Raw genomic sequence first — 72,089 nt, forward strand, 5'->3', positions numbered from 1 at the left:
CCCTGAATAGCCCTCTCCTCCATGAACATGTCCACTCCCCTCTTCAAGTTTTCCAAGTTGGCAGCCATCGCCACATCTTGGGGCAAGAAAAATACTTCCTTGTATCTGTTTTGAATCTCACCCTCCAGCTTCAGCAGAATCTTTGGTTTGTAATAACATGTAATTGACAACCAAATACTAAACACCTAGGATACAATTACAAATCCAGTCCTGTGTCCGAATTAAGGTCCAAAAGGTGAATAAATGCAGTTAATTGTATAAACATTCAGGTTGAATCTTACTAGTTCACATGCTGGGCTTGAACTCATATGAGAACGTATGAGTTCAAGCCCAGCATGTGAACTAGCGAGAGTGCAGTCCATGTATAAATAGTGACCCTGATGAAGAAAAATTCGAAAAAGGTGACTACCCTGTCTTTTGGGGGTTCCCAAGAACCACCTTACAGGGTTCAGGATAACGGAGTCTAGCTCTGATGAAATTGGGATAAGAACACTACTTGCGAATCTGAAAAGAGCAACAAGGACTGTTCATGGAATAGATCATATAGACTTCAACTTCTGGATTCAACCTGAATATTTATAGAATTAACTGCATTTATTCACCTTTTGGGTCTTATTTTGGACACACACAACTGAATTTATAATTGTATCCTAGGTGTTTAGTATTTGGTTGTCAATTACATGTTACTACAAACCAAAGATTCTGATATATTGCATGGATTATTACTCATCGCTGCTGTTATTTTGCTGAACACCTGGATATTGGCAGCCCTATGGAAATCCCTTCTGTTACCGGAAATGTTCTACAGGATCCAAGTCATTGTCTACTTCCACCCTTCTTCTGGCTTGGAAGTCAAGCCACATTCATATAACAGGAGAAAATATAAAGAGACATCTTGTGGTATGTTAAAGGCCATCACCAAGTAACCACAAGAGTCTCCATTTATTGTAGACTAAAGACTTCCATGGCTTTCTTTACCACGGCACCACTTCTGTTAGAAATTAAACGCTGAAGGGGATTGTTTTATTTTAAGGTCTTGCCAGAGTTAAAATAGCTATTAATCTTGCCTTTCAGAAGGGCGATTCCTCAAGATTAAGAACAACAACGCAGCTGACCTTGAAAATGGGTGTTTCAGCCAGGGCGCAACATACAGCTTATTTCAAGGGTTGCTCTGAGAGTGTGTGTTGTTAGCACACAGCGGCAGGAATTGCCATTATGAAAATAAGATCCATAAATAGCATAAAATTGAAAGCTATTCGAGACAAAGTGAAGTAACCTCTAGTTATAGCTTTCTGCCCTTTATAGCGAACCCAGTCATTTCCTTCACCTCATTTGTAATCAAAGAAAGGCTGATTGCAGAATGTGGCAAATACTGCCATGGGGCATTAGAGGATAACCCTTGGTTGTCCCTCAATTCACTTTTAGCCTTAAATTGCTGCTGGAGCGCATGTAAAAATATCCCAAGATGGTTGAAAGATAAATGCACACTTTACAAAGAAATCATAGCGTGTTTTAAGGCACACTTCTACTTATATCACCATAAAAATGTATCCTTTGTTTTCCAGTGACACACATAGAGAACTCCTTTATTTTAAAGTCACTTCATTTATACCTTACCTTTCTCCTGAATGGGGACCCAAAGCAGCTTAAATCCTTCTCTTCTCCCCTACTTTATCCTCTCAGAGGATAAATTCGTCTCAGAGTGTGTGTGACTGGCCCAAAGTCCACTAGCAAACTTCCATGGCAGAATGGGGATTCGTACCTGGGTCTCCCAGATCCTAGTCTGACACACCAACCTCTTAGGGTTGCCAGCTCCGGGTTGGGAAATATCTGGGGATTTCTGGGGTGGAGCCTGCAGAGGATGGGGTTTGGGGAGGAGAGGGACTTCAATGCCATAGAGTTCAATTGCCAAAGCGGCCATATTCTCCAGGTGAACTGATCTCTATCGGCTGGAAATCAGTTGTAATAGTGGGAGATCTCCAGCTAGTACCTGAAGTTTGGCAACCCTATAACCACTACACCAAGCTGGCTCATCTAACCTTTTTTGCTACCAGATCACATCACTCAGGAATGTAGGCGGGTGAAGTGGCTGGATAAGAAAGGCAGCGAACGAAATATTGTGAATATTTTTAAATATGTCAAGCATGTCCTTATATATATAAAACACACTCACACACACTCTATCTATCTATCTATCTATCTATCTATCTATCTATCTATCTATCTATCTATCTATCTATCTATCTATCTATCATATGAACAGTAAAATCCCACTTGTTCTTTAACTAGCAATCTCAGGGAAACTGCTTTATCAATTTTAACCGTACAGAAAGAGTTTCCTACATCAAGGCATAAGTCATTCGGGAGGAGCGTTTAAGGTAAACGGGGAAACAAGTGTTTAACCCCACTTAAAAGGTTATTTGGAAGGCAATTTTACTGAACAGGACCTGCTTCCAAATCATGGCTTAGGAAGCCAATGTGTTGACATAGCAAGCAGGCACTCTCATTCAGTAGAAGACGCTTCCAAACATCCCGCTGGCATGTTTATACTAGCAGCAACTGGCACATGGCTGAACACAGCTGATGTCTGGCCTTTGTGGACAGTTAGCTAGCAAGAAGTTAGCAAGGACAGTTAGCGAACGATAGACAGGATGAGTGGCTCTGCAGTGGTCAAGAGCAAGTGTTGTGGAAGGCGGTTTTAATGACAGAAAGTTAATTTTCTGGAAGGAATTTTTTTCCTCCAAGTAACAAAACAACCACACGCATTTTGACTGGTATTCAAATTAACTAAAAAGAAAACAAAGCCTGGTCAGTGTTACTGCTCTGAAACCCACAATGCGACTGCTTTATTATAACATTGTTATGTCGTAAATCCTACCTGCAACTAGAGGAAAACTACTCCTCCAACAAGGTATTAAAAGGAAATTATAATGTTACATCACCTCCATAGTATTTTGCAGGTGGTTGCGTCAGGGAGAACCTTATGCTATAGTTGGAGTCCGTGTGGAACCCCGGGGGAAAGGGGAACTATATGGAAATCCCATCACACCCTCAAAATTTACCCCCCCAGGACTCTAAGATGACGGCTTGAGCAGGTTAAGATGGGGCGTGTGTGTCTTGAGCAGTTTAACTTCCTCTCATTTTGCTTTTGTTTGACACTCACATATTTGTAGCATTCATGCCCTTGTAGCCCGGTTAGCCTACATCTGGTCTCCCCCCCACCGGCTCCCCCCAGTTCATTTACTAAGTTATATTTTTTCTGCTTACCTTGGAGGTCCCCAGGTATGTAGAAACCTTGTCGGTGGGTGGCTTGTATCCTTCCATGGGGGGCATCAGTAGAACAAGCTGGGAAGAAAATTTGGAACCCCCTAAAATTTCTCCCTCGTACATTCTATGAACTTTCAGGGGAATGAGCAGGCTAATTTCCCCCCTCCAAATGTTCCCTTTTATTGACATTTTACTGACCATATTTATTCTTCCTCAGGCTTTCATTTGTTTTTGTCTTTCTCTTTTGATAAATTCACAGTTATATTTTTTCTGGGCAACTGGAGAATGCCCCCCTCCCCATATGTAGAGATGCCTACTTTGTCTTGTGAATGGCATGGCTTTTCTACATTCATCATCTGCACAGGGCCAGCTATTAGATGCAGAGATGATACCCTGGACCAGTACAAGAGGGGAAGAGATTTTGAAGCTGACATTTACGAACAAGAGTGCAGTCTAACAGGTGCTCAGATATTTTGAGAGCGCAGAACACCAAAGTGGACATTAGTCTAGCACAGGCTTGTGACAAGATCTTCCCATGACAAGAGACCAGGGGAGCGTTCTCATTTATATCATGGCTGTGAGCCTAAAGGGGTCCTACTAAGGAGAAATCTGTTAGGATCAGAGAAAAAGTGAAGGGAGGAAGCTGAGGGACACGTGCCATGAAGTGTACCCTCCTACCCCTCACTCTTCTCCCCACCCAAAGGGAGGGAAATGTAACCCGACACATACATTATACCACCTAGTTACAACTAGAGGAACGCATTTACGGTTGCCAAATAAATTGGATGCTCGTGGGCAGCTAAAGTTTAGGGGTGAGCTGGAAGCTTCTTTAACCCCCCAAAGCTCAAAAACGTCAAACTGTTAAAGGAGATTATAACATTACATTTAAAAATTCCACCTGGAAATGGAGCACATTGTTTTCAACTGCAGGGAACAGTATATTATAGCAAATAGATATCATGAAGAGCAGTCTGTGCCAATCCCGTCAATAGTTAAAACAGGGGGAAAGCTCCATTTACATTAATAGTTTTTTTTAAAGGGAGATGGATGGAATGTAACAAAAAAAGCAAACCATTATTTCCCCCACCAAGTCTGAGTTACACATACACACACGCATAGTATTTAACATCAAACTTTGTGGCCTGTCAGTAGAACATAGAAACAAGGCCACACTCTGTTAGTACAGGGCCCTGAATTTTTTGGGAAGAATACCCAGATATGCAGAAACCAATCAGTTTGAGAATTAAACACACACACACAAGATGATTTGATGAGGTGGAATCTCAGTTGGGGGAAATAAAAGGAAAACAGAAAAGGAAAATTCACCCATGGCAGCCCAGAAACAAATGAGGGACAAGGGTTTTCTTGTAATGTCAATGAACAACAGCTTCAAGGATTAACCAGCACAGGGGACAACACTTTTAACACTTAATAGTATTCCTGGAACTGGGGATAAAATTAGGGTCAGGGGATGCGTTCCCAACCCGTTTTCCCACAGAGCCTACAATTTCAAACCAAGACAAATCAACTTTATTGTATGTAACCATAGGCCTTTACAACAGACACCAACTAAATTACCTAATAACGGTGTGGAAAATTTAATACAAGAAAATATTAGACCAAAGAATTCCTTCTACAACTGACAGCTGCTTCATTCACTCCTTTTTACCTGAATCTTGATCAGCCGTCATTCCAAACTGCGCCATTCTACATATAGCATATTTTCACAAGACAGAACACTACAAATACTACTTTGAAGGCCAACCTATATAAAACAAACAAATGGTGAGTCGAAAATGTCCTTTTGGGCCCAACATATAGTAAGCGCTTCACACAGTGCAATTCTTTTTAGCTTGGCCAATGCCACAAATACAAGATGGGCCACAAGAATTTAATGTCTTCCATCCAAATCAGCAGAAGGCATACAGTGGAATCTGAGCTCTATACAAGCTGATGTAAAAAGAAAGAATGACATTATCTTAGATACCGAGGCCTATTTTGATCCTTCTAAAGCATCCGTTACCATCTGGGGAAATTTGTAACTCCAATCAAATTCACATATTCATTAGCATCTTGTCTTCTATAAGCTTAGATCCCCAGAAAACTAATTCCCTCTGGGGACAGGAGAGACGTCTCTAAGATGTACCCAAACACCCTTTTCAAGTTCTCAAAGAAAAATAATCTCTTCTTAGGCAGATGCCATTGGACCCAAACTTGTTTTTCCTTCCATGGAAAGAGTTCTTCCACTCACGGAAGGTATCATTCCATAAGAAGAAGGTCACCTCTGGATCTAATGCCAAGGTTTGGATCCAACCCATGATACTCTGCCATCCCAAACCCCAATATACTTATGTATTCAAGCAGAGATAGACGGAAAGCTCTAAGAAGTACAGCTATAGTCCCAACTGGCAGGAATAATCTTCTTACATATGTATTCCCAAGTGTTTCCAGCTCAGCAATATTCTTCAGATACAGCTTTCTGAGTCGTATAATATTTGAGCAAAGATTTTCACTACCAAATTACTTCACAGCAGGCTTTATTCAGTAACTAGTGAAACTGCCCATCATTAGGTCTTATTATCGGAAACGGTATTAGTCTAACACAATAACTGTTTATTAAAATGCTTATTCAGTGGACTAGAACTAGCTCAACATTTGAGGCTTATGTAACAACCAAAATTAATGTTGTGAATGATCAGACACATCAAATAAGTTCTACCTCTTTTAAACATTCACTCTGCAAAATGTTTCAAAAAATCTATCCATGGTTTGTTTTTTAAATGAATCAAAAAGATCAAAAAGTTGAAGAACCGTTATATTTGGAGAAAATAGATCATTTCGTATTGTTTGACTGAAATTAATGGTTTTTTGCAAACTCCTTTATTTTCAGGACGGCTTCCATATGTACCATCCCCAGTGTTTCTCAGCTAAAATAATCGTGCAAGTTGCACATATTATTCAACAAAGCAATGAGTGAAAAAGTATATAGAACAATACCTCTATTTACATGACTAGTTTGCAAAACAGGTTGTTTATTACTTAAACCTCTAAAAATTCTGATTGTGATGGAGCAGCAGAAGTGGCTTATCCGAACTTCATCAATAAATCCGAAAAGATTTAACAGGATGTGTTTTATGACTTTAAAGTCAAGAATAAAGCAGTCATAATAAATAAGAGGCCCTGAAAGAAAACACTTCCACAGCACATCCTCATGTTTATAGCTTACATTTTTCTGAAGAAATGAGACAATACTACAGCAATCCTTTGGCTATCTTCATATCGCTAAATTCATGAATACACTTAAAAAAATGAACTAGCCTTCAGAGCGTTTCTGTGGCTGAAAGTCAAAGCAGATTTACAACTATCTTTGGTTGTCTTCAGTCCCTATTCAAACTAATATGAACATTTCAATGCTGCCCCACTATTAGGATTAGATCCAGACTACATTTTCTACTAATATAAGGCACTAGTCAGCAGAAGGGGACTTCCTCTTCCTTCCATTCCAGCTGCTCCACTGATCTTCCTGAAATGTTTCTTCTGGGGGACCTTCCCAAGAATGGCACAAGGGGCAAATTGGGTGTCAGTAGAGGAAAAGGGGAATTGGCAGTAATTACACTTCCCTTCCGTTAGTGGAAAATTTAGTCTGGATCCATCCCTGACCTTTGTATAGCAAACATTTTATAACAGGCTTCATGGAGTTGCTCAATCACAAACAAAATATAGTTCACCCAAGAAAAAAAGTTATGATGGCGACCACTGTACTGCAGATTCTTAAGCTCTGAAGAAAGTTATACTTTAATTAGTCACCTGGGTTAATTGTTGATGTCAGTTCGCTATTACTTTAAAGTGAACGCATAACTTGATTCACAAATGCTTTATGTTCATTTTTTTAACTCTCAAAAGTTTTTTTTTTTTTTTATCATCCTCCTCTACCTCTGACAAGCAAAATCAGGAAAGTGGACATTATGTGATGTAAGCGATACCACAATATCTTCTGATTTCTGTAAAGGTTTCCAGTTCAAAGCTGTAGCTCACAATTTCTTATTGAAAAACAAAAAGGCAAAATCAATTTGCTTCATGGCTTACAGAATTGCGGGTGTGAACCCTTTCAGCCTCCGTACTCAAATTATACTGTTCTGAGAACCGTCTGGCAAACAAAACTAATGAAAACCCAGCACTTCAGATAGTATAAATAGTATTTACATTTTCTTTTTGGTGATACTAAGCACGAAATTCAGCAAAAATGTTTAAAAGTTTTTTATTGACAAAATAAACAGGATTTGATTGTTCTTTGACCCAAACACTCAAACAGCAGGTAAGCGGAAGGCTTCAGCAATCACAGCCATAAGAAGACATACTGAAAAGGTTATAAAAAAAAGCCCAATGACGTTTACAAAGGACTTTGTACAAAAGGAACTTTCTACGAAATGGGACCCCAGAATGTTAATAAAATGTAGTTTGCATCCAAAGGAAAAAGCACTATCATCAGTCTATCAGCTTCACTTGCGTCTGTGCGGGGAATTCTCCTTGTGTCTCTGCCTACCGTCGTCTTTCCTCAGCTCTTTCAGTGGCTCAGCATTTCGGCTGTGTTTTTGCGGAACCTTCTCCGAGCCATTCCGATAACGCCCGTCATCCCTCGGGCTGGGATAGTTATGGGATTTCTCCCTAGACTTTGATCTGTCCTTTCTCCTTCTGTGGGGTTCGCCATCTGGAGTCCAGTGCCTGTCCCTGCCTTCGTTATCCGAGGAAGAATTTCTTCTCTCTCCTCTTTTCTTTTTAGAATGACCACGTTGGCTTTCTACATGAGTATTACTTTCCTGATCCCTGTCTTTCTCACTCCAATAGCTGTTCCTGTCAGTGTAATGATCTCTGTCATAGGACGATTTCTTTGAAACATCGTTTCTCCGAGTTGGGTCTCTTGAATTTCTGTCAGTGCTCCTTTCTGAGCTTCTCTCCGCCTCATTCTCCCACTCAGGCTGCCTCCTTTCCATTTTCTTTTCAAGCTGTTTCTTTTTACTTCCCTCTTTTCTCCTGTTACCAGTGTCTGCTGTTTTCTTCTTTTGCGACTTCCTCTTTGTCACACCTGAAAGTATCAAACACACAAGATTTTGCTTTTTAGGTTAATGTCTTAACTCAATGCACCGCAATAAATTGTCTTGGGCCCATCAATCCCATTGCGACCTCAGAGTGTCATAAGCGTGCTGACCTTTTACCTCCCCGAAAGTCATTCTGTAGGACCTTCCAACTCCTTGTAGGCACCTCCTGCTTGTGCAACAAGACCTCTGGATACAAGCAACAGACTGTTGTGTAGGTACTATGCCAATATGCCCATTCATCCAGTGCTTTTCTGGCTTGAGCTAATGATTTTTCTCTCTAAGTTGGAAGTTTTCCAGTACAAAGAAGCTGCATCCACCTTACTCTTCTGTTTAGTCAACCATTCTGAGACAAATGAAAGGCTGGGCAATATCAACATTGTTGACACTATCACTTCCTGCATACTTCACTGCTTTATTCCACAACCTTCTCAACAACAAAGGCAGCTCTAAGTCAGTAGAACTGCCTTTGTTGTTGAGAAGGTTGTGGAATTAAGCAGTGAAGTATGCAGGGGGTGATAGTGTCAACAATGTTAGAGCAGGAACTGCAAGCTTTACTTCGAGACCAATATACACTACGAGATCATCTATTACGGATAGAGAATATCTACAGAATAAACTCTTCATATGCAAGGAGGAAGAAAATTCCCAGAGATATATTGGTGAAGTTTACACATCAAAGAGCTAGAGACAAAATTCTTCATGTGCAAAGAGAAGACCCGCTTACCTATAAAGAAAAAACAAACCTACCGGCCAGTGTGATACAAAAAAGGAAGCAATTTGATGAACTGAGATCTTTAAAGAAGAAAACAACAACAACAAAGGCAGTTTAACTAGCAGCAATTCAGCCCCTTTAACTTGCAAACAATGTTCTCTCCTCCGTTTGACTAAAAAAATAAATACATTTCAAAGCTTCAAAAATCCACTGCTAAAGAGAGAAAATGCTTTATTAGCGGAAGAGAGCTTTTAATCCTACACCAAGAGTAAGCTACTTGGTCCATCCTAAAAGCCTCACTGGAAACCCTTCACGGGAGGTGTCAGCTAATCTGCATATTCTAGTTGCAAAATAATTAACGGTCTGAATAGAATTCATGCACATCTGGTGAGTCTCAGAATACATTTGGCGAGCGTCAACATCTCCGCTATTAGCAAAATTTGATGGGCAGGTGTCTACCAGCAGGACAGCAAAATGGAGCCTACTCACAAAGTGGAGGTTCCTGAACAGTTGGGGGACAACCTGGCTATGCAGAATGCTACCACTTTGTAAGTTAAAAAGAATTCCAGTGCAAAGGACTGACCATGCTCATTGCTCTCTCTGAGTCTTCAAGCGCTGGGGCAGCTGCATGTTAGTTTAAAGGGGTGAGAAGAGACAAAATTGGCTCGTTCAACCTGCTAACAATTAAGAGCATCCAAGCAGTGTAGCTTGGGTTTACCACTCCACGCCACAAGACTTGCATCCTGTGACACGAGTTCCTTCCTTTATTCTTGGCAATAAAACCCACTATACCGTTTTGGAGGGCACTGACCACTCTGAACCTTTGGGGGACAGAGGAAAGGGGGGTTCTGTAGGTCCTAACTAGAATCATACCACCACAAAACATTCATTCCCCCAACACCTCTCTCTTGCAGAGCAGTGGGAGAGTTTCCTGCTCACTTAACCTTGAACCATAAACATGGCAACTGAGCTTCAACTACATGATTGCTCTCTTTAAGTATTTGAAGGGCTGTCACTTAGAGGAGGGCAGAGAGCTGTTCCCGTTGGCAGCAGAGGATAGGATTTGCAATAATTGGTTTAAATTGTGGGCAGGATATTAGGAAATTTTTTTTTACAGTAAGTTGTTCGACAGTGGAATCAGCTACCAGGGGAGGTGGTGAGCTCCCCCTCACTGGCAGTCTTTAAGCAGACGCTGGACAATCACTTGTCAGGGATGCTCTAGGCTGATCCTGCATTAAGCAGGGGGTTGGACGATGGCCTGTACGGCCCCTTCCAACTCTATGGTTCTATGGACTGGATTTTTGAAGTTCAGCACTAAGGTCACTTTCAAACAAGACTTTCACTGCGGTTTCACCGCCAAAGTGCCAGGCTTTTTGTTGTTGCTGTTGTTTTTGTACCTTCCAAGGTATAAAAAAAATGAACTTCCAAAGTATATAAAATTGGTCCGCTGTCAGCAATAGTATGCTGGAACAGCTATGCTCTTGGGACAAAACGTCTTCACCGTTACAGATTTGCACGAAAGAACAATTTTAATTCCAACCTTCGAACCAGCCCAGGGCTCTCTTCACTATCATTACAAATAAACAAATGAAAGTGGATTCCCACCCCCATCCCCACCCATCATTATAAATGCTGCTGCATTTAATCATTTTGGCAACACTTCTGCTTTTGTTACCCCCAAAATCAGAATGTACTGCTGAGGCTATCAAAATGCATCATTTTACAATCTATTACTTTTCAGCGGGGGGAAAAGGACAAAAACATCAGTATAGAACGTACTAAAATTAAAAATGTGTGTGTGTGCGTGTGTAGGGGGAAGCAATGCTTACACCAGCAGACTGCAGCCTCTGTTCATTTGTCACCAAGGACTTACCTCGCCGGTTCCTATCTAGCTGCAGCTGTCCATGCATAAACCATCTGGCTCTCTGCTGAAATGCCACATCTCTGATCTCGCACTCCATTACGCCTCCCTTGTTATAAATCTGATGTACTTGATTTAGGCCACACAAAGCAAACTTGCGGCAACAGATTACAGAGGGCTGTTCCTCCACCATTCCTAATCCACACGGTTGCAGTGAATTAAAAGACTTTTGGTTCCTAAAGTTGTTAATAAATTAATTTTAAACCAGCAGGCAGAATCCTACATGCAGAAGCTCATGCTGGGTTATCATCTGCTCTCACCACTGACTGTATTCTCAAGATTGGACTAGCAGGCATTTTGGGGGGATTACGATAGTCACTATATTTCATATTAAGTAGTTTAAAAACTAGCAGGGTAACTCTTACTAAAAAAAAAGCTAATTATAAAATTCCCATTATGTGTATACTGTGCAGTCAGCAAAAGAGTCTTAAAAAGGGCAGGAAGAAACACAAAACAAGTGGTATTACACCAGCGGGGTATAGTGGTTAGGAATGGTAGACTCTAATCTGGAGAACTGGGTTTGATCCACTGGGTATTCATGAGTATCAACTGACCACTGAGGAAGGCCAAACAGGCCGAAACGCATCTGGCATGCACTTAGAATCACAGAATTATAGAGTTGGAAGGGACCACCAGGGTCATCTAGTCCAACCCTCTGCACAATGCAGGACATTCACAACTACCTCCCCCACACACCCCAGTGACTAGAAGATGGCCAAGATGCCTTCCCTCTCGTCATCTGCCTAAGGTCATAGAATCAGCATTGCTGACAGATGGCCATCTAGCCTCTTCTTAAAAACATCCAGGGAAGTCCGAACCTAGGATATGTCCGAACTAGCCTCAACAGACTCCCCCCCCAACCTCCCAAAGGATAAGAAAAATCACACAGACTATAGCTGTCATGAGTCAGCCTGCTGAGACTTCCTCAGACAAAGAGGAAATAGAAGGAGGCAGTTCAAGAGCAGAGGAACAGCCACAGGCAGGAGCCAGAAGAAGAGTTACAGCCAGAAGATGGCTCTCCGTGTCTGCAACCTTTCAGCTCAAGGGCCTGACACCTTGCAACAAGCAGTGTCCCCAGAGGGCTCTCCAAAACCACTGGATCAGAGGAGACGGGTTTGACTGGAAATGCAACAAAGATGCTGGAGTGCGAGATTGCCAGCCCAGCGTAGAGCCCCTTCTTGACAACAGTGACGAGGCAGAGCAGGGCTGAAGCATACCAGCAGGCTGGGAATGTCAGATCAGCCTAATTGGCAACAGCAGTGAGATCAGGGCCTATTTAAGCATCAATTAGGCTTGGCTGTGGTGAAAGCAACTCGTCCCCAACACTTGTCTCCCTGTTATACTATGGATTCCTGGCATCCTGACTTCTTGGACTGAAATTGACTCACGACTTGGACTGCCCTTGCCTGTATTGATACCTTGGACTCTGTTTGAACTGTGACTGACCTTGGACTGCTTTCCAGACTACGCTTCATGCCTCCAGCCCACGCTATCCGCTTGCAGCAGGACAATAGCTGGGATCCCCAGAATGGTGTCTATAGGTGCCACGGCACCCACCAATGTGTTTCCCGGTCCTCACTCCCTTCTTCCCCCAAAGCAGAAAAAACACTGAACAAGTTAACACATTAAGCTACCTTTTACTGAATCAGACCATTGGTCCCTCAAGGTCAGTACTGTCTACTCAGACTGGCAGTGGCTCTCTAGGGTCTCAGGGAGAGGTCTTTCCCATCACCGACTATCTGGTCCTTTCAGCTGAAGATGCTGGGGATTGAACCTGGGACCTTCTGCATGCCAAGCAGATGCTCTACCAGTGAGCCATGGCACCTCCCCTGGCTTTTCTCCATGTTAGTGGAGTAGGTGTTCTTTCCGAACAGCCCACAGGAGGTGTCTATGTCTGTAGGAAACACCTATTTGAAAACAGCTGCCTCCATCATAGGATGACACTTAGCTTGGAACATACCAACATTTTGTGATTTGTCCTCCGCCTCCAAGGCAGCCTTTTGTGGTGGGACTCACAGAAAATTCCAAAAGTGCTCACAGGCTCAACGAATTGGGAGACCCCCCCAGACTACAGTAGAATTGTGACCATTTGTATTTACCTAAAGAATATACTATATGCAACAACAACAAAAGTGTTTAAAGCCTCTCTAACATTACCCACATATTCCTGAATGGATTTTAGATCTCTTAAATCTTCAGCCGGATAATTTACCATTTCATGACGCCTGCCAATTCAACTAAGTGAAATGACTTTCAGACACTTTGAAAGCAATGTGCCAAGTAAAGATCCATATCCCCCTCGGTGCAAATTTATAATGGCGTGCAGCGTACATTTTTTAAAAAGAGAGAGATAAATTATAGATGAAAGTTAATACTTGAATTACTGCTGTGATCACTGTCGGACGAGGATTCGCTCTCGCTGGAAGTCCCCGAGCTATCACTGCTGTTGGTGCCACTGTCTGACTCGGACGATTCAGAGTCTGAAGAGGAGTCTGATGACTCCACATCTTGTTTCTGGGTCATGATAATTTTCGGTGCGTTTTTCAGATGTTCACGTAGCTCATCCCTAAACAAATAAATTAAGCCGGTTTTAATCAGCTGGAAAACCAATACGAATATATTCTCACAATTGTGTCCCGCATTGCAGCCAGTTTTGTGTGTCTCTGAACAGAAGAACAACTGAGAAGACAGCCAGTCCCCATCTCTACAGCCTCACCCTGGAGTTCATTTCTTTTTGTGATACTGAAGTGAAACAGAATCCTGAGAACTCGATCAATTTAAAAGCAAACACAAAATGGAATTTCCTTACGTCAGTCCCCCGAGACCAATGGACGTGAAGAAATTGATGGCAAATCTTGTATTTCTTGGGTTGTCCCGAGGCAAGAGCCCTTCGAAGAATGACTGCAGAGTTCTATTAAAAACAAATGGAGCAGTCAAGCTATAGGCTGTTATTCAAGCTTTGCACATAGCGCACAATGAGCTGGGAGTGGTTCAGAAATACGAACATGGGTTTTAAAAATCCTCTCAGACCACCCACCACAATTCTGCAGGAAACCACAACAAAATGGTTTCATTTACACAAGGCTTAACAGATTTGTTGTATGTCCAACTGTCATTAAGGTAAACATCTGCAAGCTAACGAATTACAACTTTGTTTTCCCCAATCAGGCAGAAGAGAAAGGAGAAGAGTCCTATGAAACGTTCAGTGAACTTAAAAAAAATTAAGCAAATACATTACTAATTTGTCCAGTGTTTCTGACTGTTGTGATGACATGAGAATTCCAAACGACTGATTGTCATTTGTTGATATGAGTTTTAGTTAATCTCATTAAATGGATGAACACAGAGTATTATGCACTGAATCAATATTTTGGGGCTTTACCATAATAATTCAAACTACATCTATTTGAAGTGAATAACTGCTTTATGACTAGGCTGACGACTTATCTGAACGGATTAAAACATCTGCATGGAAATCAAACACCGGTGAGAAGCATGGAAATCAAACACCGGTGACTACTGCCAAGTGACCTTTTACCAAAATAATCTTTGATGGTTGGCGCCAATTTGAAAATGGTTAGAATAATGGTTTTTCAACGTTAAAACCTAGGCTTAGCAAAAGTGGCCGATTCCCCTCCGCCCCTCAGCCGCCTCGGCACTAAAACCAACATTCTGGAATTATACCGACACTAATCCACTGCTCCCTTAAGTCATTTACAAATTTTTAAAAAACAGAAGTAATTCTTTGGTACCTAGCCATTCTGCCCGATAAAAAAATTATTTACATCTGAACCTATTTCTACAATAAAGTCGCAGGGCACTGTGTTACTGTAAGCACTGAAAGGGGACTCATAGATATGGAAGTAGGAACCAAGAGGCCAACTGATATTGTGGTAGGCAGAAGATGGTGTGGCAGTAGGCTTGCCATTTGCCCAGCCATGGTGGACAATCCCCGGGCCTCGGCCCCAATCCCCCACCCTCAACAAACTGAGGAGCAGGAGAAAAAATGGCTGGAAAATAACATCCCTAGAGACAATCTCTTAACCACAGAGATCAGGGGGACATTCTAGAGCGTCATCAGAAAGTGAAGTCACATCCTCCCTCAGCTCCAGGCTACCCAGGCACCACCCTCAAAATCTCCTCGCATTTGTCCGAGACAGTGATGGCAATCCTACGCAGTAGTGTGGGGAAGGAAAATGAGGAATGCAAAGTGAGGCCTCTCAAACCTCTCAGGATATTGAAGGATTTAATTTAACACAATGTCAGTGGTCAACATCAACCATTCATGACTTAATGAAGGGTTTCATTACAGGAAAGGGCTAGTGTGAAGTCCTGCTGTGTCAGTGCTTATTCACTGTCTGGCCACAGGCACGGGAGAGCCAGTCGTAACAACATCTAGACAACTATTTAATGATGGTTGGCAACCCTTGCAGCTTTCTCCCAGGCTGGTGTCTGGAATGAAAGTGGTTTGGGGAAGGAAGGTGATGTTTTAGCACTCGTTAAGTTTGCACCTGTCACAGTTTACTCTCAGGCAGCAGTTACCAAACTTTTAGAGTCATGGAGCACTTTTCAGGAGAGAAATTCGTCACGGAGCACTAACTTTCACCTAGCACCTATATACTAAGCCGAACGACAGTAGTATTTTTCTTTTCAATCTCTTCATGGAGCACTAGGAGATGTTTCGCGGAGCACCAAGTGCTCTGTGGAGCACAGTTTGGGAACCGGTGCTCTAAGGGGATGCATTTTCCAGATTTTATGCTACTTTGCTTCACGATGATGCAGGAGAGAAATGTGGGGAAATGTCTTGCATTCTTAACTTTACAAGCACAGTGTTTGATGGAAGAACATCCAATAACTCCTACTAATCCCAAAGTGGCATCATTTCCTTCTGCCATTCTATTTTTAAAAGACATAAAATCTGGTTAACTGTCACCTCTCAAAAGAGTCAAATGAGGAAACCAAAGCCAAGACTGGCATGAAATGACTGAGATTTAGTCTCCCTTCAAAAGCTAAATTATCTCCAAACCACAAATCTAACCTATGGGTTGGCTTAGATTTGGAATCATGGTTTGTAGGTGAGAAATAAGACGAAAATGTTTTTATTCTAGCATAAGCTTTTGTTGAATAGCGCTTGCGTTTTCATCTGATAAACAGGCCTTACACATGAAAATTTATGCTAGAAGACAAATGTAGCACTTTAATGATGAGCACAAGTTATAAATATGCTGAGGCTTAATATCAATAAAAACAAAATAAGAAAATAGATACTAATGGCTATTATAATTTAATTTTAGATATAACTACACCAATGCAGAGATATTAAATATGCTTGATATAAAAGGTGATTATTTTCAGATTATGTTATATATTTAACTTGCCCGAATATTTTTTTATTTTATAACTTAGGCAATTATTTGATCATAAAATGGTGTAGAAAAGCAGGGTTATGTAGTCTGCTTGATTTGTTTCTGAATCTTTTTTTCAATTGTATGTTGGATATTTTCAGATTATGTTATATATTTAACTTGCCGAATATTTTTTTATTTTATGACTTAGGCAATTATTTGTCCAGGACGTTAACCCCTTAAATGTTGTTAATCTTACCACTTTACCCTTCTTTCCTTTTTGTTTTTTTCTGCACCCTACATAAAACTAATAAAAAATATATTAAAAAAATAACTGAGGCAATTATTTAATTGTAAAATGGTGTAGAAAAGCAGGGTGATGTAGTCTGCTTGATTTGTTTCTGAATCTTTGTTTTTTCAATTGTATGTTGGATATCTTCATTTTTTCCCTTTCCCCCCCTTCTGAATATAAAATAAAAACAAATTTTAAAAAGGTGCTGCAAGACTCCTGCTTGTTTTCACAGCAACATGCTAACACAGCTATCTGGCTGGAATTTATAATGTTAAGTTTCTACTCACTCATCCTTTAACCTTGCATTAAGGTTAGGAAGTCCCATGTATTCACTAAGTTCCTGGAAGAATATTTTAACAAAAATCCTACTGGACGATGTTGTGGTTTCTTCACTCAGGGTTATGCATTCAAGGACCTACAAATTTAAAAAGGGACAGAATATCATCAATGTCATTTTTTTCACTTAAAAGAATCTAATTGTATGTTGTGTTTTCATACTGATGTGCTTTTCTTTAAGCATGGCAGACCCCTAAGTTGTTAAACAAGTATCTCTGACACTTGATAGTCCTTTAAATACAAAGTTGTGCATATACACCGGGAGCAAACTTAAGTAACTAAGAAGTAAGTCATATTTTATTCAATAGGGGTTATTCCCAGCAAAATAAAAATCCAGTAGCACATGAAAGACTGACAACCACTCACTTCTCACAAAAGCTCATATTGAAATAAATGTTAGTCTTTAAAGCGTCCCTGGACTTTTGTTACACTACAACAGACTAACATGGCTCCCTCTTTGTAATTATTCCCAGAAATGTGTTCTTAGGACTGCAGCCACCATTTCCCTCCTTCCTCTATTGTGAGATGCCATTGTCTGTCACAGAGTACTCATGAACACATGAAGCTGCCTTACACTGAATCAGATCCTTGGTCCATAACAGTCCAATATTGTCTACTCAGGCTGGCAGCAGCTCTCCAGGGTCTCAGGCAGAGGTCTTTCACATCACCTACTGCCAGACGCTTTAACTGGACTTGTGGGGGATTGAAACTGGGACCTCCTCCATGCCAAGCAGATTCTCTACCCCTGAGATATAGCTCCTCCCCAAAGCTAAGTCAGTTCCAAAATGGCTCAAAATACACATTTTAACCACTTCTGTCTAATTTTGAAACATTTCTAAATATAAAACCACCAACAGACAGCAATAGATGTGCTAACTTTTCAGAAACCAAATGTTAGATTAAAAAAAAAACTTACACTCCATGGCAAGGAATCTGTGTATAAAAGATGGGCAAACATCTTGGCAACATTCCTCAACTTGTTTGTTTCCAGTCGGTGTATGGTATCGTACTGCTCTTTGAAAATAGCTTCAAATGATTCCATGTATTCTTTTTTCAACATACAGAACCGCTGAAATTTTAAGGCACAGTTAAGACAATCACATGAAAATAAAAAAATATGGAAATACCCCAGAACTAGACCACTATGGTAATGAGGCCCCTTCTTTTGAGATATTAGTACTAGTAATAAAATAAATCTAGAGAGCCAGTGTGGCGTAGTGGTTAAGAGCAGTGGACTCTAGTCTGGAGACCTGGGTTCGATTCCCCATTCCTCCACATGAAGCCTGCTGGTTGACCTTGAGACTTCTCAGCCCAAGAAGAGGAAGGAAATGACAAACCACCTCCAAACAATTTCTTGCTTTCAAAACCCTACGGGTTCGGCATAAGTCAGCTGTGACTTGATAGCACTTTCCACCAACACCAGTAAAATGTATTGCATATGGCCAAAGGCAGATACTAACTTGGACCCAAACATCCCATTTTCCAAAAGGAAGGCACAAAGAACCTGAGGGAGCATGGGGGTCATGCTTCTCAACAGGCTCTTTGCGCATGCACAAGGGGAAGTGCTCACTTTTATGTACAAGGATCTTTAAGCTCCACACCACTACGTTTTTAGTTCATTATTAAAGTATTAGCGCGCGGGGCTGGGTGGGTGAAATTTTAGCAGAAAGGATGCTGTTTTATCAACCATTCATTTCAACATTTGATGGGATTTTAATCCAAATAGTAAACATCAGGTTTCCTGTCTCAGTGCCCACTGGGAGAGCCAGGATGGTGTAGTGGTTAAAACTGGTGTGCTCTAATCTGGAAAACCAGGTTTGATTCCCCACTTCTCCACATGAGTGGTGGACTCTAATATAGAGAACCGGGTTTGATTCCCCACTCCTCCACATGAGCGGGAGACTCTAATCTGGTGAACCAGGCTGGTTTCCCCATTCCTCCATATGGGTGACCTTGGGCTAGTCACAGCTCTCTTAGAGCTTTCTCAGCCCCACCTACATCACAGGGTGTCTGTTGTGGGGATAGGAAGGGAAGGAGAATGTAAGCCAGTTTGATTATCCTTAAAAGACACAGAAAATAGGCATATTAAACCCAATTCCTCCTCCACTTCTTCTAAACACAGTCTAACTTTTAAAAGCATATTGCTAACATTAAGAGAAACCAATGAAATTTATTTAAATATAACAGAACTCTGCTAGGAGGGCAGTCAGTCCTTTGAACAAGTATGGTCTGAACAGATTGCTAAAGGAGGAAAAGAGATTGCAGAGAAACTGTTGGACGAATTCTTTGTTTCGATATTCAAAGGCGAAGGTGCCAGACAGAAACTCTAATTAAACTGCTCAAGTGTCTTCCCCCCAAAAAGCAATTTAAGTATAACAGAGATGAAAATTTAAAAATTCACTAGTCACTGGACCTGGGTAGAATACCCCAAAAGTTGTTACACAGATCTATTGTAAAATTTTATCTCCTAAAACAAATATGCAGCTTGTTACTAAAATTGGCCTCTTTACCACAGCCTTGGAAAATAACAAAGAAGGAATGGGGGTGGGGAAGCTAATATAAAGTTATTTTCTGGTCTGTGACTGCAATAAATTATTATTATTATATAAAGTGACACGTGTGTAAACCTGTCTGTCCTAGGCAAAATTGGAAAGCATTATTAAAGCCAGGGTGATTAAATGTGAAGATGAACGAGTCTCGTTGCTGAGGAAGAATCGGCATGGCTTCTCAAAGGTAACTCCTGCATCATCAACTGGTAGAATTCTTTCAGCATGTTGATAAGGATGATCTGGTAGATATTATATACTTGGCCTTCCAAAAACACTTAACAAAAGTACTTCAGAGCCAGTGTGATGTAGTGGTTAAGAGCAGTGGTTTGGAGCAGTGAACTCTAATCTCGAGAACCGAGTTTGATTCCCCGCTCCTCCACATGAAGCCAGCTGGGTGACCTTGGGCTAGTCACACTCTTTCAGCCCCACCTACCTCATGGGGTGTCTGTTTCGGGGAGGGGAAGGTGATTGTAAGCTGGTTTGATTCTTCCTTAAGCGGTAGAGAAAGTCAGAATATAAAAAATAACTCTTCTTCTTCAGCAAAGCTTCGTATGAAAATGTAGCTGTCAAAGGTTAAGAGGATAGGTCCTCATGCACCATGAGTCTGGCCTTGGCTAGGGAGGGTGGGTTAGAAATTTTAAAAAATAAATAAATAAAAATAAATCAGCAAAAGGTAGGAGAAAATGGACAAGTCTCACAATGGAGAAGTGCAGTGGAGTCCCCCAAGAATCTGTGTGGTTTAACTGGTTCATAAGCTATCTGGGGTAAGGGGTTTGGACACTGTTTGGCATTTTCTTGTAGACTGTAAAAAGCATGATTTTGCCAGAGACAAATGGATCACAATACACATTCAGAGGTGGGGACCTGCCCTAAAGCAAGATATAGTTGCAAAGTTATTGGCTGACACTGATCCAAATGTAACCCTCGCAGTGGCAAAATTTTTATCTATGGTTTTTAATGATACCTCTTTTTAACTGTACTGTTTAGATATTATATTTTTGTATGTTTGGATATTTATTATGGAATGTACTGAATTTGTTTTGCTCATGACCTGTTGGTCCGTGAGCATAAAGAACGGAATAAAGGAAGTAAAAAAAAAGGAGTAAGGGGTGAAGGTGGCCCAGCCTCCAGATGTCAATAGATTACCAAGAATAGTTAAAACCCAAGCTAATGGTGATCAGAACTGTCCAAAGTGGGTGCCTGCTCAATGAAGTGGCAAACGAAATCCAATGTAAGTGAGTGAAAAATGAGGCACATTGGGGCAAACATTTCCTAACTTTCCACCCATAGTTTACATCTGCTACCACATTTTTATCTTACCCTCCCTCTGAGGCAGCCTTTCCAGACCAGGAACCCACTAAGCGTGGGCCCCAGCGGATTGTAAGCACGGCAGGAAGTCATGTTGACATCAGAGTCATATGACAGGAAGAGGAAGAACCAACACCTCAGTGGCATCAAGGCCAGAACTTGGCTTTAGAGATCTTATTTTTGTCTCTCACACCAGTGAAAATTGTGAGGAGCAGCAGAATCAGGAAGAACAGAAGAACTTCATGCAATTCATAATTAACAAACAGGATGCGCTGCCCCATGATGTGGTGACGGGCCCTGCTTAGTTGGCTTTAACAGGGACTTAGACAATGGTTCTCAGCCATAATAGCTTAAATGGAACTTCACGTTCAGAGGTTCATGACCGGCTTTGAACGACAGCTGCTGGGGGGGTATCAGCAGGGAAGGACTGCGGCTTTCATGCCCTGATTGTTGGGTTCCCAGAAGCATCTGGCCGACCACTGCAGGAAACAGGACACTGGGCTAGATGGATCTTTTGTCCAAAACAGTAGGGCTCTTTTCGCGGCGTTTCATTTTTTATGCTGTGAACGCTGAAGAAAAACAGGCATTTTTCAACTGAAAGTTACTTTCACACAACATGAAATGGCTAATTAAAGTTATACTTCTCCAGCTAAAGGGATACTGAACAGGCCAATATTTTCAGGGGCAACAAGAACTGGGAGAATCGAATATGCAGCTTTCTGTGATATGTAAGAGGGAGAAATTAATCTCTCATTGTAAAGGAAAAGTCAGCTGAAGACAAGCTAATTGTAATTAACCTTTTCTATCATCATTTGTTCCATGTTATCAGCACTTGCCACTAAATACCACAGAATATCCTATGATAAAAGAAATGTTAGGCAAAATGAGAGATGTAGAAGAAAACACTATTGGGGGGGGGGAACCAGTAGCATTCCCAACAAAAGAAGAGGTCGAAGAAAACCTTGAATTGCTTATTGAACACTTTCAAAATGTTCCACTATTTTTTTCTCATTTTACTGTTCCCTACCCCCTTAACTTTCTTTCTCTCTTTCTCTCTATCTCTCTCTCTATCTCTCTCTATCTATCTATCTATCAAATATTTTATCAAGTCACAGCTGACTGTTGGTGACCCCATAAAGTTTTCAAGAGATGTTCGGAGGTGGTTTGCCATTGCCTGCCTCTGCGTCACGACCCTGGTATTTCTTGGAGGTTGCCCATCCAAATACTCACCAGGGCCGACTTGCTTAGCTTCTGAGATCTGACAAGACCAGGCTAGCCTAGGGCTAACCAGGTCTTGTACGCATAAAACTTAAAACTGAACACTCAGGGTATAACATCTGAAACAAATTTCTCTGCTTGGGGTATGAAAAGACTCTACAGAAAAGCTACGACTGAGTCGATGTGAAATTATATGAGACCCTCTTTGACCTATGAACGCTCAATCCCAGATGCAAAATACCAACTGAGACTCAATATGTGTTTGTACTGGCTGCTCATGCATCCTCTTCTGTCCACTCAGAAAGCGACTCACCCCAGCCAGTAAGCCAAAGAATTTCTCATAGGTCCTTTGCTGAGCACAACAGTCGAGAATCATGTTGCATAATTCTTTCTGTTAGAGAGAAGGATGGACTTGTGAGAAAATTCTGCAAGTCAAGCAAGACATTCCTCAAGTACTTAAACAGGAAAATCTTTTAAACGTAGGAATGAGCATTACAGGCATTTATTTTTAAAAGCATACAAGTATAAATACAACATGCAATACATTAGAAATGTAAAATAATCTTATACTCTGCCAAAAGGCAACCCTATTAGACTATTGTGGCAGGAACCCACCTCAAAGTAATTTGCAGTGCAATCCTAAATCCTTGCTGGAAAGACTTAGGACAGCAACTAAACTCCCAGGCATTTTAGGAGATATGCTAGCATATTTATTTATTGTATTTATAGTCCGTCTTTCTCACAACCAAATATTCAGAAGTAAAAGCTTTCTTTGGTGGGGAAAGGCACATTTACCAGCACCTCAAGTATCATTTTAATATATGGCATTAGTCTGATACATACTTTTCATTGTTCTGCAGTAGCAACATTGCAGTCAGTCGGTTCCTGTCCAATAAAACAGGGCAAAATGCTGACGGTTGTTACTAATGAAGCCAGCATGACTTGCAGAACAAATTTCTTTTTACTCTCTTAACCGCAGTTATAATGTTTAAATATCCCCATGGGGCTGAAGTAATTAAACATTTTAATATTTTAATTAAATATTAGAACGATTTCTAGCGGAATCTCTTGCATAGTCGTTTGGAAGAAAAACGGATTTGACTACAAAGACACTCTGGCTAGCTTTGTCTCCCCTTTCAAAATAAGCAGAGGCTAGCCCTAAAGCGTCTGTCTTCCAGATTAAACATTAAAATGCTTTCATTATTTTATAGGATTGGTCTGACGGAAGTCATACAATAGCTTTAACTGTAAAAGGAAGCTTTGAGGCTGAATTTTAATCTTTCAGTTGCTGAACTGTTTGCCTGCAGCACCGTATCCAACATGCGCTTTATGAAATCACCGGCAGAACTGTGTGCATTAAAAGGAAATAAAAATCAAACAAGCCACTATCGAAGCTATATCTGAAACCCCTCTTCTCTAATCACTAGACATTCGAGACTGGGATTTTAGCAGGGCTTATAATCAGATATCTTTTATAAAAAAATATTTTTTATTAAAGAGAAAAGAAATATAATATACATACTATCCATACATCCAGTGTATCAAGCCTTCCAGAGGATGTCGAGTATTAGCAACATACTAGCCGCATATCAGTAGCAGCTATCTTATTTTATGAGAGTAATCTACTGATTACTCTCAGAAAATAAGATAGCTACTATTATTAAGAACCAATGTTCTTAACTGCTTTTTACTAAATAATTGTTTATTTGTATTAAACCTAGCATACTTAACCTAGCATACATAATTAACCAAATTATACAATTGCTAATTTCAGTTTCTGTTAAATAACCAGATATCTTCAAACCTAACCTTCAACTCATATGAATGAAGTAAAGAAATAAATAAGAACAGAGCCAAAATTTAGCCTGTTTGCTCCTCCTGTTAGGTTTATTAACCACTGGCAAGAGCCAGTGCGGTGCAGTGGTTAACAGTGCAGTACTAAGGAGAGTTACTCCAGCCTAAACCCATTCATTTCAATGAGCTTAGATTGGAGTAACTCTGCATAGAACTGCACCGTAAGTGTGTCAGACTAGGATCTGGAAGACCCAGGTCCCGATCCCCACTCTGCAATGGAAGCTCAGCTGGGTGACCTTGGGCCACTCACACACTCTCAGCCTAACCTACCTCACAGGGCTGTAGGTAAGGATGGAACGGAGGCAAGGAGAACTTATGTAATCTGCCTTGGGACCCCACTGAGGAGAATAGTTACACAATTATTTTGAGGCTGAGCAGCAATCCAGAGGATCTGTCTCATCTCCTCTTTCAATTCCAGACGATGTTTCAGGACTGGTGGAGACCCAATGCTGTGATTACAATACTGGAAGTAGGTCACAGGAGGAAACGCATGGTGTAGTGGTTAAGAGCGGTGGTTTGGAGCGGTAGAGTCAGATCTGGAGAACCGGGTTTGATTCCCCACTCCTCCACGAGTGGCGGACTCTAATCTGGTGAACCGGGTTGGTTTCTCCATTCCTTCACATGAAGCCAGCTGGGTGACCTTGGGCTAGTCACAGCTCTCTCAGAGCTCTCTCAGCCCCACCTGCCTCACACGGTATCTGTTGTGGGGAGGGGAAGGGAAGGTGATTGTAAGCCAGTTTGAGTCTCCCTTAAGTGGTAGAGAAAGTCGGCATATAAAAAACAACTCTTCTTCAAACTCTTCTTTTATGCATAAATCCTGCTCCCCAACAGTGAACACTACGCAGGTTTCCTGTTATCATGGTGCAACTCTCTAGGGGAAAAAATCAGCTTGCTCTTCAGTTTCAGAGAGAAAGCATACACATGTTTTTAGGTGGGGCTTTAAAACGGGCCCTGGCCAGCGGATGACAGTCAGCAACAAACTCACACGCTGCATAGCTTTCCCTTAAGACTCATAAACCGAATTGCTTGATGTTTCTTGCTTATTACAAGCGGCGTTGCAGCAGAGAAAACAAATTTGGGTGCGGAAAGGCACTGCGTCATCTTTCAGCATTCTATTTCAGGGGATGTTAGCGGTGAGAAAGAAACACTACAAAATTTATTACTATTTGATTGACTAGTAAGGCTAAAAAAAATCATTCTGGAAAAGCTGTGATTTAAGCTCAGGTACGTGTATTAATCCATCTGCTACGTAATGCAATTAATTTTGTTAATAAGTGAGTGAGAAAATGATACTTTTTCCAGAAACATAAAAGGAATTACGGAGAATTACCGTTTGGCTATCGGGAAAATCCATCTTCAGCAGTTTATGAGCACATTCTTCAAAGTCTAAGCTGTATGGGGGGAAGGGGACAACGACAGAAAAAAGCATATTGTCAAACACAACAGCTTAGAATACTTCTGTGCTGACAAAGTTCTTCACTTTTTGCATTAAAATGCTGGAAAGTTGCAGAACCAAAACAAAATTTGGATGGATGGATGGATGGATGGATGGATGGATGGAAGGAAGGAAGGAAGGAGATAGTCAGCTATGTTAGAAGATCTTGTATTAAGTGATGAACGCTACATCTTTCAAACTATCCAACGGCGATTATACGACCATGAAAGACAGCTCTTTCTTCCACACTCCCCAAGAATTTGTTCTCCAGGCGCTTTAGGCATTACTACAACCTATGGATCTTGTACCAACTACCTATATAATCTAGCCCTACCATTCCAGAGAAGAGCCTTCATGTTGGCAAGATTAAATGCCTTTCCATCGGCAGTGACTCATGGCAGGTTTCTTTGTACACCTCACAATGCCCGACTCTGTGCCTGTGACGTGGGAGTGCCCGACTCTGTAGAACATATCCTACTGGACTGCCCAATCCACAGCAGACCTCACCATATAATGCTCAGCCATCTGCCAGATCCTCGGTGTATAAGATCAAAAAGGGATATGACTCACCTCCTTTTAGCAGATCAGGATAGTAACCTCACTGCTCTAGTAGCCTTCTTTTTAGCTACAGCCCTCTCTGAGAGAATCCCCAAAGATCATCCGGTTCAAAAGAGCTCAAGAATTATATAAACTGTAATTTTAATTGATAAATTATCATTGCTAATGAATCATAAGAATGATTTTAACCTATCTTCGCCGGCTGTTCGGCGTGTTGTATTACTTCAAGATGCCAATAAAGGTATTGTATTGTATTGTCAGCTATGTTCCAGTGTTTCTGGTGTGAGAAATTCCTTCTCTAAGCAACACAGGAACTTCCAGACTTCCCTCTCTTCTCCTTTTCACTTTCTGCACTTCACTGACTGGCTAAATCTCTGTTCCTCAGACTTTTAAGATCCACTGCAGTAAGTAAGCTAACATGGGTAGTTTGTAAGAAGTTCCTTACAGACAAAACCGTATCAGTCAGTATTAGTACATGGCAGTTGAGTGAAAATTCACTATTTTGTCCGACATGTCGTTAAAAAAAAAATCAAAGCATCTACAAGGCCCTTTATAAAGCTCTGCTGAAAAATAATTATCATCAGCACTTTTTGCTGTTTGAACATTTTTACAGGAGATACAGCCAAAACTAATAGATTTTCAGACAGACTGAAAACAAGACGACTCTCGTTAGTGAGTCATTATTGCTACTACATCATATTAAACAGAAATGGTAACTAAACAAATGAGAACATCACCCTGCCTTCCGAAAAATCTCTGAGCGTTTTCTGAATGTTGCTGCACAGAAAGCATCCGTGCCTGATTTGGAAAAAAGGAGTCAATTAAAAGCATCCCAACGCCTGTATAAAGAAAACGAACTTCTTCAGGGTTCCTCCTCCCCACCCCTCCACATTGCCACTCCCTGCTCTTGAAAACATACTGGCTGGAAGTTACATTTTTACCTCACACTTTAAAAACAAACAATTTCTTTCAAAAGTAATCCTAAAGAGATGCACACTGCTTGTACAGATTTTTAAAGCAAAGTGTTTGTTTGGAACTGGAATGGAATCCTTATACATCCAACACATTAGTTGTAAGCATAGTGCAAAGGAGTCACACAGGGACTGTAAATGTTTTATTACCTTGACTGAATTGCAAGGTAAATAGTTCGCCGAAAGGAGACCAGGTTAATTTCTGTTTTATCGTGGATGGTCACTTTTTGCCCTTGAAGAGGAAAGAGAGCATAGAATTTTACAATAAACCGTTCGCAAAGAAGAGACCAAAATTTCAAAACATTACAAATGTGCTATTTAAGATAGAATAATCAGTAGATAATTAACCCGTGAAGACATCATTTAACGCCAAATGTGTATGGTTTCAAATTACAAAGCACAGTGTTAGAAAACTGAAGCGCAAAGATAGCTGACCTACTATCCCCTCAAGAAAACTGTATCAAACTATCTCTGTTCTGCTCAGAGATATACTACAACTTAACCAGCCTTGCAAATAATTCCACAGATGGTACTGTTCCATAAATAGCTCTAAATAAACTCATTTCAATCCATTTGCTGAGCTATTACTGTAACAGAAGCTGTCTTAGTTGGTCTGATGGATACCCTCACTAAGAGAGGTTAAGAGAGAGCATGCCCCTGTTGATTCTTCTGGACCTCTCAGCGGCTTTCAGATATCACTCACCAAGGTATCCTTTTGGACTAGCCGGCAGAGACAGAAGCCCGGGGCACCACACTTGGGTAGTCCCAGTCCTGTCTGGCTGATTAGTCCCAGGAAGCGGCGCTGAGGGGCAGCTTCCTTAGCTCTGCATGCTCAAATGTTTTTGGTAATCACCATGCTCCAGCACGTCCCTGACACAGGGTTGATTCACCAATGAATAATTGTTCAAAGTTATACAATTTAAAAATAGCATACCTCACCTTGACAGCAAATCATAAGGACCTGGAGCAGGGACCTAGAGCAGGTAAATAGACCCTATATGTGATCCGTGGGATCTGTGACTGGGAAACGCTCCCTCCCAATTCATCTTTTTCATCCTTCCTACTGCTAACGAATCAGCATACAAATCTACAATTTTACAGAGTCTGATGTAAAGACTTGCCCTAATCACATCATGTCCAAAACAAAGTAGCAAGTTTGATAGTTTAAAAATAAATTAATTAATAATCTCAAAATGATAAAATGGGATTTGTAGTTAATTCACTTGCAGCAGCAAAAGTATGCATTGTAGCTAACAGAAAGAACTCTTCAATAACAGATTGTTATCTGCAAGTTTGGGAAACTGTGTGAGTGACAAAAGGAACTGACAAAGTAAGATCCAAGAATGTGTTTAGTAACCAAATGAGTAGATTTATAGAGAAATGGTCTGTGTTTGTTACGTTCTGGCATAGTAAATCCTAAAAAAGAATTCATCCGTAAGTATTTCTGAGTGGATTTAACTTTTGAAATGTCTATTAATAATAAAAACTAATTAAAAAGTTGAACTATTTTAATGTACACATATTGTACACTAAACTTCCAAGCTTCTTATAATCCGTAAGATCTGCTTCAAATTGCAGGCCTACCTTCTTCATCTTCTTCAGCCTCCTCTTCGTCTTCCTCTTCCTCCTCACTACTTCCAGCATCCTGACCAGTTCCGGAGTCACTGTCACCTTCATCAAGGATTTCTAAAACATAAAACACTTTACTAAATACCAAAACCAGATTCACTCCAAACTAAGTATCAGCGGTTCCTTCAAAATTAAAACAAGCAACACTGTGTGTAGACTTCATTCCCCACGGGACACAGAACTTTAACCCACAGAAAGAGTGCAATAAGGAACGCAATCATTATTTGAAAATGATTTAAAATAATGTTTAAATAATATTAGAAAATGACTGTTAGAATATTTTATCAATTTTAATGTGATAATTTTAAACAGGGGTTGCTTTTATTGACCTTACACCTTTATATGTACGGGCATTCTGTGATTTTGCGATGCAATACTATTTTGTCAGGAAATTTTGATGTGTTGGGACGTGATTGGTCAGTCGACCATATTAATAATAAGCTTGACTTGACATTATTTTAAAATGTTTTTAAAAGTAGCAGCAAGGACTACCACAACAACACTACACAATTGTTCCCCTCCTGGTCAGAACAAAGGCCGTTTGCTTACTGAAACACGATTAAAATTCACCAGCTTTTTCATCATGCAAACAATCACTTCTTATTATACATTCACTTCTTCTTATACCCAAGTACTATAAAGGTAAAGGTCCCCTGTGCAAGCACCGGGTCATTCCTGACCCATGGGGTGACGTCACATCCCAACATTTTCTAGGCAGACTATGTTTACGGGGTTGGCTTGCCAGTGCCTTCCCCTGTCATCTTCCCTTTACCCCCAGCAAGCTGGGTACTCATTTTACCGACCTTGGAAGGATGTAAGGCTGAGTCAACCTTGAGCCGGCTACCTGAAACCAACTTCCATTGGGATCGAACTCAGGTTGTGAGCAGAGCTTGGACTGCAGTACTGCAGCCTACCACTCTGTGCCACGGGGCTCCACCCAAGCACTATACCAAAATATATTTTATTAACAGAAAGCTAAAACACTGGAAAGCTAAAATGAACAACCAACCTTTTTTCAGTGCTTTGTACTTCTCTTCACTCGCCATAAAGTCAGGATCCAGCTTGAACACATCTTCAGGAGAAAAGAAAAGAAAATTATGACACGGTAAAAAAATGCTCCACTTCAAAGAATCCAAATTGAAAAGCTTATTTTAGTGTCAAGCTTACTAAGAACGTCGTCCGGATTATAATCATCCTCCAAAGGCAGCATATGAGTAAACTGATCCTCCTCCTCCACAAGATCCAATCCATCTGGGACGACTGGGTGATCCTTAAATCCATCTTTACGCACAGCAAACATGACTTCTATCATGTACTGAACCCGCTTGTCAGTTTCAGATTCGTGGAGAACATGACGAAGACGATCAAAGATGGCTGCGGTTTTAGAAACAACAATATGATAAATTTAAAACGAACGTCATGGAACTGTAGGAATCAGGAAGGAAGTGTTATCAGCAATATGCATACATACCATTAACACCTCTAGGAGACACTTCTGTCAATTTGAGGCCACATTCCTTTAGAAATCCGATGGATACTTCTATACTGTCGTCGGTAGGTCTTTCCAGAAGGAGCGTGAGCATCTCCAAACATAAAACCTCGTGAGCCTTGCCGGGAAGAGCAAACACCCCAAAATACTTTTTATTACACATTTAAGTCTCTTTATCATTTTCTACACCACATGCATTCGAAGAAGTTGACAAAATCATACAAATAATTCCATGCAGCAGGGGGCCCTTCAGACATGTGTTTCTCAAAGAGCAATCCCCTCCTGTAGATCAGGGGTATTTTATGATCTGGTTCAGAAACCTGCTGATCAAAGCAGGAAGCTCCGCAAGGCACATGCGTGTGTCTGAAGTAGTCCTCCTCCATCTCAGGGGCCGGCAGCTAAATTTTAACAACAGATATAAAGCTAAAGTGTGCCATCAAGTTGCAGTTATGGCGACCCCATGACGTTTACCTCATGGGTTTTCGAGGCCAGAGATGAGCAGAGGTGGTTTTGCCATTGCCTTCCTCTGCACAGCAACCCTAGTAGTCTTCCTTGATGGTCTCCCACTCAAGTACTAACCAGGGCCGACCCTGCTTAGCTTGCAAATTCTGACAAGATGAGGCTAGTCTGGGCTATGAAGGCTGTTACAACAGACATACTATGAATCAAAGGCTGAAGGGGCTAGCAACATTTGCTCTGTCCTCAGCATTAACTGGCAAAGGGCTCATTTAGCCCTCCAGTTCTCTATGGCTTGAGCAGAGTTCTTCCTCTATACACCCCAGCTGTGCCCTGCACAGGATTCAGTACCCAAGGTGCTAAAAAACCTAGCCAAATAGACACAGGGGATTGGAGCCTACCAGTTTTTCCACTTGACCTCTTCAGGTTCCCCCCCCCACACACACACACTGTGGCCGTTGTTCTATGTAGCTTTTGTCTACATGAATCCCTCAATTCCCAGGATAACCTTTTCAATAGTAATAGCCCCCCTCTTTCATGGGTGGAAAAAATGACAGAATACAATTCCCTACAGGGCCATGTTCGAGGAACAGTGTCCAATCTTGTAGCATGACAAGATGAAGTTAACTTAAGTTAATAACCATAAGGCCTGAAAATCAAGGTAACAAAATGTACAGGAGTGACGTCTTCTGCTAGGAAACGCAAGTCACAACTTGCTCCAGATACATGGAGCAATTTCCCTCCAGGCCAGAATGGCCAAGGATCCTGGAGGTTGTTGTTTTTTTGCCATCTTCTGGGCATGGGTTAGGGGTCACTGTTGGGGTAGGGGAGAGGTAGTTGTGAATTTCCTGCTTTGTGCAGGGGGTTGGACTAGGTGACCCTGGTGGTCCCTTCCAACTCTATGCTTCTATGGCTCTTTCAACACACTGAACATTTTTTAAACTTGACTGGCAAAGCACTGGGTCTCTGGCTCCAACTCTGAAATTACTGATGCAGGGTCGACAGCTATTTGGGGGAATTAGCTGAAGGGCTAATACCAGCTGAAGTCTACACCACAAAACCGCATTACTTGGATATCAAAGCACAGAATTTATTTCCGAGTCCTCTAGCAACTAGAATTACAGCAAATATGCCTCCACACAGAATATCTTACCACATTCTGATTCATAAGATGGGCAACAAACTTGGAAGCTGTCAGACAAAGTTGCTAAAAAAGAAGAATGAAAGAAACATGTTAGCATGAATAAAATGTTGATTTGTTTCATTTTCTGCCCTTCTCCATTTTAAAGGCGCTGAGCGGCTTACACAAATATTTAAAACTTAATGCTTAAAAAAGGCCTTCCCCACACTTGCATTGTGTGTGTTTGTGTATGTGCACGAACGTCCACACATGCATTTCACAGAAGTTACACACTTAAGATTCTGCCTGCTGCCTCTAATTCAGCACTTGCTATATGAAGAGCGGATCAAGAAAGCAGTTCCGCTCCTCCGAATGACAGGTTGATCTTTGCAGTGAGTGAACTGTGAAAATTCAGTGGAACTAGGTTGTGCCAAATAGTTCAGTATGCAATATATTTGTCAGCAATCGAGCTCTGGGCAAACTGTAAAAATGTTTTCTTAAACAGGTAACAGCAGAGTTCAGAATACTTGTGTGTGTGTGTTAAGCGCCGTCAAGTCACTTCCGACTCATGCTGACCCTATGAATCAATGTCCTCCAAAATGTCCTATCTTTGACAGCCTTGCTCAGGTCTTGCAAACTGAGGGTTGTGGCTTCCTTTATTGAGTCAATCCATCAGAATACTTATGACCACTGAATTCTCATTGCAACACAAGCCAGTTCACATACCATTTCTGACCCACCAAGTGGAGATCTTACCTAGCTACACAAAAGGAAATGTTCTAATGAAAGCATTTCTACATGCTGAATATATATTAGGACATTCTGAAAAACATTCCCTTTCCAGCTATTTTTTTTTGTGGTGGGCACTTTTTCCTAGATCATATTCTGAGGTAGAATCTGAAGGAAAAACTTTAAACATCCCCCCAAAAAGGACTCTCAGCAAAAAGAAAAAGAGAAAGGAATCTGTGAATTGACTCAGTGGCTGCATGAGGCATCTGAATCACGCGTGAGTTCCTATGATCAAGGGGGAACAAAAACCCAAGCAGGTACCTTTCCAGTAATAATTACAAGAGACCACCGAGAGCTTACTCAACTAAAATTGCTTGAATCTGGGCCATCTGGATAGCAGCACTTAGAAAGAAGTCCTTTAAAGACCAACAAAAGGACTTCATGGAAACAAACCTGCCCTGCTTTTCACTCCCTGCCACTTACCACCCACTCTCAAACAAGAAAAAAATACTACGTTGCCATATTTGGGAACTGGAGGGGGGGGGAGAAAAAAAGGGGGTGTTATTACCATTTCATCTACTAGAACAATCAAAATATAGAAAAACTGCATTAGGAATGTATTCAAGGAGAATAGCACCCACAGTGGATGCTATTAACATTATAGCATTAGCTAGATAAGATATAATATACAAAAATGACTAGGCTATGAACCTTTAAAAAAAGATTTTCAGTATGCATGGTGTTTTGACAGTATTTTGCAACGAGGCATTAAAAAAAAAGCTTTAGGTTGATTCTGTAGGATGTTCACACATCACTTTCATGTTTATCCATATGGCATTTCAGATGACCAGAAGCATACCCAGTTCCTAAACGTGAAAGTAAATCTCACGGGATACAATGACTCTTCTAAATTTAGGAAGTGAGCAACTGAATATCATTTTGTACAATAGCTCATATACCTTATCATTTCTTCTATATCCTTTGCGAAAATTTAGAATGAGCCTCTTGAGAATCAGTTCTCCGATATTTGGAAACTTGGAGTTGATGATGGCTACAACGGCTGCGTAAACATGAGTGAAAATGGGTGAAGCGCTCTGGGCTTGCAGAATTGATCTCGCCAGCATACCCCTGCAAATGAAAATACACACCCGCTGAAGTTCTTTTGTGAGACAATTCCTATGTTCTACTTACTGCATTATTTAAATGGGAGTGTACGTCCAGACTGCCTGAGGATGGTCAGTGGTTCTTCGAGGCGGCAAGGCTTTGGATTTCTGTCCACCAACAGCGAACTACTAACTCAACTTGCACTATATTCATTAATGGCACATACCATCTTTCTTCCCATGCCAGTTTCCCTCCCTCTCAGTGCAGATCTTTGAGCAGCCCTGGTTAATCTACAGAAATTTCAGTATACAGTTTGCTCATATTTTACCACACATACTTACACACTGATCCTAAGCAAAAAGACCAGCAATCCCAGTTTCAATATTCTCTGGTCACTCAATGTAGACCCATCACATTTAAGTGGTTATGTTTTAATTTGGGACTACAACAGGGATGACAAAAACTGTAGATCTCCATTCTTCTGTAAAAAGGCAGTCTGGATTGTGGCCATGCAGAAAGAGATGAGAGATCTAACAGTTTAACTCCTGCCCAGTTTGGTTGTGGAAAGTGCCATCAAGTTATAGCCCTGTAGGGGTGACACTGTAGGGTTTTCAGGGCAAGAGACTAACAGACGTAATTTGCCATTGCCTGCCTCTGCATAGCAACCATCAAGTCACAATCTATTTATGGCTATCCCTTAGTGTTTTCTAGGCAAGAGATGAACAGAGGTGGTTCATCATTGCCTTCCTCTGCACAGCAACCCTGGTATTCCTTGGTGGTCTCCCATCCAAATACTAACCAGGGCCAACCCTGCTTAGCTTCTGAGATCTCACACGATTGGGCTAGCCTGGTCCATTCAGGTCAGGGCTACTATTAGGACTTTAAAATTAAAAAAATATTATTTAAAAAGGGATACCCCCCTACAATTAGCCTTTTATAGGCAGATTTGTGATCGTTGCTGCATCTTTTATGACCTTAAACAGACCCAGTTTGTATCACAGCATCTGTTGTATGCTTCAAAAAACACAGTTCTAGCAAAAACCGAATGGAGCACTATCACTTGAAAAATCAGTCTACACCCTTAAAAATTAAAGATAATGGGGTTGCATCCAGTGCAAGGATTGTGCCAGGTTTGTACAATCATCCCTGATCTTCCAGGCTCCCCCACCCCACCCCAAAGCAATTTCCAACTCTGGGAAAGTTCATTCCAGGGGTCGTGGAGCCATAACAGACACATGGGCCGGGAGGCTGCGTTGCAGCAGAGGCAAATGGCTCCTTGCTTCCGTCTGCCGAGCTCCATTTATACAAGATGTGGGAGAGAGCAATTTCACCCCTCCCTGCCTCGGCCTCCCAACTTGCATGGCCTTCTGCTGGAGGATCACAGGATCCAACCCAATGAAAGGAAAAAAGTGCTGCTTACCTGTAACTGTTGTTCATCGAGTAGTCCTCCTTGCAGGCACACATGGGAACTGCACATGTGCAGGCCAGGCCTGTACAGTTCCTATGTGGGGCTGCAAGGAGGCCACAAAGATGAAAACAGTGTTGCTTACCTGTAACTGTTGTTCATCAAGTGGTCCTCCTTGCAGGCGCACATGGGAACTGCGCATGTGAGGCCAGGCCTGTACAGTTCCCATGTGGGGCTGCAAGGAGGCCACAAAGATGAAAACAGTGTTGCTTACCTGTAACTGTTGTTCATCAAGTGGTCCTCCTTGCAGGCGCACATGGGAACTGCGCATGTGAAGCCAGGCCTGTACAGTTCCCATGTGAGACTGCAAGGAGGCCAAGAAGATGAACTGCTGTTCTCGCTCCACAATCCTGGTATACCATAATACAGTGCCATGTGAATGTTAAACATGCAAAGGGGGGGGGAATTAAATTACAAATGTAATTTGCCTTCTAATTCAACACTGAATTTATCCTCATGCCTGGATTTAAATTTTTGTAAATATCTAAGTCAACTACACCTTCCTAGAAATGTGTTTGCCAGCAATCTATGTGGTTATGCAGAAAGCGTGTCAGAAGAGGATCTTTACGGATTAGGAGCTCACCGGTGCCACTGTTTACACACACAACAGAAGCCCTGCTTCTAGCAGAACAGTCACTTCCCCTTGTGGCTAATCATGATTGGGAGTGGGAGAGAATGAGAAAAAATGATTGAGCATTTTGAAAGGTCTTACTTTCATTCAACTGCTGCACCTACAAAATCAATGGAAGGACTCTAGAGCAGTGGTTCCCAACCTTTTAGTGATGGTGACCCCCCTGGTTGGGTGGTAAAAAAAGGCAGTCCCCTGTGCAAGCACCAGGTCATTACTGACCAATGGGGTGACGTCACATCCCGACTAACAGACACAGACTATATTTACAGGGAGGTTTGCCATTGCCTTCCCCAGTTGTCTACACTTTACCCCCAGCAAGCTGGGTACCCATTTTACCGACCTTGGCAGAATGGAAGGCTGAGTCAACCTTGAGCCGGCTACCTGAAACCGACTTCCATCGGGATCAAACTCAGTGGGTGGGTGACCCACCTAAAAAAACAACAACTCCAGAACATCCACAAATCAGTAAAACTGCAAAAGCCTGAGACCCACGTTCACAGGCTTCATGACCCACGTTTGGGTTGGGACCCACAGGTTGGGGAATGCTGCTCAAGAGACTTATGAGGTAAGTGACATAATCACAAGTATTTCTGTACTGCTTACTACAGTTTTGGACCTCTGAAATATTAAAGCGGTGGTATTTACTGAGCAAAGACTGGCTGCAGGACGCTAAAAGGATGTGCTTCGTTCTTGCGTATAAGCAAAGACAGACAGCCAATGCGCATGTAAAGTTAAGTAGCCCTGTAATTTACTCTCATCCAATGCAAGCCACAGTAAGAAAACCATCCCTGCGTTTGGCTCTCCCTACAGGCTGCGGGGTGTACAGAAATGTGCTAGACAGGCAGAAGCTCTTTTCAGACATTACAGTCTACATGTACACATGGTTTTAAAATCCAAATTAAACATTGTTAACTGCTTATTCTTGACTCCTAAAGGTCAACCCAAAGGATGTTAACTCGAATTGTGTCAAGTTTACAGGAGAAAGATTGTAGTATGCCTTATAAGAATGTCTTATAATGGGCACTTATTACATGAACAAGTTGGTAACAGTCATGGGAAATACAGACACTTGATCTCAGGAATTTCAAAGGAGCACAGGCATTTAAAGCAGTTTGATTCTACTCAGATTCCCACAGGAAGGAGAATCATATTAGCCTTGGACAGCTAAGCTAGGCTAAAATGGGCCGGGCTTTTCCAAAAATCCCGTAACTGTTCTAAGACATGGAAACGAGCTGGAATAGTCTCAGGGCAGACAGTAAACACACGCACTGATGATCTTGTCACAAGTTGCCATGATTGTTCCACTAGGCACAGCGAATGAGATCTAATGAAAAACTGACATATATAGCAAATATTTATGGATAAAGCATCTGCTTTGTTATCCTCCTGCGGCTTGATATTTAAACATCTCCAGTAATAGTAAGATCGTTGCAGAAGTCAAGAGCCCATGCCACTGGAGGTAGTGGCAGACAATGCTAATTCCCTACTGAGAGTACAACTGATTAAGTACATGTGAGCAAAAACAATGAACTTTTCTTTGGTGCCATGCATCACATTACTGTAAAATTCACTCCATATTTCCTTATCTATATCTGCATTTTCTACTTAGTAGTTAATTTTCCTCCAGCTTAAACATTCATTCTGAGCCAGTACACTCACACATACTCATTGTTTCTATTCTTCTCTCCACCAACTCCAAAAATCATGTACTATCATCATGATCATAGATCAGAATACATTCACCGTCACTCTAGCAGGATTGCCATGGCTCTACTATCTAAAGCTCTGCAAAGAGACTTGAGAAAAGTCTTAGTTTTATTTTTTATTTTTTTTTTAAAAATAAACTGTGAACTGTTACACAAACAGAAATTGATTTGTTGACACAACACAATTCAGAAGGCTTGGCTGCAATACTGGGTTGGTTTTACCACTGAACTATAAACACATCATACAAAGCCTGTAAACACACCACAGGATACTGACATTTTCAAGACAAGCACAACCCAACAACTTCTGAGTTCAGTGGGGCTTACACACAAGTAAGCTGATGCAGGATTGCAAACTATCTTCACTCAGGCCCCAAAATCCTAAACCAGATAGTACTATTTATGCTGAAACTGAATATAGCTCAAGCAGGATATGACCAACAACATTATAGACTACTCACTAGGAAGTTACTTGAAACTTATATTTGGAGGGCTGGACACTTACCTTCCCCTGACAATATTTTCTTGAAGAAGCTCATGGATGATATTTTCAATGTTTGAGACGTTCACTTTATTGACAAGACCATTGATGGATTTCTTCAGAGCTTCCCAACTCATCCTTTGGTACGCTAAACTGTTGTCAAAATATTACAGGTTAATTTAGAGATATAAGCTGGGAAAAGTGATAAAAACATGTACTGTTTGAGTAAACACCCACCACCACTTTTAAGGACTTGCTTCCTAAGCATATTTTATTTACTTAATTTACACACTTGCCTTCTTCCCCAAGGGGAACCCAAAGAGGCTAACGTTATTCCCTTTTCTACATTTTATCTTCACAACATCCCTGTGAGGTAGGTTAGGCTGACAGCGTCTGACTGGCCCAAAGCCAGCCAGCAAACTTCCACGGCAGGGTGATGATTCAACCTTCTGTCCCCCTAACCGGTACAATGCACTGGCGCTCAGCATGACACGCAAGCATATTTATCTGCTTATCGGCTCTTACAAAATTGAAATTCCAGGAAAGTACAGTGACTAAGGATTAAATCCAGTTACTTTAAAATTTCAGCTGATGGAAGGATTTCCGTCACCAGAACATGACCTCTCCACCTCCCCTTGCAGCCCCAAACTTTTCCTGAAACGCTGCTCCTAGGTCACAGGGGAATAACCCCTCCCCAAGATATCCGGAAATAATCAGTGGGATCCAGCCTGGAAAGCACAATCTCACAGTTACTCCAGTCGGGCAGAGCAATCCAGAAGGTTAAGGAGCGCCCAGGGACGGCGCAGCCACGCTGCCTCCTGAGTGGCTTGCGGCGACGCAGAGGGAAATAAAAAAATACATTTCCCCCCAAGCCCCATGGAAACTCCTCCAGAGTTTCATGGGGCTGTGCCGTGAATTTTGCAGGTACAAGTTCATGTCCGCAAAAGGGGGCATTCCTGGGGCGAGGGGGCTTAGGGAGCTGACTAAAGTCAGCCCTGCCCCCTCAGGAACACATCCTGTGGCACCAGCGTGAGCCTCTGTGGTGGAAATACACTCCTGCCGCAGCTGCTCTGGCGCCTGAGAATGGCGCTGCTGCATCACTCCCTAGCACTGTGTAACTGCACCAGCATTAGTGTCAGTTTAGCCAGCGCAAGTGGCATTAACACTGGCGCAGGGTCACGCTGGCCCCTATTCCCTTTCCCCCACCCCCCTTGTGGATTGCTCTGTCAGCCTGCTGATTCCAATGGACTCAGGCAATTTGACACAGGGCCGTACTATAAATCCAATTACTTCACTGCCATGATTCTATGCTCTAAGACAAACATTGCCAACCTATTTGACCCATATTAAAATGTCTGATTACAGCCTTTATCTGTGAGTGATGGCCGCACAACACACTCACGCACCTATTTTTATCAGTGATTTGTGCCTGCATCATCCGGAGCTTGGCTGGAGGAATGTATGCGCCGCCTGTGCGGGTGAGAATTGGATCCAGATCCTCTTTCTTCTTCTTTGGAGGGGGTTCATCATGAGCTGCTTTCTCAGGGGTATTCCTGGTGTCCGGGGAAAGGGACCTCCGGGACTTCCGCCAATCAGACTCCCTCTCTCTTTCTTGTCTGTCCTTTCCACCCCTCCTAAAAGCAGGGAAATTCCACGAATTAAAGGCAATAACTATATAAGACAGCAAGGCAAAGCTAAACCGACTGCTACTAATTGACATTAGTTTAGAGTACAGATCTTGTTTTTAAGCAAAAAAAAGTTCTGCTAGGAACCAAACAATATTAATTTTCAGGGAGGGGGTGTGTTTGCTACTTGCTTTGCATCTGTGTTTCTGTCACTGTAACGGTTCCTCTCTGAACGCTCACGGTCAGGTCTGCTGTGATCCAAGTAACCTTTGCCTTGTGATGACCGAGACCTCCCATGTTCCGAATCCCTATTATTGAGACCGAGAGCAAAAGCAAGCATTACTACTTTTGAACATAAAGGATGATGGATGCAGTGTGGCATCTGTGGACACTGGACAAATCTGGACTTTTTTGTTTCAGTGGCCAAATTAGAAATACCAGGAATCTTAGCATATAACTGTTCATGTATTTCTAGACAAACTGTAGAGTACAACTTGAAAACTGTAGAGTACAACTTGTACTTGTAGAGTACAAATTGAAAACTTGAAAATGAGAGTATTTTTTTTAAATTAATTGTGCAGTGTTTATACTCCATCTCTCTCAAGAAGGCACAAGGCAGATCACAAAAATACTGAAAGCCAGTAAATAACAATAAAATAAACATACATAAAACCAATACTAAACAATGTAACATCTATAAAACAGTATTAGAAACTATTAGCCCATTTACAAAAAAAAAAGCCCTCATGAAAAGTTCTGTCTTTGGTAATCTATGGAAGCATAGAAGCCAAAGTGACAGTCCTTGTTTGCAGGAGGGGCTCTTCAAAAGGCCCCCTCAGATGAACAGAGCTGATGCACCAGAGGTGGTCCTGTAGATATCTCGGTCCCAATTACACAGTGCTTCATAGCTAATAAACAAAGAACCTTGAATTGAGCCTAGAACTTAACTGGCCTCCTCTTACTATAACAATGGTGCATCTATGCTCTAGGAATAAAATGTAGCTGTGGGCCCATCTCTACCCATATATACTTCCCTGTAGTCTAAGAAGAGGGTTTTTATACCCTGATTTTCTCTACCTTAAGGAGTCTCAAAGTGGCTTACAATCGCATTCCCTTCCCCTCCCCATAACAAGCACACCTTGTGAGGTAGGTGAGAGAGTTCAACGAGAACTGTGACTGGCCCAAGGTCACCCAGTAGGCTTCGTGTGGAGGAGCAGGGAATCGAACCCGGTTCTCCAGATTATAGTCTTCCGCTCTTAACCACTATACCAAACTGGCTCCCATCTAAAATCATCTAAGGAGGAAGTACTGCAGGAAACCACCCTTGTGGAGGAAGACTTGGTGGACACTTGTAGAAAGGCCTTCTCAGCACCTCCCCAGACGTCACACTCCGCCCTCTCATTGTAGGCATTCTGATACCAGTTGAAAAGAAATCCCTTTAATAAGAACCCATTTGTTTTGAATGTGGTTTAAATTTTTAATGCTTTAAGCGCTTTACAGTAACAACTGCGTAGTTACATTTGCATCTTATTTGTTTGTTGCTGTTGTGAGCCACCTTAGACATATTTCCAAGGAAAAGTGAGATATTAATATTCCAAAATGGGGGGGGGGGGAGAGAGAGACCATGAGAAAGCTGGCCAGAAGAGGCTCTGAACGATCTAGTGCTGGAGGTGTCGCATTCTGCACTCCTCTCCTTGAGCCGTTTCATGCTTTCTGAACCTGACTTTGCCAGGCTTGTCAGCTCGGGGTTGGGAAATTCCTGGAGATTGGGAGGGTGTGGTTTGTGGAGGGACCTCAGCCATATAGTCCACCTTCCAAAGAAGTCATTTTCTCCAGGGGAATGGATCTCTGTCATCTGGAGACCACTTATAGTTCCAGAAGCTCTCCAGCCATCATCTGGAGGTTGGCAACCCTACCTCTCTACCCCCACGCCCTAACCTCCTTCCCTTTTTTGCCTTCTACTACACTAGCCCTGCAACAGCAACAAAACCTCCAACCATTACATCTATTTAAGCTAGGCAATTCTAATAATTGTGTACAATTTTTACTAACTACAAATGCGGCATTTTCATTTCCAACACTCTTCCATCTCCTTTCCGTATCACCTTACCACTTGGCTTTATCATCCGTACACACATTTAAAAGTTCTCCTCCTGTCCACAAACACTTGTGATTTTATTTATTTATTTTAATTTTGGAATGTTATTAGAATAGGACAATGAGAGTACGTGAATGCTCAAGAGAAAAATAAGATCATTTCTGTGACCACACTATATGGACATGGCTTTACATGCGTAGATTTTTCCAAACCACATATGCAGTGCTGCTGTGGAGGGAGGAAAAGGCCCGATCCGATGCTTGCAATGGCAGGAGCAGTGCTTGTTAACTTGGATCAGAGACTGCTGGGGAAAAGAGCCTTTTGGTCTGGACTCGCCCCAGCTGCCACCCACAATAGGCAATTAACCCCAATTATCTAGCTGAGTAGTGGAAGGAGTATGGATACAACAGAGCGGTAGGCCAGCACTCGCTGCAGCTCTTATGGTTCTTTAGATGAGAACGACAGATGTTAGCTCCCATCTAAGCAGCACATCATTCACTTTATAATTATCTGCCTTTTGAGATAGCAACGTGACTTTCGTGGTTTAATGCCGAGCACATTTCACACCCATTCCCAAAAGAGTCGTGCGCAAACACAAACACTTTTTAACTGCAGCTGACAACTGAAAAACAGTCCTGTCCCCCCTATGCATTGTTGCTTATAATGAATTTTGACTACTATAAATAAACCTAAAAACAACGTTCCTACCTGTCTTCGGGAGAGGAACTTCTCCGGCGAGGACTATAAGCATCTGTTCTTTCATGGCTGGAGCCAGGCTTTAACACAAAAGGGATTTTTCATTTCAGACCTTCAGTACAGATTTTGGAAGACATACTTGAAGAGCAAAATTTTTGGCTGGGATTCAAAAGAAGTGTGAAGTTCTGAGCACGCAACAGCATGTTCTCCTCCCCCCCCACACACACACACACTACTGAAGGTCAGGGAACATTTTGGCAGAGGATTTGATGCAAACAGAAAGGGAAATTGGCAACTGTTCCCCACATGAGCAGGACCACTTTCTGATTACAGATTGGACTGCTGACATCCTGACCACAGAACAGCATGCAAGACGAGCATCTCCAAACGTACTGTTAACAGCATCTTCCACAAGACTCTGCATAACAGCCATGTTTTAACAGAAACACTTATATCAAAGGTGGTATTTTATAATATCTGAAAGCAACAGGATTTCCCCTGTTTACTCATCCCAAAAAGATATAAATAGGGTTGTCACTATTCTCTGCGATACACCATTTTTATATTATATGTAGGCAGACACACAAGTCTTGATCCAGCCGGGTAATATTCAGCAACAAGTCTTCAGATAAAGCATTTTTTTCTTCACATGATGCATTCCTTGATAAGGAGACGGGCCATGGCTCAGTGGTAGAGCATCTGCTTGGCATGCAGAAGGTCCTCGGTTCAATCCCCGGCATCTCCAGTTAAAAGGGACTAGGCAAGTAGGTGATGTGAAAGACCCCTGCCTGAGACCCTGGAGAGCCACTGCCGGTCTGAGTAGACAATACTGAGTTTGATGGATCAAGGGTCTGATTCAGTATAAGGCAGCTTCATGTGATAGCCCCAGAATGCTTTCATGGATGACAGTTTACCTGTCTAGGCATGTCAGGGAAAATGTGCACATGCCCGAAAGCTGCACATGAATTTGCTAGATGTATTTGGAAGTTCAACACATACTTTTCATGGCAGTATCTCTGGCCATTGCCAGGGCCACACTAAGCAGGAAGAGCTGCCAAAATGGCTGCAGTGAAGAGGAGGTGCGGCAGCAGCCCGTCACCCACTCGCCCTTCCCTTCCTTTGGGTTAGGATTGCCCTGCAGGGGTTTGAGGCTCACAGGAAGGTGGCAGCCATCTTGGATCCTGCTCCTCCTCCATTCCACCGTCTCCCCTGCAGCAATGGAATGGAACAGCCAGCTCAGGCGGTCACTACTTGCCTCTGGGAATTTTGTTTTCAGGAAAGAGATCACAGTTTCCACAAAATATTCCATGAAAAAACAGAACAACCCCCCCCCCCCCCACCAAACCCTCAGGTGATCAAGAGGGTGTACCTTCTCTTCTCCTTTGCCAACAAACCTCTTTCTCTGGATACAAGGAAGTTATCCAGCCTAAAGGACAGAGGCCCGGTGAGAACCAAGACCTCAAAACCCTTGCAGCCAGCCTCAAATTACTCTTTATTCCTTTACAACACTGAACAAAACACACATTTACCTGTGTTGCTCTACTCTTCATTTTTGTTGTTAGTCCGCTCATTAACCTCTGAATTAATGATACAAAATCTATGTATGTCACAGGTATTCTTCTAAGAAGAACAATTCATCTATGAAAGAAAAATAATGGAAATTAATGAAATGTTCTGTAAACAAAGCCACCCTGAAAAAAAGGGTAACATTTCACTCAATAATGAAATTACTCACTTGGTACAGCTAAGGGATTTGGCTAGTCTCCTTTAATCTCACTTGCTAGGGACATCAGAATTAGAAGAAGAAGAGTTTGTTTTTATATGCCGACTTTCTCTACCATTTAAGGGAGAATGAAACCAGCTTACAATCACCTTCCCTTCCCCACAATAGACACCCGGTGAGATAGGTGAGGCTGAGAGAGCACTAAGAGAATGGAACCTTGGCTTACCTGTGAGGGTTCCTTCTCTACTGAGTGAGGAGGACATCTTCATCAGCGGGTCTTATCATCCTATGCTCAGGGAGGCAGGAGTTAAATTCTTCAAACCCTGTCCTCTGACTAGGATCGCCCCCTGCTGGCCAGTTCGACAACTTCCCAAGCCAACTTAAACAGAAAACATCCTAACCTTAAGAGAAGGTAAAAAATGCTGCGAACAGAAAAAACCTTCCAAGAAATGGTTAGTAACAATGAACCATAACTAACGTGAAACATAAGGGAAATGGAACGGGACCAACTTTCCCTTTAACTCTTGATGCAGTCTGCCATTGTAGATTGACTTCGGCACATCTCAATCACTTGTCGTATCTTCACCCTGGGCGGGCAAGATGTCCTCCTCCCTCAGTAGAGAAGGAACCCTCACTTGTAAGCCAAGGTTCCATTCTCCAACTGAGCTCGGAGGACATCTTCATCAGCGGGATCTTCAAAAGCTGTGTTTTCTTGGGTGGGTTAATCTTCTGATACGACGTGCTGAAGAACCCTTCTACCGAAGGCTGCATCGGATGAAGAAAAAGAATCAATCTTGTAATGCCTCGTGAAAGTAGACAGACTGGACCAAGTGGCCGCTCTACAAATTTCCTCAACTGACGCTTGCTTGTCAAACGCCGCCGAGGTTGCTGAACTGCGGATAGAATGTGCCGTAATTCCGCCAGGAACTGGAACACCACTGTGCTGGTAACATAGCTGAATACACTGGCGTAAACATCTACTAATTGCAGCCTTGGACATCTTCATACCCAAGTTGGGGGAAGACACTGAAATAAACAAGGAATCCTAACGTCTCAGATGCTTGGTTCGACGCAGGTAAATTCGTAAGGCTCATCGCAAATCGAGAGTGTGCCACGCCCTTTCCCTCGGGTGCGAAGGTCGGGGACAAAAGGATGGGAGATTAATCTCCTGCAGACAATGGAATCTTGAATCAACTTTCAGGACAAAAGATGGATCAGGTCGTAGAACCACTTTATCTGCAGGGAAGACACAAAGACCTTCCCTAGAGGACAGCACTGCCAATTCCAAGACCCTTCTGGCCGATGTTACCGCCGTTAGGAAGATCACCTTCATCCTCAAAACGTTTAGAGACACCTCCTTCAGGGGCTCAAACGGGTGTTTAGTCAAGGCCCGGAGTACCACGTTAAGGCGCCACGTTGGGAATCTGTGCACCACTGGAGGTGTAGTCGCCGAAACCCCTTTAAGAAAGGTAACAATGTGAGGATGTCTTCCAATGGGAAATCCATCAAGAAAAGGAATTACCGTGGCCAAGGCCACCACTTGCCTACGAAGTGTGGAAGCCCTCAAGTTCTTTGCCACTCCGTCCTGGAGAAACTCCAGAATGTTGCTTGTAGTCATGGCGAGTGGATCTAAGGGCTTACATCCACACCACCAAGCAAAGGTTTTCCAGGAAAAATTATAAATCCGAATCGTGGAGCTCTTCCTGGCTGATTGCATGATGCTCACCACCCCTGTGGAGTATCCCAGGGCTAGCAACCGCTGCCTCTCGGGTCAGTTGGAGCCAAGCCGGGTCCGGATGCAGAAGAGGTCCCTGATGTAGAAGGTCCTGCACCGGTGGAAGAGGCCACGGATACTGCAGCGATAGTTCCCGCAGGGTAGGAAACCAAGGTCTTCGTGGCCAATGAGGGGCAATGAAGATGACGTGTGCCCTTTCCTGTCTGACCTTCCGAAGGGCTCTCGAGATGACGGGAAGAGGTGGGAAGGCGAACAGAAGTCCTCGTGGCCATGGAGACTCCAGTGCGTCCACTGCCTCTGCTCTCGGATGTCTGTATCTCGAGAAGAACCTGGGTGTTTGATGATTTTCGTGTGATGCAAACAGATCCACCAGAGGGTGACCGAATCTTTGCTGAATCTGTCCGAAGATCTCCGCCTTCAGGGACCACTTCCCCTCGTCCACTAGTTGACTGCTGAGCCAATCAGCTTGGGTGTTCAAAACCCTTCTGTAATGTCCCTTGGACTTATGTCTAGACTGGTGAGATGTCACAGTGGAAGGGGAAGAGGCCCTGCATTCAACCATCTCCCTGAGGGAAGATTCCCCAGCCTGCGCGAACTCTTCCCTAAGCGCTTGCCTTAGTAGATCTATTAGACTACGCTCCCCCCGTTTTCACCACTGAACTCAATTGAGAGTGTAAATCATTACCGGATCCCGGTTCCATGGCCTCGGTCTCTCGTGAAACTGCAGCCTCAGGATCCGACTCGCCCTTGTCGCCCCTCCGGGCCAAACAGGGAGTTGCGGCCGCCATTTTGGACTCGCGTGCCTTTTTAGCGCCTTCTTCGCCCCCGGCCTTACTCTTTCTCTTGCCTGCTGCCACCTCCACGCCAGGCTGAATCGACCACTTTTCCTCTCCGCGCCGTTTGGAAACCGCCCCAGGCGTTTGCAGCTTCTTCTCCTCCCCGCGGTCTTCTGAAGCCGCACCGGCTGAAACCCACGGGGAAAGCAGCCCAACAACTTGCTCCTCGTCTCCCGAAATGAGCTCGTCCGTCGCCCTGTCCCCTCCTTACGCCATTTCCCTCAGGCGATATCGGGCGGACAAGTTGGTAGGATTGGAGAGGTGGGGGGGGAAGACACACGGGTCGACGGACGTTAGGAAAAAGCGCGAAAGATCAGATAGAGGTAAAAAAGGGGAAAGACTAACAGTAGGGTTATAAACTAGAAAGGATTTTTGGGACAGGATGAGGAAAAAAGGTACTGAAATAGACAGAAATATAGAAAGCTCATGGAGCTATTCCCTAAACCTGCTTCTCCCTCTAAGGCAGGAGGAGAACTGGCCAGCAGGAGGAGATCCTAGCCAGAAGACAGGGTTTGAAGAATTTAACTCCTGCCTCCCTGAGCATAGGATGATAAGACCCACTGATGAAGATGTCCTCCGAGCTCAGTTGGAGAACTGTGACTAGTTCTCAGTTGGAGAACTGTGAATGAGCCTTTGAAGTGCAGGTTCAAATGTTTGGCTGCTTGTATTGCTGTGGTGAAGATTAACAGTTCCTGATTTGAAGAAGAGAGTTTAGAGAACCGAGTAGCATAAAGCGGCAGGACTTAGGACTTAGTGTGGTGAGCCAGCATGGTGTAGTGATTAAGAGCGGTGGTTTGGAGTAGTGGACCGGGTCTGGAGAACCGGGTTTGATTCCCCACTCCTCAACATGAGCGTCAGACGCTAATTGGTGAACCAGGTTGGTCTCCCCACTCCTACACGTGAAGCCGGGTGACCTTGGGCTGGTCACTCTCTCTCAGCCCCACCTACCTCACAGGGTGTCTGTTGTGGGGAAGGGAAGGTGATTGTAAGCTGGTTTGATTCTTCGTTAAGTGGTAGAGAAAGTCATAAGAACATAAGAAAAGCCCTGCTGGATCAGACCAAGGCCCATCAAGTCCAGCAGTCTCCTCACACAGTGGCCAACCAGGTGCCTCCAGGAAGCCCCCAAACAAGACGACTGCAGCAGCACCATCCTGCCTGTGTTCCACAGCACCCAAGATAATAGGCATGCTCCTCTGGTCCTGGAGAGAATAGGTATGCATCATGACCAGTATTCATTCAAGTCGGCATATAAAAACCAACTCTTCTTCTTTTTAGAAATCTCATATTGAAATGAATGTCGCTAGGCTTCAAGGTGCCACTAGACTTTTGTTCATGAAGCCATTGTACAAAAGGATAACAGGTTTAAAAGTAGTTGCTACTCAGAAGCTGCAGTTCTAATTTTGTTTGCAGCTTTAAATTATTTGAGTTGGGGCTCTTACAGTTGCTTTGATGTGGTACTGTGTACAGTAACCAGAGTGGATCAAGCCAACTTCCCCCCTTAACCTCCCCTAACTCCTCTCCTTACTACAGCCTCTGTTGTCCATGCAGATCCCATGTTCCCTGGTATAACTTTGTGGGGGGGCTTCTGGTTGGATCCAACCCATCATATAACCATATCCAAAACACCATTCCATGCAGGCAGTATGTGCTGGCAGGGACTGGTTGGTTGGTGGAATAATCACTATTGCTTTTATCTAAGTATATCAGGAGACAATGGCTTCTGGGGTGGGGCATGGAGGGGAAATGATGTTGGGCTCCGTGCCGTGGCTGGACATGATGTCAGCGCATTGACTGGCCTTCTAGAAACGATGGCATTACATCACACCCAGGCTTTTCCTCAGACGTGATATTGGTATGTAGCCTGGCATCATTTCTATTCCCACTGTTTCTCCGCCGGCCTGAGAGGCGTGGGGAAGTGGGATGGTCCACTGGAATGGGAGTGCGCACCTGAAGCAGGCTGTAGGCCTGCTTACTTGTATCCGATGAGATCGCCTTGCAGAGTGGGACTTTCCAACATCCCCCTCACATTTTGCAGCACACTGAACCCCATGAAATTTTGTTCTTGGTGGTTACCCAGACCTTCAGAAACTGCACAGGGGGCAAAGTGTGGGATCCCTCAGTGGGACGGAGGATCCTCCTCTTCTGAAGATGAACACACCCTTAAGTCTTCTAAATTGTGGAGTTAGATCTCTTTGGCATAATTCCTGTGAGGCAGGTGGCTAATTACTAATTGTTCAAATCTTTATTTGACAGAAGTGGTAATGGTGATGTTAGTGGTAACATAAGTAGTAATGTTAATTGAGAGCCAGCGTGGTGTAGTGGTTAAGAGCAGTGGTTTGGAGCAGAGGACTCTAATCTGGAGAACCATGTTTGATTCCCCACACCTCCACATGAGCGGTGGACGCTAATCTGGCGAACCAGGTTGGTTTCCCCACTCCTCCACATGAAGCCAGCTGGGTGACCTTGGGCTAGTCACAGCTCTCTCAGCCCCACCTGAGAGAGAAAGATGCTAATTTCTGATCAACAAATTTCCCCCTCCATTCCTTTGTTGGGTCCCCTCTTTAACAAGTATCTCCTCATATGTCGAGAATCAATTTACTGCAATGGTCCTTATGGAGACCACCTCTACATACATCATCATGCATGCAAAGGTATTCCAGATGTAAAACACATGTACCACCTGCGACAGCTAATACAACAGAACCACAGTGTTCCCTAAATTTAGACATCTTGCTATAGCAACAGTGCTTTAGAATTCCAGACCCTGATGCTGATTTCTTTTGGATTTGGAAACCATATAGCATTCAGGAAGTTGGGGGGAGGGGGAGGAGTTCAGAAACAGGCAAAATAGGAGCTGAAGCAGAGCCTGAAAAATTCCTATACAAAGTTGTACTATATTGTCCAGATAAGCAATTTACACCCCCATTCCAAGATGATATTGGTACAGCTAGAACTATATTAGCAACCAGCAACTCTGGTTAGCAATCAGCTGCCCACAATGGCACAGGGGGGGGGGGGCTGAAAACACAAAGGGATTTTTAAACAGGTGGGATTTTTAAACAGGTGTTCAGAAAACTATTAACTGACGACAACTCAATGTGTATCAGGGGTATCAGTAGGAGACAGCACAGATACAACTATTACATAAGAGCTGCCTCTAAAGAAAGGAGTCATACTGAAACACATTGAATTGCTTTTCTAACACCCATGATGAGCTTTTCTTATCAGACTTTTTTTCTACTAGTTTTGTGTAACATCCTGTTATTTAGTCCTTTTGCAGGCTGGATTACCCGAAAGCCCTACTGCAATAGCCACAGTCTCTGCTGCCATTGCATTGGTAACTAGCACTCAAGGGGTAACAGATGCTCGAGGGCCTGTATCTGGTCTTTGGGTTCCCAGTTCTTTAATCATACACTGTGTGTGTAAAGTGTCGTCAAGTCACACCCGACTCATGGCAACCCCTTATGGGATTTTCAAGGCAAGAGACTAACAGAGGTGGTTTGCCAGTGCCTTCCTCTGTACAGCAACCCTGGACTTCCTTGGTGGTCTCCCATCCAAATACTAAACAGGGCTGACCCTGCTTAGCTTCTGAGGTCTGACGAGATCAGGCTAGCCTGGGCCATCCAAGTCAGGGCGCACATACACTACAGACATAGTATTTTCCTCCCACCTCACTATATCAGTCATACACACCCCAAAGCATAAGAGGTCTCAATTTCTTAGGAGCCTAGCAAGAAGGATTCCTACTTGATTATATTACACATATTAATATCAAGATTAATACAAAGGTATACATTCAAATACACACTCAACATATATCAAGATCAATATAGGCATGTACACATGTGGCAAACATATGCTTACATTTTTAATACCTACTCAGACTGATCTTGGAAATCAACCCTTGGCTTCTTCCCGCTTGCCTCTCAGGATATTAATGGTCTGTCATCCAGCCAGAAAGAGTTTTACTGTGCCATCCTAAGCAGAATTATAACATTCTGAACCCACAAAAGAGCATAACTCTGCTTAAAACGGCACTGAAAAGCAGGGGTGTCTAACTCATTTGTTACGAGGGCCAGATATCACGTAAATGTCATTTGGTAGGGCCAGGCCATGTGTACCAGCCCGCAGCAGGCTTGCCAGCCCAAATTAGGAGAGGGGTAACTTCCTCAGCTGGCTAGCTCACAGGGGGCTTGCCAGGCCATATCAAGACTGGGGGGTGGCTGCTTTGGTTTGTGAGCCCAGTGCGTACATAGTCCTCCCCAGCAGCCCCCAACTTTGGGACGGCAGGGAAGTGATCTACACACTGGGCTGGAGCCCCTGCATTCTGATCCCCATTGCCTGCGGGCTCATATCTCCATGTGGAGGTCCCAGCCGGCAAGCGGTGTGGATCGGAAGGCCTTCCCAGCCCAGAATCGGGAGCGGGGAGAGGCTGCCTCAGCTTGCAGGCTGGATAATAGTGCCCAAAGGACTGGATCCAGCCCACGGGCCTTATCTTTGGCACATTTGCTGTGAAGCATTCACTTAGCAATGTGGAGTAATCTCTTGGGAATGGCAGGAGGAGGCATAGGCCATTTATGCATGGGAGGGTTTGCCTTGGATTTGCTGCTCGCTAGATGCACATTTTCCCCAACCAAATTCTTAAAACTCAAAAATAAGCCCCCAATGTAGAGTTCTGAGAATTCGGATGGGAAAAATGTGCATCTATAGAGTGGCAAACCTAAGGCAAAACCTTCCATGCATAAATGGCCATAGTTAATATTGTACGTTCATAATGTCAATAGGCCACTTTACGGAGGTTACAATCAAAAGGTTATAATGCAGATGAAAACAATAAGCATGCATACATACATACGTACCCCTATTTATATATATTGACAAACATGCTGACCTTGATGCCTCTTCAGAGAGGAGAGGTCCATCAGTGGCAACTAGCCATGCTGACAAGAGTACGTCCAGAGGCTGTAAACTTGCAAAAAGCAGTGTGCTAGAAGGCAACATCAAGGGAAGTCTTGGTTCTGTGCCCCATTTCTTAGCCCTCTGGGGTAGCTGTCTGGCCACTGTGAGAGGCACAATGCTGGACCACCAAGGCAGTTCTAAAGCGGATTACACCTGTCTCAGCCCCTTGATTTCAGCCACTCCAATGGTGTACCTTTATTGAATTAACTCTGCATATGAACGGCAAATGAACCACTGGTCTAAACAGCACGCTGCCTCCTATGTCCTTGTATCAAAACCAATTTTTGATCTTGATTCTATACACATGTAAAGGTGACACATTCGAGACCAGCAGCACCTTAGAGATTAACAAGATTTTCAGGGTATAAGCTTTCGAGCAACAAGCTGATTACCCTGTGAACATAAGAACACAAGAAAGGCCATGCTGGATCAGACCAAGGCCCATCAAGTCCAGCAGTCTGTTCACACAGGCGCCTCTAGGAAGCCCCCAAACAAGACGACTGCAGCAGCATTGTCCTGCCTGTGTTCCACAGCACCTCATATAATAGGCCTGCTCCTCTGATCCTGGAGAGAATAGGTATGCATCACGACCAGTATCCATTTTGACTAGCAGCCATGAACAGCCCTCTCCTTTATGAATATAGCCCTCCAAATATTGTTGAAGGCTTTCACGGCCTGGGAAGAGTCCCTCTCGGAAGACCGAGGCAGATCTCCCGCCTGTCCAACACGAGACGGCCCCCCGAACCCCACCCCACGAAAAATAACGGCTTTTCTCCCCTCAGCGCCGAAGGACCGGGGGGGGGGATGGGGAGACGCGACCCTCCCCCCTCCCGACCCAACTTCACCGCTTACCTCCGCCTCCCGCGCGCGCCTCCGACGGCGACAACACCACTTCCGCCCAGTCAGGGAAAAGACAGAAGGCGGGACTTCCTGGCCGGAAGCGAACAGCCCCACTTCAGTATGTGTGTGTCTGTCTGTCTATCTATCTAGATGTGTGTGTATTTAAACACCTGTCATATTCGTATTTGAGACTAAGGGAAACAGAACTGTGTGTGTAAATATATATGTATATATGTGTGTGTGTGTGTGTGTGTATATATATATATATATATATATATATATATATATATATATATATATATATATATATATATATATATATATTTATAAAATATATATATATATATATATATATATATATATATATATTTATAAAATATATATTTGCAGTAAGGGAAACAGAACTGTGTGTGTATATATATATGTATATATGTGTGTGTGTGTATATATATATATATATAATATATTTGCAGTAAGGGAAACAGAACTGTGTGTGTGTGTATATATATATATATATATATATACACACACACACACACATACATATACACACACACAGTTCTGTTTCCCTTACTGCAAATATATATTTATATATATATATATTTATATATATTTATATTTATACTGCAAATATATACATATACTTCTGTTTCCCTTAGTCTCATATACGAATATGACAGGTGTTTAAAATAAATATTTTAAACACCTGTCATATTCATATTTGAGACTAAGGGAAACAGAACTATATGCCTTTCAAGCAAAATCAACAAATAAACCCGGCCGTCCGAGGCCTCTGACGTCACCGACGAGGCGGCTTGCCTCTGTCCCTTCCCTAGACTACAGTCCCCAGAGTTCCTTGCGGTGGCATGTTGGAGGGACTACAGCTCCCAAGAGGATGCACTGAGGCTCCCAAGAGGGTTTATTTATTTTAAATACATTTTATGTATTTTAAATAAATAAACCCGGCCGTCCGAGGCCTCTGACGTCAGCGACGAGGCGGCTTGCCTCTGTCCCTTCCCTAGACTACAGCTCCCAGAGTTCCTTGCGGTGGCATGTTGGAGGGACTACAGCTCCCAAGAGGCTGCACTGAGCCACGCTGAACGGGTCTGCGTTGCTGCTCCTGAAAGTGTCCCCGTCGAGTTGAAATCCAAACTATGGTGGCAATTCACAGTGGGTAGCCGTGTTAGTCTGTCTGCAGTAGTAGACAGTCTCTTCTGCATACCACACCTAATCCCATCACGCCTGCTATTCACATGTACATACTGTTCACATTGACATACTGATGCTTGCCTGAATTCACTCTCCTCTACTTAAAGACAGATGGATTCACATTCTAGCTGTATCTGAAGAAGTGAGCTGTGGCTCACGAAAGCTCACACCCCCCTGCCAGAAAATATTCTTGTTAGTCTTGAAGGTGCTACTGGACCCTTGCCCTTTTCTGCTATGGTGGCAATGTTTTTTTTTTTTTTCTTGACAGGGCTAGGGTTTCCTCCCCCCCCCCCCATTTTAATGAGATACATGGAAAAAGTCGAAATGGTGAAGCATGCAATGGGGATTCTGCATCTGTTGGATTTCCGCCTCTTGTGTAACTGTTGGTACCTCGTCTTAAAACAAAAAAAACCTGCATAACGCCTAAATCTGTCCTTGTGTCCTGTTATTTCTAAACAAATTAAAAAGACACAACAGCAGAATCCAATCTGAGGTTGCTTTCTAGGGTTTCTAGTTCTGGGTTGGGAAATTCCTGAGATTTTGGGGGTGGAGGGCCGAGTTTGTGGAGGGGAAGGACCTTAGTGGGGTATAATGCCGTAGAGTCCACCTTGCAAAGCAGCCATTTCCTCCAGGGAACTGATCTCTATAACCTGGAGACCATTTGTAACTAGAGTTGCCAGGTCCCTCTGCCACCTGAAGGAGATTTTTGGAGTGGAGTTTGCAGATTGTGGGGTTTGGGGGAGAGACTTCAATGCCGTTTAGTCCAATTGCAAAAACCACCATTTTCTCCAGGTGAACTGATCTCTATTGGCTGGAGATCAGTTGTAATAGCAGGAGATCTCCACCTAATACCTGGAGGTTGGCAACCTTATTTGTAACAACAGGACATTTCCACCCATCACCTGCAGACACAAACTGGTCACCCCAAAACCTTGCCTTCCTGCCCGGGATGCTGGTTTATTCCATGCATTTGGTGCTTAGTGGCCTTTGCAAATGCAAAGAACAGATGCCCTGCTGGATCAGACCAATGGCCCGCATAATCCAGACCAGTGCCCTGTTTCGTCCAGAGGCCAACCAAATGTGCCATCCTCAGGCCTATAAGAAGGGTTGCCAACCTCCAGGAGGGGCCTGGAGTTCTTCCAGAATTAAGACTGAACTCTGGACTAGAGATCGGTTCCCCTGAAAAAAATGGCAGCTTCAAAGGGTAGACTATGGGGGTTACTGCACTTTGTATTCCCAGCGATGTATTAAGAGTTTGAAAATGTTATAAAAAACATTGCTTTAAAAGGGTTTTTGGATACCACGGCTAATAAATGGTTGGAAGACGTCTTCACAGCTAAAGGGGCCAAACAAAGTGCGAACAGTATTTTTTATAACGTTTTCAAACTTAATACATCGGTGGGAATACATAGAAAGTACCAACAGTATTTTTTATAACATTTTCAGACTCTTAATACATCACTGGGAATACAAGTGCGGTAACCCCCTATGTCATCCCATTCCTGCTGAGTTCCCTCCCAGGTCCCTCCCTGAGTTCTGCCCTTCCCAGGTTCCACTCCCAAATCTCCAGGAATTTTCCTCCCCAGTGTTGCCAACCCTACCTATAACCCAAACATAGAGCCCAAAACCTTATAGAGTCAATCCATCTCTTCTTGGGACATTTCTTTTCCTGCTGCCTTCAGCTTTTCCTAGCATGATTGTCTTTTCCAGTGACAAAGAGACTTTTCCATATGGTTAGGCTAATGCATACGAGAACAAGCTTACAAAACCCTCCCCAGTCCTAAGTGCTACTATGCAGAAACCGTTCATGATTACCTCCATGTGAGTGCTCTAAGGCAGTGTTTTGTTTTTTTTCTTTCAGATTTATGTGTTCAGGGGGATCTTTTTGCACAATGACAGATCTGCTAAGGATCTATGGTACATCTGCACCGCAGAGGATTGTGTGCATTGTTCTAGGGACGCACTGACATGGAGCACCGGTTCAGCCACAGAAATGAAATGTCAGATGGAATTTGACAGTGTGCCTCAGAAAAATAATAATTGCTTCTCCTGTGGGCTTGCTGCCAGAAGCAAATAGTCTTTCAGGGAATCTTGACTGCTATTACTGACCTTTTCATTGGAAACCCCCCCCCCCCGCAAGTGTTTGACAAACCTCAGCGTTCACCCAGCATGAAAATCACTGGCCTAAATGGCTAACAGTTGAGATGTGCCAGCGGCTTCCATCTTGAAACATTGCGTCTGAAGTAATATAAAAATTCTGTCCGTTTGAGGTGGCTGGCTTACAACTAAAACAATCAAAGAATGCCATGAAAGCACAGCCATTTGAAACAGCCACTACAAAGAAGATTCTGCCATCAAGTTTGCAACTGACTCATGGTGACCCCAACCATGGCGTGTGCAAGACAAGGGATGAGCAAAGGTGCCTTCCTTTGCATAGCTAATCCTGTCTTCCTTGGTGGTCTCCTATCCACCTACTGACCTTGTGTGACCCCGCTTAGCTCCAAGTCCTGACAATAGGGTTGCGAGCTCTGGGTTGGGAAATACTTGGAGATTTTGGGGATGGAGTCTGGGGAGGGTGGGGTTTGGGGAGGGGACGGACCTCAGCAGGGTGCAGTGCCATAGAGTCCACCCTCCAAAGCAGCTGTTTTCTCCAGGGGAACTGATCTTGGTCATCTGGAGATCAGTCGTAATAGCGGGAGATCTCCAAGTACCACTTGGGGGCTGCTGAGAACACCAGCATGTCAATAATTTTAATGGGTAGTTTATATAGTTTGCAAAGAGTACAAACAACTTTTTTACTATTTGTATTAACCTGTGGGTGGAGGGTAACACTAAGGGTTTTAATGGAAAATTGTGAATGCATCTTTACATGAAAATCTCCTTATACAAGCTTTAGCAAACTGTGGTTAAAATAGCAATGTACTATAACTATCTTACACGTCATCTAGAAGTCAAAGCTTTTAATCCATGAAACCACTACTTTTAAAAATATTATATGACATAACACTCTAAAGTTCTCAAATGCCGTTTCATAGCTTGAGCTGAGCTGAGCATTTACTGTCCTTGCAAAGTACCAAATATCTTCTCCCATGCCGGGTGAAGATAATTTCCAAGTAAGCCTCTGGCACCATTTCTGAACGAAACCAAGATTGTAGTAGAAATAAATCAGCTTTATGTCTGAAGTCTCTATGGGGCTTAAGAGGAAAGAGATGATTCAGCAGATGAAACTGGGTTAAGACAAGGGCAGCTTGTTTCTTTAATTAATAGAAGTCTTGACTATTAAAAGTCCAATACATTGGAGTTCATATAAGGGCATGTATATTAATTCTTATAATAGATCAACAGCCCCCTAATGAGTTAATTATGTCATCCATCTTCCATGTGAAGTTACAGGCAAAATAAAGCTTTGGGTTCCTTATGTTTTCTTATGAATGGAATATTTATAAGGTATGTGTTTATTAACCTTGGTTCAACCCCCAGGCTAAAGCAATTCTTCTACTTGATAGGAATGTCACCTCCATCCTACATTAACCAAAACTCAATTTACTTCTACCTTTTTTTGGTTACATTTTAATCCCTCCCTTCCTTCAAGGAGCTCTGGATGGCATATGGAAGCTGGTTATGGTTGCCAACCTCCAGGTACTAGCCGGTGATCGCCTGCTATTACAACTACTCTCCAGCCGATACAGATCAGTTCACCTGGAGAAAATGGCCACTTTGGCAATTGGACTCTATGGCACTGAAATCCCTCCCTTCCCCAAACCCTGCCCTCCTCAGGCTCCACCCTTAAACCTCCCACCGATGGTGACGAGGCTGGCAACCCTATCCCAGGTGCTCTCTCATGGTCCCTGTCCTTGTCACTTTCCCTCAGGTTCAGAAATGGAGCTATTTCAGGTACTCTCAGGCCATTGTCTGGGTGCCCAAAACTACACACCGATAGACATTTAATTGAGCCTGAGGCTGAAATCCTAAACACGTTTTCTAGGGAGTAAGTCCAATTAATTTCAGCAGGAGTCAAAATCCATTTAGGAAAATGACACACAGAAAACATGTCAAGTATACAAGTGGGGGAGGGAAGGCGACATGGTATAGCACAATCTGGTCAGATCTTGGAAGCTAAGCAGGGTCAGCTCAGCACTTGGATGGGAGACCACCAAGGAATATTCTGGAGAGGAAGTCTCTCTGTTTCTCACTTGCCTTGAAAGTAGGGTTGCCAGCCTCCAGGTACTAGCTGGCGATCTCCTGCTTTTACAACTGATCTCCAGCCGATAGAGATCAGTTCCCCTGGAGAAAATGGCTGCTTTGGCAATTGGACTCTATGGCATTGAAGTATCTCCCCAAACATTGCCCTCCTCAGGCTCCACCCCAAAAACCTCCTGAGGGACCTGGCAACCCTACTTGAAAGGGCCTTGCTAGGTTCGCCATAAGTCAGTTGCGACTTAATGGCACTTATATATGTATACAAGGTCGAGAGTTGGGATAAAGCATTCTTTAAATATAGAAGCCATAGTAGAAAAGATTTTCTCAGTGTTGCGAAGAGATAATCCCTTCCCTCAACTGTTGAAGCAATTTATACTAGCAGATTTCCCCAAAGTATAAGTTGCAGAACCTAAGTGGTTGCTCCCAGAGTGGTGTTACAAACTCTGGGTTGAGAAATTCCTAGAGATTTGGTGGTAGAGCTTGGTGGGTTGGGGAGGGTATAACACCATAGAGTCCGCCCTTCAAAGCAGCCATTTTCTCCAGGGGAACTGATTTATGTAGTCTGGAAATCAGTTTTAATTCTGGGAGATCTCCAGCCCCCACCTGGAGGTTGGCAACCCTACTCCGGAGCAAGGTCCTTCAGTAAATTTCCTCATTTACCATTGATGTTTATGTATAATATGGATTCCCCAACATGTAATTCCTCAAGCTCAAAGTGGAGATCTGCCTTACTCCAAACTATAGAATTTAGCATCTGAAAGAAACTGGGCAAACGGGAGGAGAGGAGGCCTTTGAGGAGACCTCTGACTGGCCCTAGCAGAATGGGGACAGAACAATGCAGCAACTGTCTCCCTAAGGTAATTTATTCTCCCTAGTTTTTCTTTCCTATCATAGAATCATAGATTTGGAAGGGACAACGAGGGTCATCAAGTCCAACCCCCTGCACAATGCAGGAAATTCACAACTACCTCCCCCCTCACACACCCTTAGTGACCAGTAGATGGCCAAGATGCCCTCTCTCTCATCATCTGCCTAAGGTCACAGAATCAGCATTGCTGACAGATGGCCATCTAACCATCTATCCTTATTCTCTTAATCACAGCTTCTCTTTAACGCATGCAGTTTTTAACAATAGCTTTGTTTGTGACTGACTGCCTGGCTTTGATCGTCATGATAAGAACAGATTTGAGGAAGGTACTTCTCACAACACAGACACTATACTTAGAGAAATACTGCCCTCATGTGCACCTTTATAAATGGGACAGTTTATGGATATTAGCCTGAGTCTCCTCATCCCCAGTCAAGCATCAAATCAAGGTAAGGTTTCGTATACAGGTGTTTCTCCATTGGACCCTTGTCACACAGATGCTAATCAATAATCAAAATAATTACATGACTACAATATTCCACATAGGTTCCATGAATTTATCTGCAGAGGTATCTGTTGTTATGCCAGGGTGGGTGGGTGGGGGGAGGCAGCGCAGGATCTTTCCCTCGGTTGCCTGTCTCTTTATTTTTATTTATTTATTTAGCGTTTTTCCCCACTAAAACAGCCCTTACACACACACACACACACACACACACACACACACACACACAGGCGGGGGCAGCTGGAGAATTGCGATCATGTTGGAGAAATAAGCAGTCACATGGCTGCTTATTTCTCCACTTTCCGTCAAGATGGCTTCCCGGGGCTTCAGTGGGAAGGGTTGGATGAAGGCTGGCTGGAGGAGGAGTGGGAAATGAGAATAGGGGCATGGGGTGTGTGGGGAGAGAAACCAGAGTTTAGACATATGCACAGAAATCTCATCAGTTTGTATCAAGTTGGGCTTGGGGGCAGATGTAAAAGTTGTGTTATAACAGCATTGAGAGAACGCGGGGAAAGTGCGGGGTGGGAGCGAAGTGACCTCTAAAGGGCAGAAAAAGCATGCATAAATGGCCTATATTTGTCCACATGATTTTTTTTTTCATTTATGGGTGGAAAAACTCAGGTCCCTTGGAGAGGCTGAGAGTCTTTAATGAAGAAAGAAAGAATTAAAAAAACAATCTCTAATCTATTCGCTCCATATCTAGCAACTGGCAGAGAAACCAGCTTTGACAGCGGAAACCCCCATCCCAAGAAAGCCCCTCACATAGGGTTGCCAACCTTCAGGTAGTGGCTGGAGATCTCCTGCTATTACAACTGATCTCCAGGCGACCGAGATCAGTTCCCTTGGAGAAAATGGCCCCTTTGGCCTTTGGACTCTATGGCATTGAAGGCCCTCCACTCTCCAAACCTTGCCCTCCTCAGGCTCCACCCCCCAAATCTCCAGGTAATTCCCAACCCACAGGTAATACCCTCACAGCCTAGAAACCACCCTGGTCTGAGTCTTTGTGATCATGAAAGAAACTTGCAGGGATGCCCCACAATTTGCTTTTATTTCAAGTTATCCTAGAATCCTGACAACTTGGCCTTGGTGTGTGTGCCGTCAAGTCACACCGGACTTATGGCACCCATGTACAGTTTTCAAGGCAAGAGACATTTGGAGGTGGTTTGCCATTGCCTGCCTCTGCATCAGAACCCTGGTATTCCTTGGAGTTCGCTCATCCAAATTCTTACCAGAGCCGACCAGATCAGGCTAGCCTGGGGCTATCCAGGTCAGGTGGAGGTTAGGAATAAACCATCCTTGCTAACCTCTTCGGTTGCTAAATATGTTTGGACTGAGCTTTTGAACCCCACGTACAGGCCTCCAGAAGTTTAAAGGCTATTTAAAAAAAGAGGTTAAAAACTCTTATACTAGTAAAGCATCAGGGAGCCGGTTGGGTATAATGGTTAGAGATGCAGACTAGGATATGGTGAATCCAGGTTCACATTCCTACTCTCCCATATAAGCTAGATGCATGACCTTGGGCCAATCACATACTCTCAGATAGGGTTGCCAGGAGCATGGGGGGACTGCCGCATGTCACTTCCTGTTTCAGAACAGGAAATGATGTCATGACACTAGGAATTTTAAGATCTCTAGTTTTTACCATCATGGCATCACTTACTGTGCTGAAACAGGAAGTGACTCCTCACACTGTTTCCCTGCCCCATTGAGCAAGGACAGGGGATGGAAAGGGTTGCTGGGAGGTCCCTGGTCAGAATCTGGTGGCAACTCTACTCAGCATAGCTAGGGTTGCCAGCTCTGGGTTGGGAAATATGTAGAGATTTTGGGGGTGGAGCCTGAAGAGGGTGGTGGTTGCAGAGGGGAGGGACTTCAGTGGGGTATAATGCCACAGAGTTCACCTTCCAAAGTGGCCATTTTCTCCAGGTGAACTGATCTCTGTCTTCTGGAGATCAGCTGTAACCGTGGAAGATCTCCAGCCACCTCCTGGGGTTTGGCAACCCTAAGCATAACCTTCCTCACAGGGTTGCTGTGAAGATAAAATGAAGGCAGGTAGAGTGATGTAAGCCACTTCAGGTCCCATTGGGGAGAAAGGTGGGGTATAAATGAAGAAAAATAAATAAACCCCATCATACATTAATTATCGTGGGTATGCATGAGGCCTTCCTTCTGGTTAATCGACTCCCTGTCATTTTATGTCTGGATTCATTATGCATTCAGCCATCAGACACACTATTGTCTTCTGATATTTTATGTTGTTTTAAGTCAGACACAAAAAAACACACCTCTCATTAAAATGTTATCTCATACATGGCTTTTAATCATATGCAAGACAAAGGAAAAGAAGGGCCGTTAGAAATGCTTATGCAAACAAGTGCATAAGAAGCTTCAGTACAGCATTGTAAAGGAGACAAGGTGGCTTTCAATTAGGAAAGCGCGCAGCACGCAGCAGCCGCATTGTTCTTAACGCCTGGAGGTTTGTTCTTGTTAACATTCATGTAATCAACATCACTTTGAAACACGGTGCCCAGATTCACATTGAGTATTTAACGTGGGGAGCTTTTCTTCTGTAATCAAGGTGGAAAGAATCCTTTGGAAAATTCCCTCTGTTCCAAACATGACCCTCACTATCCTAATTTTGAGCGGCATCTGACAAATGCAGGATTAATGGATAGGGAAAAAAGAGTTGGGTTCGGGTATATGTCTTACGTTTCACAAAGAGAAACAGGAACACACCTACAAAACGTAACAGTTCAATGAACAGGGGTCCCATTTGCCTGGTTATGGCAGGAAATCGCCTGCCAATTAACTGGGCTGCCAGCCGACCCTCAGCTGGTCGGTGGCCAACTGAAGAGGGGGTGCAATCCGAGCATGTGGCACTTCCAGGTTTACGTTGGAAGCAATAGGGGTGGTCTACCACTCCCCCCAGGACAGTGCCAGAGCGTCGCGGGATATAAAAGTGTGAGACAAGAAAGGGACAAACCAGGGACATACTAACCATACATAAACGACCAAAGTGTAACTTTGACCTTATAGGAGATAGGGAGGCTCAAGCTCTTTCCCTGTCCCAGCTTTTGAATGCCTTAAACGGACTAGTGCTGAATACCATTCATTGTTGCTGTTGCGAGGATAAAACACAAGAGCGTACAGCCATGTTGTAAGCTGTTTAGGAACCCCATTGGGGAACAAAAGTGGGTTATAAACATCTCATTAAAAAGACAAAAGTTTAAGAGGTTATAAATAAACAAATAAAAGCTTATGAGTCACAAGATGGAGCACACAGTCTCCTGCCGGTGAGATGCATTTCCCTGGTTGCCGTCGCCGCCTCCGCAGCCCTTTCTCTTGCTTTAATGTCCTCTCAATAAAGCTTCCCAACAAGCCAAAGGTTGCCCGAGCAAGGGAGATAAGAAGATGGTAACTGGCATGCAATGAACCCGCGCTTATGGAGGCAGGGGAGGACTGACCTCTGCTCATTAACGGATGGCTGCTGTGTCAGGATTCCTCAGCGCCGGTGAGAGGGAATCAAATTAGATGTCGTATGAAGCTGCCGTTACCCTGTGAGCTTCTCGGTACAGTGCCCAGCGCACAGCGCCTCGTTCCTTTCAGATCCAGCCCTGCAGATTACCGTCTCGTTACTCGCCAGCGCATCAAAGTGCTGCCAGCACTTTCATCATGTTCTGAAAGAGGATGGAGAGAGAGAGAGTGTGTGTTACAACACAGGCCCGTCAGACAGCATCACGGTCTTCTGTGTTTTATTTCGTAGACCGCTTTTCTCTTTTCTTGACCCTTAAAAATGACCAAGGGATTTATGTCCAGGGACCGGCACTTTAAACAGCGATGACAAAAAAAAAAAATAATCTCACTCACTCTAACTGTAATGTGTAAAGCTTTGCCCTAAGGAACGAAAACAGGCAAGGCGATGCGTGCAAGGCTGAGGATGAGACACAAACAAGAAACTCCAGGAAAGAACCGTATTACAAACCGTATTACAATGGCCTGCATTGTTAAAATTAACGTTGGACCCCTAAACTTACCTTTTGCTCACATGCTGCGGACCATTTGACAAAGGCAAGCCTTACTGTGATATTAATCAGCTGTTCTGCAGCAGTCCTACGTATAGTTTTTCATAGGACAAAGGGCTATAAAGGAAAAGAAGCTCTTGTTGAAAATATTGTGTCTCTATCCTTCTTTTCCAATCTTTCTCAGAATTCTGAAGGGGAGGGAGAAAGAGGCGAGGGTAGGGTTGCCAACCTCCAGGTGCTGGCTGGAGATCTCCTGCTATTGCAGCTGATCTCCAGGCAACAGAGATCAGTTCACGTGGAGAAAATGGCTGCTTTGGCAATTGGACTCTATGGCATTGAAGTCCCTCCCCGCTCCAAACCCCACCCTCCTCAAGCTCCAAACCCCAAAATCTCCAGGTATTTTCCAACCTGGACCTGGCAACCCTAGGCGAGGGTCTTTTATGCATGGCTGTTTCACTCACCATCACCCCTCCGACGACTTCGTGGATTTATTTGGATTATGCATGCCGTTTGTGACCTTCAGAGGTTGCCTTGTTCTCCCACCACACGTTTTCAAATTTGAGATAAATAGGGTTGCCAGGTGCCCGCTGGTGGCAGACAAACCCCCGGCAACTGACCCCTCTGCCCGCCAACTAGGGTTACCCTCTTCACAACCCTACAGATAAAACAGGTCCCTCAAAACGTGTTGAAACACGGGGTGGGTGGGCGAGGTGACCTCTGACGATCGCAAGCGGCATGCATAATCCAAACAAAGGCCCAAAGTCATCGGAGGGGTGATGGCAAGTGACACAACCATGCATAAAAGGCCTTAGGAACTCTGAAGGCCCATAAGCACCATGCTGGGGACGCCTGAGCGATCAGGTTACATACTTACCGTAAGTAGGGAAATGTGAAGGATGCTGCAACACCTTTCATTTGATGCCTCTAGCCAATATTTCTGTCCCAGAGAATTTAGTTAGTCTGAATGCAGGGGGGGAAAAGTCTGTGGTTAACACGGAGTCCCTTTAGGGTGTTTTGCTCCACAGCCAAATTGTCTAGCATCTACTAATTGAATTTTATACTGTCCTCCCACTGGGGTTGTGTTAATTCTACAGTAACGCGGGTACTTTCCGCAGTGAACAAGCACAAAAGCACCCGCTGAAAATACACTAAAATCGCTTCAACAAGATGGTTACAAGGAGCATGAATTTCCTGCATAAAGGAAATTTTTCTACAGAAAACCCTTACAAATCCAAGTGCCTTTACTATGATAAAAAGATGAGTGAAGTAGCTAGCATGAAAAGGCCTGGTTTTTCATTGTCGCTGTTCTTTTTGACAACAGTGCTTTTATTGTAGCCTTTGAGTTTCTAGATGAAATTACACCTTATGGCAGACGAAGGGCTCTTGATGAACCCGCCCCATTGCATTTTCTACCCTCTCTTTGTAGCATATTGTTACATACCCCATCCCCCAAGAAACTCTTGGGACTGTGTGACCTAGATTGGTTCCATTGGGAATAAAGTTACCTGGAGACTTTTGACATTTTTGTAACGTTTGATTTATTTACAGGTAGAACACAGGCAGAGATCAAGAGGCACTCTTACATAAACACCCAGAGTGGCACAGCGGTTACAGTGTCAGACTTGGATCTGAGCGACTTAGGTTCAAATGTCCACTCTTCCATGGAATCTTGCTGGATGACCTTATTGAAGGGTTTGGGCATTTCAATGCAATCCAGTTCATTTGGACATTTACAGCTTTGCCCTGAAATCGAATAGTTTGAAGAATGTGGATAATTTAGGGTTGCCACTTTCAGGTGTAGGGCTGGGGATCTGCTGGAATTACAACTGATCTCCAGACGACAGAACAGTTCCCCTGAAGAAAGGGGCTGCTTTGGAGGATAGTTTCTATGACATCACATCCCTGCCGAGCCCCTCCCCGCAAACTCTGCTCTCCCCAGGCTCCACACCCAAATCGCTAGGAATTTCTGAACCTGGAGTTAGCTACCCCAGTGGCTATGAAACAACGCACCAGTGGTAAGGAGATTACAGCTGCAGTGGCCAATTGGATTGTTGCTCTAGTCAAGTTTTAAACATTATATTTGTCATCAATGCTGATTCTGTGACCATAGGCAGATGATGAGAGGGAAGGCATCTTGGCCATCTTCTGGTCACTGGGGGTGTGGGGGGGGAGGTAGTTTTGAATGTCCTGCATTATGCAGGGGTTTGGACTAGATGACCCTGGTGACCCCTTCCAACTCTATAATTCTATATTCTATGAAACACCAAAGAGTAAAGCAAAACATAGAGATTTGCTTGCTTATCTGCCGCTTACAGAGGGGTTCCCTTTAAAAAAAAAGAAAAACTCAACCTTGATCTTTCCAGGTGAGACCAATCAATCCAGGTAGTCCCATGTTCTAAATATAAAGAGGTGGGCCACACAAAGGGAGGCAGCAGGTTGTTGTGAGAAGGAGGTTTTAACAGTGACAGCCCACATGGAGCTATTCCTTAGAGAGATCAGCTCAGCTTCTGAGAACATGTCTGGATTTAAAGAAATGTATAGCTATGAGAATCGCCTGAAAACCTTTGCAGAATGGCCTCTTCAGGAGAACTGCAAATGCACGCCTGAAAATGTAAGTCTGGAGCTACTCAGTACCTTTTGGAAAAGTCAAAAAAAAATGTGTGTGAGTAGCCTGGTGGTTTGAAAGTAGCTACTGGGTTGAATAGGGCTCACTCCCCAGTCACCAGGTAAGACTGAAACCTTATGAACTCTCACTTTTGATGATGAATGTATTTTAAGCTAATTTAAAAGGGGAGGAACTTCAGTGCCATACAGTCCAACTGCTAAAGTGGCCATTTTTTCCTGGCGAACTGATCTCTATCAGCTGGAGATGAGTTGTAATAGCAGGAGAGCTCCAGCTAGTACCTGGAGGTTGGCAACCCTATATGCCTTGTTATTGGACTTCCGAGGAACTGGTTGGCTACTGTGTGAGATGGGATGCTGGACTAGATGGACCACTGGTCTGATCCAGCAGTGCCCTTGTTATATTCTTATCACCAAGTCTTCCTAAATAACAATAACAGTGATGAGGGATACACTGGGAAACAGCATTCTGGATTATATGCATTTTACGTATATACTTTGCCTATTATCTAACAAGGACTTGTTTGCAAACAGCAAATGTCTGCATTTCTTATGTCATTATGACTTCTAGCCTTTGTTATACCTCTATGAGTTGAAGAAATTCAAATCTACTCTGTATTGCTTTGTTTAATTTTTGACATAGAGAGAACTTTCAAATGTGATAAGCTGCCTGAATCTGAGGTATCCAGCTAAATAAGTAGGTCAAGAAGTCAGGATATTATATAAAAATTTTATATATGTGTTGGAGAGTCAGTGTGGTGGAGTGGTTAAGAGCAGTGGACTAATCTGGAGAACTGGGTTGATTCCCCCACTCTTACACATGAAGCCAGTTGGGTTATCTTGGGCTAGTCACAGTTCTCTTTGAGCTCTCTCAGCCTTCCCTACTTCACAAGGTGTCTGTTGTGGACAGTGGAAGGGAAGGGATGCCACAGGGGTCTGTCCTGGGACCGGTACTATTTAATATTTTTATAAATGACTTGGATGATGGAATAGAGGACATGATAATCAAATTTGCAGATGACACCAAGTTGGGAGGGGTAGTTAATATCCTAGAGGACAGAGTTCAGAATGACCTTGATAGACTAGAGAGCTGGGATATAAAATGGATTTCAACAGGGAGCAATAAAATGGATTTCAACAGGGAGAAGTATAAGGTACTTCACCTAGGCAGAAACAACATAAAGCGCAGGTACAAGATGGGAGATAGTTGGCTTGACAACAGTACATGTGAAAGAGATCTGGGAGTCTTAGTGGACCACAAACTGAATATGAGTCAACAGTGTGATATGGCGGCTAAGAAGGCCAATGCAATTCTGGGCTGCATCAATAGGAGTATTGTGTCTGGATCAAGGGAAGTAATACAACCACTGCATTCTGCATTGGTCAGACCTCACTTGGAATACTGTGTCCAGTTTTGGGCTCCACAATTTAAGAAGGATGTTGACAAGTTGGAGCGGGTCCAGAGGAGGGCGACCAGAATGGTCAAAGGTCTGGAATCCATGCCCTATGAGGAGAGACTTAAGGAGCTGGGTTTGTTTAGTCTGGACTGGAGAGGAGAAGGTTAAGGGGTGACATGATAGCCATGTTTAAATATATGAAGGGATGCTGTGTTAATGAGGAAACGAGCTTGTTCTCTGTTGCTTCAGAGACTAGGACATGGAGTAATGGATTTAAACTAAGAGAAAAACAATTCCACCTATACATTAGAAAGAACTTTCTGACGGTGAGGGCGGTTCGACGGTGGAATGCGCTGCCTCGGGGGGAGGTGGAGTCCCCATCTTTGGAGGTCTTTAAGCAGAGGTTGGATGGCCCTCTGTCGGGAGCGCTTTGATTGTGGGATCCTGCATGGCAGGGGGTTGGACTGGATGGCCCTTGTGGTCTCTTCCAACCTTGTGTGATTTTGTGAGATAGTAAGCTGGTCTGATTCTCCTTAAAAGATAGAGAAAATTGGCATATAAAAACCAACTCTTCTTCTTCTTGTTGTCTGTTAGGGCACAGGAGTCTACAGTCTTATTGAGCACTTCTGGGAGTTTGAGAAAAGAGAGTGGGGGCTATCACAAAATGGCTGCCATGGTATCCTGGGCCAATCACAAGGCTATGAGGCTGCAGTTCCAGCATCCTCCTGGGTTGGAGGCCACTGTTTCTGCATAATGCAGAAACAAAGGTGACGGGTGGATTCTGGCTTCTTCTGAAACACCTCCTGCTCTTCTGAGAGGGGGGAAATTCAGGACTGGTTCTCTGTTTTGGGGAAGAGGCAAATGGGTACTGGGAAACTGACTGAATGCCATCAAAGTGCCCACAGGTACCACTCTGGGGATCACAGCAGTAGCACCATCATGGCTATATTCAAGGTGTGGTTATCCTCTTGTCCAGATGGCGAAAGCCGGTTTTATCCACTGTCCAAATGCCAATGAGCCTGATGTAGCCAAATCTAAAACCTTGGATGTGGCAAAGTGTTTTTTCTGCTTGACGGAGCTGGAGGGCTGGGAGCCGGATCACGATCCTTGGTAAGTACGGTCTGGCTCAGACGCAATAGTAAATCGAATCTGGAAATAGCGAGCAACTATCCCTGTGTGGCATTCTACTGATTCAGAATTTACAAAGATGCATTCTAAGCCATCCGCCTATCATACTGATCAGTTAATGAAATCTAGATCCGTTGCATATTAAAGCAAATGTATGCTGGTGGGGAGGGGAGTTTGTTGCAGGATCTTTGAAGCAAGTATGATCTGAAGAAATCTCAGTTGTTTAGTCTGCCTTGGTCTTTTTCTGTAATATTTATTGATCACAATCAATGCATGGGGAGTGCTGCAGAGGTCTGTGAACAAAATGTTGTCACCAGCCAGTGTGGTGTACGGGTTAAGAGCGGTGGAGTCTGATCTGGAGAACTGGGTTTGATTCCCCACTCCTCCACATGAGCGGCAGACGCTAATCTGGTGAACCGGGTTGGTTTCCCCACTCCTACACATGAAGCCAGCTGGGTGACCTTGGTCTAGTCACAGCTCTGTTAGAGCTCTCTCAGCCCCACCTGTCTCACAGGGTGTCTGTTGTGGGGAAGGGAAGGTGATTGTAAGCTTGTTTGAGTCCCCCTTAAGTGGTAGAGAAAGTCAGCATAGAAAAACCAACTCTTCTTCCTGCCTCTGGTTAAGCACTTGCTGCAAAGGAAGGTGCCAAATGGGTATGGGTGTGCCCGCATGATGGGAATAGGGTTGTCATCTCAAGGTGGGTGAACTCCAAGTGATTTAAGGGTGGAGCCTGGGCAGGACAATGACCTCATTGGGGTACAATACCATAGAGTCCACCCTCCAAAGCATCCATTTTCTCCAGGGGTAATGATCTCTGTAGCCTGGAGATGAGTTGTAATTCCAGGGCATCCCCAGGTCCCACCTGGAGGCTGGCATCCTTAGATAGGGTTTGCCCATGTGGTTGCTTTATTCACCCGTTCTCCAAGCAGTATGGACACATTGCTCCCACATCACAGCAGGTGTGTACTAGAGAAGGAGGGCTATTGGATGTATCCATTTTCTCTCAAGTGCTGTAATCTACCTTGAACTCTCTGGGGAGAGTAGGTTTATAATGGAAACTGTTTTCCAAAGCTTGGCCATGTTATATTTGCAGAAGAAGAAAGTGTGTGTGTGTAGTGATTAAGAGTGGCGGACTCTAACCCGGAGAACCCGGTTTGATCCCCCACTCCTCCACATGAAGCCTGCTTGGGCCAGTCACAGTTCTTTCAGAACTCTCTCAGCCCATGCGGAGGCAGGCAATGGCAAAACACCTCCCAATGTATCTTGCCTTGAAAGTCCTCTGGGGTCGCCATAAGTCAGCTGTGACTTGACAGCGATATATATATATATATATATATACAGACCAGCGATATATATATACCACATACACATCACTTGCTTAGCTTTCAGACTAAGGATGGAAGAGGGTACAAAGTAAGAATTTACAGCAGGGCACCAGAAATTCCTCACATGAACACAGGAAGCTGCCTTATACTGACCCTTGGTCCATCAAAGTCAGTATTGTCTACTTAGACCGGCAGCGGCTCTCCAAGGCCTCAGGCTGAGGTCTTTCACATCATCTACTTGCCTAGTCCCTTTAACTGGAGATGCCGGGGATTGAACCTGGGACCTTCTGCATGCCAAGCAGATGCTCTGCCACTGAGCCACAGCCCCTCTCCTTCTTGGCTTTCTGGCTGTCAGCATGTTGTCTTGTTTTCTTTCCATTGTAGGTTGGAACACACCAAGAGGAGCCAAGATACTTGTGGGTTTTTAACCCTCTCCAAGGATGTGGACGATCTGACAGTAGAGGAATACTATCAATTAGAGAAGGAGCGGGTCAAAATTTTCCTTGTGAGTAACAAGTGGTCTTAGATGGATACCTGTGTTTTCCTCTAGACAAAAGTGGTTTTGGGGAAGCATCTTGAAACTTCTGCTTGGCTTAACTTTAGGGGCGTATGTGTGGTGTAGAAACAGTTGGAGAAAAAATGGCAGTTGACAGTTATACAACATCAGATAAATGAGAAGACCAGTCTAGGATTTCCTATCATGTGCTGTTAAGAATGGAAAACAGTGCTAACACTGTTACAAGTGACAGCATGCAAAGGATTGTTGAAATAGGGCCCATAATAAAGGCCACGCTATATAGAATACAATTATTCTGAAGTTGTCAGTGCATCTCATTGGACATGGAGGGCATCCAAGAAAAACTCTTGGATGGCCCAAACCAGAAAAATGTGTTGAAATTAGGTTTGATGGGCTCCAGGCAGGTTTCCCAGGTTCCTGTCCCATGCTCCTCTTTCATGCTGCTGCTCTAATGGCTGGGGGAGGGGAAGGAAGGGGAAAATTTCTGTCAGGTGATGGCATGATGTTACTTCTGAGGAAAACCCTGAAGTGACATCACGCTGTTGTTCAATGTGTGTGTCTCTCTCTCTCTCTCTCTGTGTGTGTGTGTGTGTGTGTGTGTGTGTTAAGTGCCGTCAAGTCGCTTCCGACTCATGGCGACCCTATGAATGAAAGTCCTCCAAAATGTCCTATCTTTGACAGCCTTGCTCAGATCTTGCAAATTGAAGGCTGTGGCTTCCTTTATTGAGTCAGTCCATCTCTTGTTGGGTCTTCCTCTTTTCCTGCTGCCCTCAACTTTTCCTAGCATGACTGTCTTTTCCAGTGACTCTTGTCGTCTCGTGACGTGACCAAAATACAATAGCCTCAGTTTAGTCATTTTAGCTTCTAGGGTCAGTTCAGATGTCCCCCAATGTTCCGTGCCCCCAAGGACTCCTGCCAGAGGGGCCTGGAAATCTTCCAGAATTAACAACTGGTCTTCAGACTGCAGAGATCAGTTCCCCTGGAGAAAATGGCTGCTTTGGAAGGTGGACTCTGTGGCATTATACCCTGCTGATGTCTGTGCCCTTCCCAAGCTCTACCCCCAAATCTTCAGGATTTCCCAACTTGGAGTTGGCAACCCTAGCTGAAAAGGTAGAGTTGCGACCCTCCAGGTGGTAGCTGGATATCTCCTGGTATTACAAATGGTCTCCAGGTGACCGAGATGTTCACCTGGAGTAAATGGCCTCTTTGGAAAGTGGAATCCATGGCATTATAGCCCACTGAAGTCCCTCCCCTCCTCAAACCCCACCCTTTTCAGGCTCTACCCCCCAAATCTCCAGGTATTTCCCAACCTGGAGCAGGCAACCCAAATGGGGATATGAAGGTTCACTTGTAGTTTGTTGCTGTTTGTCACAGTATTTGAATATAAGAAGCATGGGGTAATATGTCATAGACCAAAGGAACATTCATGGTATATTTCTACATTATGGGAAGACAGAAAGTGCAGATGGTTTACACTTCCTGTTCCTTGGTTTCTACAGTATTGACTGGAGGATTTATTTATTTTTGCACTTCATCTCTGTTGCTATCTCAGTGAGGAGGCTGTTCAGCAGGAGTTTGTGCATCTTGCTGTGGTGTAGGATTGCCAATTCCAGGTTGGAAAATTCGTGGAGATTTGGGGGAAGGTCTGGGGAGGGACCTCGATGACATATAATATCGTGGAGTCCACCCTCCAAAGGAGCCGCTTTATCCAGGTAGAGTTGCCAGCTCCGGGTTGGGAAATATCTGGAGATTTTGGGGGTGGAGCCTGAGAAGGGCTGGGTTTGGAGAGGGGAGGGACTTCAGTGCCATAGAGTCCAATTGCCAAAGCTGCTATTTTCTCCAGGGGAACTGATCGCTATTGGCTGGAGATCAGTTGTAAAAGCGGGAGATCTCCGGCCACCACCTGGAGGTTGGCTACCCTATATCCAGGGAATATGATTTTTGTAGTCTGGAGATAACTTATAATTCTGGGAGATCTCGAGGCCTCACCTAGAGGTTGGTAACCTTAGCTTTGAGGGAAGAAGTGAAAACCCTGTGTGGTATATGGCAGAAAGATAGGGCAATGAAAGAAGTAATGCTTCCTTCGAACAGAAAACCCAAAGCAACTCCTAACAATGC

General features: G+C 43.5%; 2 protein-coding genes across 2 annotated transcripts in view; one reads left to right on the forward strand and one right to left on the reverse strand.

Annotated features, from left to right (window-relative positions):
- Positions 1–7,766: 7,766 nt before the first annotated feature.
- Positions 7,767–43,642, reverse strand: CWC22 (CWC22 spliceosome associated protein homolog). The gene is made up of 19 exons (XM_056861443.1): positions 43,621–43,642; positions 42,104–42,171; positions 39,489–39,605; positions 39,079–39,306; positions 37,697–37,825; positions 33,245–33,413; positions 31,590–31,643; positions 29,963–30,098; positions 29,659–29,865; positions 29,501–29,563; positions 28,447–28,548; positions 27,013–27,094; positions 25,229–25,289; positions 22,358–22,435; positions 17,886–18,038; positions 16,921–17,048; positions 13,806–13,907; positions 13,372–13,562; positions 7,767–8,350 (listed from the first exon to the last, which is right to left on the reverse strand). The coding sequence occupies exons 1-19, from the start codon at positions 43,639–43,641 to the stop codon at positions 7,767–7,769; spliced, it is 2,673 nt and encodes an 890-aa protein (XP_056717421.1). The 5' UTR covers position 43,642.
- A 21,813-nt stretch (positions 43,643–65,455) lies between these two features.
- Positions 65,456–72,089, forward strand: part of LOC130487893 (baculoviral IAP repeat-containing protein 5.1-like) — a 6,813-nt gene continuing 179 nt past the window's right edge. Inside the window, exons 1-3 of the mRNA XM_056861442.1 lie at positions 65,456–65,593; positions 67,978–68,111; positions 69,839–69,959. Of these exons, the coding sequence (XP_056717420.1) occupies positions 65,456–65,593; positions 67,978–68,111; positions 69,839–69,959 (393 nt within the window). The remainder of the gene's footprint in view (positions 65,594–67,977; positions 68,112–69,838; positions 69,960–72,089) is intronic.

This window comes from Euleptes europaea, chromosome 15, assembly GCF_029931775.1.
Source record: "Euleptes europaea isolate rEulEur1 chromosome 15, rEulEur1.hap1, whole genome shotgun sequence".
Classification (NCBI taxonomy): Eukaryota; Metazoa; Chordata; class Lepidosauria; order Squamata; family Sphaerodactylidae; genus Euleptes; species Euleptes europaea.

What these genes read in the sequence shown, in the direction of transcription:
- CWC22 (XM_056861443.1), bottom strand. Translation starts at nt 43,641, where the DNA reads ATGAAGAGTAGAGCAACACAG. An exon ending in GGCTGAAGAAGATGAAGAAG is followed by an intron (nt 27,095 to 28,446) that starts GTAGGCCTGCAA and finishes TTCCTCTTCAAG; the next exon opens with GGCAAAAAGTGACCATCCAC. An exon ending in ATTGGTCTCGGGGGACTGAC is followed by an intron (nt 13,563 to 13,805) that starts GTAAGGAAATTC and finishes TTATTTGTTTAG; the next exon opens with GGATGAGCTACGTGAACATC.